The sequence below is a fragment of the Macaca thibetana genome, chromosome X, assembly GCF_024542745.1.
Source record: "Macaca thibetana thibetana isolate TM-01 chromosome X, ASM2454274v1, whole genome shotgun sequence".
NCBI classification, from domain to species: Eukaryota; Metazoa; Chordata; class Mammalia; order Primates; family Cercopithecidae; genus Macaca; species Macaca thibetana.
The window spans coordinates 129581381-129653469 of NC_065598.1; the positions used below are offsets into that span (position 1 = coordinate 129581381).

Sequence of the window (72089 nt, forward strand, 5' to 3'; positions counted from 1 at the left end):
GTTTTGACATTAACGGTATTTACACAAATAAACTGAAGGACATTGCATTTGTGGAGTTTGCCAGTGTGATAAGATTGAAGGGGTGGTAGGAAGCCTCCACGCTGGTCCCCACTAATCCTGCCTCCTGGTGTTCCCACTCTTCTGTAATCCCTCCTAGCTTGTGAGCTAGACCAGACTCTTTTAACAAGTAGAATATGGCAGAAGCCATGGGATGTCACTTCTGTGACTTCTAACTTGGGCCTTTTGTCATCCCCTTCCCCTTCTCCCTCTTCATCAGCTGCCATGTTATGAGGACGCTTGGACAGCCTATGGAGAAAGCTACAAGAGAGGAACTGAGGTCTCCTGCCATCAGCCACTTGAGTGAGCATGGGAGTGGATTCTCCAAACTCCAGTTAAGACTTGAGATGACCACAGTGGCAGCCACAGCTTGACTGCAACTTACGAGAGACACTGAGCCAGAGGCACTCAGCTAAGTCGTGCACAGATTCCTGACCCGTAGAACCTGTGACACAATGAAGGTTTGTTGTTTTGGGGGTAATCCGTTATTCAGCAATAGATAATGAATACGGAAGGCCTTGTAATTGTATAACCAACGTGAGTTTATAAGCGGAAATCTGACCTCATTTGTTTTCTCCTGAAAAAGTTGTAGAACAATCACAAGACTGCAAGTCACTCCCTCTCTTTCTCTCTTTTGTGGGAAATAAACAAGTATAATTACAATTTTTAAACCCATTGTTTTATTCTCAAATAAAATTACAATTTAAACAGGATATTGTAGAGCTCCATTGTAGGGATTAACACTAATGAGAATTAAAGGACATTTTCGTGAAAGCCAGCTTTTTTTTTTTTTTTTTAAATAAACACTCATCCCTTGATAATGTATTTCTTTTTCATAAAATTAAAAACAATTGTGGGTATGTAGTAGGTGTATATATTTATGTGGTACATGAGATGTTTTGATCCAGGCATGATGTGTAATAATCACATCATGGAAGATGGGGTATCCATCCCCTCAAGCATTTATCCTTTGTGTTACAAACAATCCAGTTACACCCTTTTTGTTAATTAAAAATGTACAATTAAATTATTATTGGCTATAGTCACCCTGTTGTGCTATCAAATATTAGGTCTTATTCATTCTTTTAACTATTTTTTTGTACCTATTTATCATCCCCAGTTCCCTCCCACCACCCACCCCACTACCCTTCTCAGTCTCTGGTAACCATCCTTCTACTGTCTAGCTCCATGAGTTCAATTGTTTTGACTTTTAGCTCCCACAAATAAATGAGAACATGTAATGTTTGCCTTTCTGTGCTTGACTTATTTCACTTAACATAATGACCTCCAGTTCCCTCCATGTTGTTGCAAATGACAGGATCTGATAATGTATTTCTTATAAACGTGTGTGTGTGTGTGTGTGTGCTTAGTTTAATGCTTGACTAAGCCTTCATTACTTGTGAAGGAGGGACGGGTGTATTTCTATGCATCTCCAAAGTGGGCTATAGGTTCAAAGTAGTAAGAAAAGACTTTTTGCCCTTAACATTTACATATACTTTACACAGTTTTCTAAAAAACCTGGTTGGCTACTTTCAGGCTACGAGAATAAAAATTTAAACGTTACTTTGAGTTTCCTTTTATGGGTGAAAAATCTCGCTATGGCCCTAAGTTTTAAATATTTGACAAGCAATTATCATAACAAACGGTTTCAGACATTTTTGGCTTTCCCAGAGATTGAAAGGTGAAAATGTTCATTTCTTTTGTTGGCAATGAAGCATTTCATCTTATTATCACAAATATGATTAACACTGTTATGGATTTTTATAAATTATGTCATCTTAAAAATTAAAGAACATTACCACAGTAAAGGAGAAAAACACTCTTTTGAAGTGGCATTTTCAAAAGGCAAATGAATTAGTCAATTTGAAATGCAGGTTTTTCACAAGGTGTTTTTATCTTCCCATCTTTAGAATGGTTCCTTTAGCTTATGGGCTCCCACGCCCTTTCTCAGTACCAGTCAGTCAGTCAGTCACCTGGATTGACCATCTACTGGGTACCTTCACCAAGTAATGGAAAAGCAAGGCAAAACAAACAGGCTGGGCATGGTAGCTCACACCTGTAATCCCAGTACTTTGGGAGGCCAAGGCGGGTGGATCACGAAGTCAGGAGATTGAGACCATCCTGGCTAACACAGTGAAACCCCATCTCTACTAAAAATACAAAAAATTAGCCAGGCGTGGTGGCATGAGCTTGTAGTTCCAGCTACTCAGGAGACTGAGGCAGAAGAATCACTTGAACGCGGGAGGCAAAGGCTGCAGTGAGCCGAGATCGCGACACTGCACTCTACCCTGGGCGACAGAGTGAGACTCCGTCTCAAAAAAAAAAAAAAAAAAAAAAAAGCAAGGCAAAACAAACAGGAGACAGCCCCCACCCTGCCCTGCTCAAGAAATATACAATCGAATTGAGAAGATCAAACATGCACCTGAAATGTTTGAAGAACACTTTTTACTGAGTAATGATATGTCCAAGCCAACAAGTGCAAATTACTATTGAATTTTGAAAAATTATGCCCAATTATTCTGAGACATTAACCCATGAATGATCCTTGACCACATTTTTTTTTTTTTTTTTTTGAGACAGGGTCGCTCTCTGTCACCCACGTTGAAGTGCAGTGGCACGATCTTGGCTCATTGCAACCTTCACCTCCTGGGCTCAAGCAATCCTCCCACCTCAGCTTCCCAAGTAGCTGGGACTACAGGTATGCAATGCACCACCACGCTTGGCTGATTTTTTTTTTTTCGTATTTTTGGTACAAAAATATAAAAATACAGGCTGGTCTTGAACTCCTGAGCTCAAGTGATCCTCCCACCTTGGCCTCCCAAAATGCTGGGATTACAGGCATGAGCCACCATGCCTGGCCTGCATCTTTGTTCTTACTGTTTCCTTTGCCTGGGATGCCCTCCCCCTACATCTTCACCTGATTCAATTCTACCTCTCACTTCAGGTCCAATTCATAGGCTCCCAATTCTGTGAAGCCTGTGCTTACTCCCTCTTGTCATGTGTTGTACTGGAGACTATAGTCTACCCAACTCTCCTCCCTAAAATTTCATGAGTCATACTTCTTCCGTATCTCTGATCACTTCTCTTCTATCTATTTTGATGACTGTTCTTCTCCTGCCCTTTTCCTAACAATGCCATGAGGATTGAGTATTAGAGAATTCTCTTTCCTGCACTCATGTGATTCCCCCAAGGCTTTATCTCCCAGTAATTACATTTCTTGAGCTGATTCCTGGACATATCTACTTGGATGTCACTGTCATCTCAAACTCAATGTGTCCATCCTAGATTCATCTTCCCCCCATCCTCTACCATCACCCCAATTTCCTTACTTAAATCCAGGGCTTACCATGCCTTCTGAGCTTCTAGGGCTCTTGATGGTGACATCTTTGAGTCAACATCTTCTTTTTCACATATATCCAGTCAGACAAATCAGAGCATAGCTTAAGTCTTGTCCTCCATGAAACCTGTCTCTTTGCTCTAAGGCCTGGAGCTTTCCACGCTCCAAATTCAATTTCTCTCTTAATCGTGAATGAGGCTTATGTAGACATTTAACTGTTTCCTGTAGGCTAGAATGAATGAAGTCCTGTTGTTCTTCACTTGAAATGGGTCTCATTTTCTTCTCTTCCTACCCTTCAACTCCTTCTCCCATCTGCTGTCCTTATCTCTTCTCACCTAGGTGAGAGCAATAGCCCCCTAAGCAGCCTCCCTCCAACACGGTGCACTTGTCCACCCTGTTCCAGGGGTTATGCCCACAAAGAATACTCTTCATCCTCTTCTCTGCTTAGCCAAGTCCTCCTCATCTTCTAACAGTAGGGTCATTGCCTATCTCTACCAAGAAGCCTTCCTGGATCTTCTAGTCCACATGGAAGTCTTTCTTCTCTGGGAGTGAGTTTTGAGCATAGAGGGGGAAAGTGGACTTTGGTGCTAGACAAACCTGGGTTTGAGTTCCAGTGATGTCATTTCCTAATGGTACAATCTCCGTTTCTCTGAGCCTTAGTTTCCTCATCTATAAAACAGAGAAAATCATTTTCATCTTGTAGAGCTGTTGTGAGGATTAAATGAGATCATGTATAATGTGTCTGACACATAGTAACTCCTGTTATTACCATGGAGGTCTTGAGTCTTTTCCAAGGCTGATACATTATGCAACTTCAGGGCAAGTCTCTGAATATCACCCTTGCAGTTGTGAAATGCTCAACTTGCACCTCGTAGCCCAAGTCTAATGTATCTAGTATTGATTGTTTGCAAAGTTGCTTGCCTGTGTTTTAGTATTAAACAATTTGTTAGCTTCTGAAGAGAGGATGGCAGGGGGGATTTGCTAGCTCTCTTGTACACAGTCTCATATACCACTCATGCTCTAGCCCCATCACTCACCACCATCACCACCCTGCTACACTACCTCCATTGTATTGGACCAGACCACTGGCACGTTCTCGGATGACCTCGGCCCAAGGCCTCACGTCTATGCACAGGCACATTCTCTGGACTGCAGTAGCCTCTATAGCCTCTATCTCTGTAGGCCTCTCTACTTGTCTCCCTCACCCCAATTAGACTGTGTCAGTCTTGTTCCCCACTGCATCCCCAGCATCTAACATAGTGCTTGGTGCATAAGACGGGCTCAATAAACATTTGTTGCATGAATACACTGTTTTCAGGGATTATTACTTAGTTTTCCTCAAGAAGAGGCAGGGGATTTTTAAATTTAACTGCTCTGTTTCTTCAACTACCATGACCGAATTTCTAAATCTACCCCCTGCTGAAGCACTTTGCCTATATTAAATGTGCAAACATTGTGTCAACGTTGTGTAATTTTAATTAATTTATCTTCGAGACAGGGTTTCTGTCATCCAGGCTGGAGTGCAATGGCACGATCACAGCTCACTGCAGCCTTGACCTCCCAAGCTTAAGTGATCCTCTTGCTTCAGCCTCCCGAGTAGCTGGGACTACAGGCACACATCACCATACCTGGCTAATTTTTAAAATTTTTTTGTAGAGATGAGGTCTCTCTATGTTCCTCAGGCTGGGCTCAAACTCCTTGGCTCAAGCAATCCTCCTGCCTTGGCCTCACAATATGCTGGGATCACAGGTGTGAACCACTGTGCCTGGCCAAATTAATTTATTTTTAATGACAAATAAAAATTATATATATATATATGGTGTACAGTATGATGTTTTGAAATAGTCTGCTTCTTAATAGGTATGTGACCTCGGGCAAGTATCTTAATCACTCTGTGCTTCAGTTTCCTTATTTATAAAATAGATATGAGAAGAGTATTTCTCTCACAGGTTGTAGTGAAGATTAAATGAGATGCTTTTACTATCTGGAATGTGTTCTCTCCAGATCGTCCCAGGACTGGCTCCTTCTTCACATTCAAGACTGAGTTGAAATGACAAGTCCTCAGAGGCCTTCCCTAAATACGCTGGTCCCTTCTCCAGTTTATCTCATATCACTTTATTTTAGGTTCTCCATAGCATTTGTTGCAGTCTGAATATTTATTTATTTATTTTCTGTGTGACCTCAATTTTTCTGAGTCCCTTTCTACTCACTGCCATATCCTCTGTGCCTAGGACAGTGCTTAGCATGTAGTAGCACTCAATAATAAATTTCTTTCTTTCTTTTTTTTCTTTGAGATGGAGTCTCACTGTGTCACCCAGACTGGAGTACAGTGGCACGATCTTGGCTCACTGCAGCCTCCACCTCCCAGGTACAAGCGATTCTTCTGCCTCAGCAGGCGCTCCAGGCACCCACCACCACACCTGGCTAATTTTTGTATTTTTAGTAGAGATGGGGTTTCACCATATTGGCCAGGTTGGTCTCGAACTCCTGACCTCAGGTGATCCGCCCACCGTGGCCTCCCAAAGTGTTGGGATTACAGCAGGCGTGAGCCACCGTGCCTGGACTTTTTTTTTTTTTTTTTTTTTTTTTTTTTGAGACGGAGTTTTGTTCTGTCGCCCAGGCTGGAGTGCAATGGCATGATCTTGTCTCACTGCAGCCTCCGCCTCCTGGGTTCAAGCAATTCTCCTGCCTCAGCCTCCCAAGTAGCTGGGATTACAGGTGCCCGCCACCACTCCCAGCTAATTTTCATATTTTTAGTAGAGATGGGGTTTTACCATGTTAGCCAGGCTCGTCGTGAACTCCTGACCTCAGGTGATCCACCTGCCTCGGCCTCCCAGAATGCTGGGATTACAGGCATGAGCCACCACTCCTGGCCTCAATAATAAATTTCTGTTGAACAATTCACTTACTCTTACTCCTCCCTGTCTCTCTTCCTCCTCCCCTTTCTCTCTTACCCCTTTGAGAAAGCTAATAGCCAAACTTGAGCAAAAATTTTCTGATCATAGGTGTTGGGGGAGAAAAACTCCTTTCAAAGCACTATCAGTCTGTGGCTAAAGCATAAGCTCTGGCTCTTGGCATCAGGAATTTACCATCCAGCTGGTGGGTAGTGACGTGAGTGCTTCTTAGAACCATTGATAGTTTATAATTCACCAGTGCAACCTATGCTTTTTGTGGATAAAAAGTGACACAGTTGTAGATTGAACTAAGAAACGATTTGGCTGAGTACTAAGTTAGTGGTGCAGAGTGTAAGGGAAATGGGGATATAGACAGAGGGTCAATTGCGGAAGGCTTTCTTAGAGGAACTTGACGGAGAGGGAAGTCATCCTAGAGAGAAGGGACCACGCACCAATGTTTGCAAACCACTTAGAAAAATGCCTGGCCCATACTGAAAATGAGATATGTGTTTATTAAATAAAAATGCCCAACATATTTTTATGCGATCAGAATTTTATTTATTTTTGTTTACACATGAATATAAAAATATAGAAAAAGGCTTAATTCATGAAGTTGCTATAGGTTGCTCTTTCTCAAAAGTGCTCACATGAGGGCCACAAGTGCACTTATTTGTCAGATATTTGTACACTATATACTAAGTCTAGAAATAGCATCTTCAGGAGACCCCAAACCTGAGGATCACATGGACCCAATCATATCATCTGCGTAAAGAGACCAATCCTCAGAAATATCGAGAAAGTGAGATGGCTGCAGAGGTTGGGCCTCCTGAGCCCCTGCTTGGTGACAAGGGTCCTGGGTATGTTCTTCTTCATTGAAGACACAAGGTGGACAGTCGCAATTGGGCCTTTGGCTGGACTGTGACAAGCTGAATACCTCGTAGCATTTCTCATCCTTCTGGGCTATGGCCCTGCTCTGGCTGGCTACTGTCATGGAGCAGGGCTTGGTGAGCCATGGGGACTTTAGGGGTGCAGCACATGACACTGGGATCACAAACTTAGATGGCGTGCCCTTAGAAGAGTAGTGTATTTCAGTGCTGTAGATAACCATGTCCTGAGAGACAGCTTTGACCCTGATGCCACATTCAGTAACACGGTAGGTGAACTGATAGGCGTGTGGCTGAACATGGTTTGGGGGACAACCCAGGCCCAAGTGTAGCTCATGAAAGTGTACACACACATCGTTGTTTAGCATGAAGGGGTGCACTGTGACCATGAACCAGTCTATGGAGCACAGCACAGTCATTGGACTTTGTCCTGAACAGGCGGAAAACGCAGAGGTGAGGAGGATCATCACTCCTATGAACTTAAAAACTTTCATCCCTGCAGCCAATCAGATAATGAACCACAGGAAACAGGAAGCCGTCCAGTGAGGATTTCTAGAGCACACAAAAACACAAGAGGCAAGTCATCTTATTTTCTATTGAAAGTTCAAACGTGATATATTTTTTAAGCAAAAGGCTGTTCCTAAAGCATTAAGAAGAGGAAAACACTCATTCGAGAGAGAACTGAACTTTAATTTCATTGTTGGAACTCACGTGTTTATGGACGATTACAATGGCTTTTTAAAGTGACTTTCCCATGATGTTCTAGTATAAAATACATATCCCTAATATGTAGAACAACAGTTTACACTGATCAGGACTGGCATCCTTTTGTGTTTAACGTCAAGACTAACCCAAAACAGAACAGTTTTTGTGTCAAACACTGAATAAAGAGATAGGAGATAGAGTTTAATTCAAGATGGCAATACTTGCCTCTTTAGGGGACTCAATGTCCTCTCATAGACCATACTAATGAACCCTTCCCTATTGCTTTTTTGTTGTTGTTACAACAAATTTGATCAAATAAAAACCTATGAAGGAATTGTGGTTTATTCTTATCAACCAAATATTGAAATTTTGCCGAGTGGCTTAATTAAAATGATCATACGAATGCTTCATAAACTGGCAGTGGCATCATAAGTCATTATGACCAATAGAGTCCCTGATAAATTCTTTGGGACACCTTGTAAAATACTGAAATTGCGGAAACATAAAAACATGCTGGTTTTGAATTTTACATTTTTCAATGCATATTACACATGAAAACTACTGTAAACATCTTATATTAAAGAAAGGGACCAGGTTGTGGCGACTTATGCCTGTAATCCCTGCACTCTAGGAAGCCGGGGTGGGAGGACTGCTTGAGCCCAGGAGTTCAAGAGCAGCCCAGGCAACATAGTGAGAGCCTGTCTCTATAAAACAATACTAACTGAGCGTGGTAGTACACGCCTGTAGTCTGAGCTACTCAGGAGGCTGAGGTGGGAGGATTGCCTGAGCCTGGGAAGTTGAGGCTATAGTGAGCCAAGACTGTGCCACTGCACTCCAGCCTGGGCAACAGAGACAGACTCTGTCTCAAAAAAAAAAAAAAAAAAAAAAAAGGAAGAAAGGAAAGAAAGAAAGAGAGGGAGGGAGGGAGGAAGGGAGAGAAGGAGGATTGAGTTTGTAGTTTACACATTGATTGACAAGATATCTCCTTAAATCTTTGCTTTACATTCTTTTATTTTCTCTAGCTTTTTATGTTTTCTTTTTCAATAGAAAGCTCTGTGGCCACTTCCTAGTCCTATTGCTTCTAGCTCTCAAAGAGTGGCAGGCAGACCAGTGAGGAGAAAAAGCAGTGCTAGGAATAAGTATCTAAAACATGCTGTCAGAAGGAGGTAACAGATGAAGAAAGAAGAAAGCAAGAGCAACATCATCCAATGTTTTCCAACTCAACTTTCATTTTACAAGTGAAAATGACATAAATCACATAGTAAAGCGCCTAAAGTTTGGAAGGAAATGTACATGCATATAGGGATTCACTTTCGTTCCCTGCTGAGATAAGTAACCCCTGCACAAATTCATTCTTTGACTCATGTTTGTTGAATGCCTACTGTGTGCATAGCAATGGGCCAAAAAATGTCCCAAGACATTTCTCTCCTTTTTCCCCAGTTGCAAAAATGCAGCTCTTTCTCTTCCCTTGATAGTGACGAATTTGCTGCATTGTTTAATGGAAACCATGGCACAGGAGCCCACTAGAAAAATGCACTGGCCTGGATGAAATGTTTTGTTTCTGATTGGCACAGATTGGCCTCACTGTCTTTCACTGTGCCATTAATGATTCCTTATTCTCTTAGGGGTGTTGGGGGTGTAAAAGAGAAGCCCCACACGTCTGCCAGGCTCCTTCCTTTCCTCTTTGTTCCCTCTGAAATGTCTCTCCTGGGACAACTTTTTTGGGGGTTGTTTTTCACAAAGCAAAAGTAGAAGCAGCAGCAGGAAACAAACAAAAACCTACCCCCTTTCTCTCCCCTGCACCAAAAAACCCCAAAACAAACAAAAAGGAAACAACAATAACAACACAAGTAAGTAAATTCTGATATGATCTGGTCCTAGATGACTCAACAGTTAAGTAAAGAAACCACCTGCTCTGGAATACTGCATAACATTTGCTGAGGCGTCTTTTGGAAGCTGAGATAATCACTCCATCACTACTGCACTACTGTCTTGGTCTATAGAAGACCACCTTGTCCTAAATGTGCTTTAGGTGGGTTTTCTTTCCCTTCCTGCCTCTCTCTTTTTCTCTCTCTCTCCTTCTTTCCTTCTTTCTTTAACATCATCCCACAACCTGGGCCTAATTGCCCTGAATGAAAACCTCCTCCTTAAGTAGTTCTGGACTAGGCCAAGGAAACAACTATTTTTGTTCAAACCCCAAAATTAACACCCAAGTTTAAGGCTACTCTTTTCCAGAGAGCTAAGCCATCCATTTCCTCCCCCTCCCTCAAGCATCTTTCCTGTACTCCTTCTCCTCCCTCCCCAAAAATAATCCAAATATAATTATAAAATGTCTAGAATTTCTGAGAAATGAGACTGTTGTCCCTCAAGCAATCATTTTAGACTACCTCACTTCCCACCCCCACACATTCACTTCTTGTATTATGTTGCACTGAGTCAGTCTCAAAGGAAGGGGTTCAATAACGTCATTGAGTTTAGGGGTTCATTTAGTACAAGTCTCCAAATGTGAACACGGCAGAATCCGTTTCCTCTGATTTTCGTAAAGCCAAGAACAGCTCACCATGTGATAGGAGAAATAAATGAAGATGACTAGGCGTGTGACAGCATACCCTTGAGCTCAGATAAAGCTTAAAGAGGAGGTCACTGAGACCCAGGTTTAAGGTTGCTCATCTCTAAGGGGAGAGAAAGGAGATTAGGGGGAAAGCAGAATGTACTTTCTAATGAGCTTGCAAATGAGCTAGAAAAGCTCATTGGCTAGTTAGAAACCTAGCTCATTGGCACACTTTGGGACTTACTCCTTGCTGAGAACAGATCCTCAAAGCGGGGCAGCCTCCCTTCTCCTGCTACCTGCAATTCCTAGTGAAGGGTAGAGTTGTGTGTGTGTGTGTGTGTGTGTATGTGTGCGTGTGTGTGTGTATGTGTGTGTGTGTGTTGGGGGATGGTTATTATTATTATTATTTTTTGAGATGGAGTCTCGCTCTGTGGTCCAGGCTGGAGTGCAGTGGCACGACCTCAGCTCACTGCAACCTCTGCCTCCCGGGTTCAAACGATTCTCCTGCTTCAGTCTCTCGAGTAGCTGGGACTACAGGCACCCACCACCATGCCCTGCTAATTTTTGTATTTTTGGTAGAGACAGGGTTTCACCATGTTGGCCAGGCTGGTCTCGAACTCCTGACCTCAGGTGATCCGCCTGCCTTGGCCTCCCAAAGTGCTGGGATTACAGGCGTGAGCCACCACACCCGCCTTGGGGATGGTTATAAGTCATTCACAACACAGTGTGAATTCATCAGCTGACTTTTCTGACACCTTGCTGAGATGTACTGGAAGAATGGGATCCCAAACAAGGGAGGGAGAAAGTGGGCTCTAGTTATTGCGGGCAGAGGGAAAAGAAGGCTGAGGGGCTAGAGATGGGAAGGAGATACCAGAAGAGAGGGCTGTGTGGGGGTGCCCAACTGAAGGTATTTTTAGCCATCATGCGGGCCATGCACAGTATCCCAGGAGCTGTGGGCAGAATTCTATTTAAAGTCTTTAGAACTCTTTAGAGCTGACGTGGAGTTGGGGACTGGGGAAGAAATAAATGCAAAGAAGGGTCCACTCATTTTGGGACTACTGTCCAGCTTCTTGGGGAGTCCTCTGGGCTGAGAAAAAAAAGCAGTCTCAGGGTCTGTATTACTGTGGCCCCATTTTAACTCGATTGCAAATTAGTCCTGCAACATGCCCAAAGCAATGAGCTTAGATGCATTTGTATAGCCAAGTAGGGCTCAGCTGTTGGTACACAGCGTCCTGAACTGAGCTATAGAGAGGTCAGGCAAACCCAGAGCTTCTAATAACACCTGGATGCAAAATGTTTGCTTTCCTTGAAGCCACAGAATACAAGTAGCTTTCTGTTTTTTTGTAAATGGAGTTTATGCATATACATTTCCCACTGGCTCCTTCAACAGAGTTTTCCTCTTTCCCCTTTTTTCAAGAACTCCCTAATAAGCCTTAATAAATTCTCTACATTAAAAAATCATAAAATGTTTCATTTTGGGAATATAAACTGTATTTCCTTTCTTCCCCCATAAACACATATGCTCTTTTAATTAAGTTCAGAAAAATGCCAGTGTTTATGTTTAAGAGCTATCTATATCAGTCACTGACAGTGGTACAATCTGATTAGCAAAGCCAGACTGAGATCTCATAGTACTTGTGAAACCAAGACAGCCCTTTTCTTCTTATAGACAGGAAGAGAATGGATTGGCCCAAACAAAAAAAGGAAAGAGGAAGAAGAGCTACCACTTAACTCCCTATCATTAAATTTTTTATGCTGAAAATGCTGCTTATAAAGTTAAGCAGTTGTGCTGTTTTTAAACTGACAAATAAAAATTGTATACATTTATGGGATACAGTGTTCTTTGTATACATGTAACAATGATCTATGCATACATTGTGGAATGATTATTTTAGATCAAGCTGGTTAACACGTCCATTGACTTACTTTAAGAAGTAGAGAGTGGAGTGGAAGGGGTAAGGGGAGATACTGGTCAAAAAGTAAAAAGTTGCAGTTAGACAGGAGGAATAAGTTCTAGTGATCTATTGCACAGCATGGTGACTTCAGCTAATAATAATGTACTGTATATTTCAAAATGGCTAAGAGGGTAGATTTAAAATGTTCTTACCATGAGCTCTATTTTTTAATGTTTTATAATAAAGAGATTGAATATTGGTCTAAGCACAGAGCATTTTTAATCTCAGGACCCCCAAAAAATCCTTTTAAAAAGAGACAAAAGCTGAAGTCCAAATTAGTTATGTGATGTTAGAGAGTGAATTGAGAAGTGTAAGAGAAATCGCTTTGAAAGCAGACAGGATTTTTTGTCTCCCCATCTCCTCTGATGTCGTTAGAGACACGTATGAACTCTTTGCATGAAGAATGGGAAAGGGAATTAGCTAAACATTTCCACATCTGGTTTTGGAACGGTTTGGAAAAAGAATTCACTCCATAGGCTCCTGGAAGCTTTTTGGGTCGACAGTTATTTATTTTTAAAATTCAGTATACTCGTGACAGCATAGTTATCATTTGTATATTGTTTTCCCAGAAACTTGTTGTCAAAACAAAAGGAAACAGCAGGGAAAAGGAAACTCCAAAGCAGCATGCAATTATCTCAGGGAAATGTAACTGTCAGGGCTTTGATTTGCAGCAAAGTTTGTTCACTCTCTTGCAGCTGATTTAAAGAAAAATGAATCTGAGTCAGATTAAAGATTCTTTTACAGGACAAGAACGGAAAAAAAGGAATCGTAACACTTTGTGGGCGCTTTAGTTTAAACATTCAAGCAGTCAAATTCTGACTGTGCCCTGCAAACTATCTCAAGGTTTGAGAGCCTTTTAAAATGGAGGTTCTTTTTAAAGCCCAGTTTTAAGGAATTAGTTGGTTCACTGCTCTCAAAGAAAGTGACAATTGTGATTAATACTAATGATGTTGAAAGTACATTAAAGTGAGTTAGAAAATTAAATAACTGCTTTTGTAGAATTTACATTAATTTTAAAGACGCTGAGACTGGTTCAGTTTTCCAACCTCATGAAGCACAGTGTTAAAGTAACCGCACATTATTCATCATTTTGTGTAGAAGAAGAATTATGAACTGCTAATACTTAACAATGTCCATTTTCTCGGCAGAGAAAAACACCTTGACCGAACCCTAAAAAGGCTTCATTAAAATTAAACTAAAAAGCAGTCATTAAAAATTTATTTCTGATTCTAAAAGTAACTACAGAAAAATTGGGTGCTGTCGAAAAGAAAAAAGAAGGAAACACCCTTCTCAACCCCCAAATAACCATTGTTAAAATGTTTTATATATTTCGAATTTGGGGGGAAAGTATATGTCCACATATATGATTCGAAGTTATCTCAGGGGAAAAAAAGTCAAGGCTTTTGGAAAGCTGTTTTTAATTTTTGACATTGAATTTTAAAGCAATCAAAGCATTATTTTTGTTTGGGCCATCTGGTTTTGTTCTTATAATCTGTTAAGCTATCAAGCATAGTTTAAATGTCATGGTTCATCTCATACACAAATAAAGGTTGTGAAATAAATAAGAATCCAAGCTCCTTGTAAGAGAGAAATTTCCGCTGGGTCGCAAATTTGGTTACTAAAAGGTGAGTAGTCTAATGTGAAATCAAACTATAATAAGGCTACACAACAAGGGTAAACCATGCCCTGACTGAACATAAATATTCCTAAATAAATATAGAAAGCCATACTTTAGAGGAAATTGCAAAGATCAGGTCATGGGAACTCCTCCCCTTTTGTGCAGAGAAGCTGAGTTGGTTGAATTTTAAACTTGAACAAAGAGATGTATTTCATAATTTCCATGAAGTGTGAGGGACATCCCAAATGTATGCTCCTAATTCAGTTTATGTTTTAACAATTTATTTGAGTTTGATTTTTTTCAGCAAACTACACCCTTTGCCACAAAGCCCCAGAGTCCCTTCTCATTTTAAAAGACAAGGTAGGTTTGTGTCTGTGCAGACCTCTCAACTCCACGGCAGCCACGGCCACATTTTTAACCCATTAGTAGTCTCTGGGAGTCTGCCAAAACCAGATAAAGGCCCATTGGCCTGAGGTGATCTGAAATCATCAGAAGGCAGAGGATTGAATCAGATGTTCCTTCAAGGGCTTCACCACCTCTTTGATACACCTGTGTCAATAAATGAGGGCTCTAGATGGCTTCCAAAAATGGTCAGGCACATTCCCGTCTCCCTTTCAAAACTGGGATTTTTGAGTACAGGTTTTCTTAAAGTGAGGTGCACGCATATGACCCCTTAGGTGTGGCCTAAGTCCAAAATAAACCACAGTTGACTTTATAGGCTACTTGGCTGATTTTTCACTGACTTGACCAGAATGCATCTTTCCAAAACCCAAAGCTACCTTGTGTATGCCCCACCCAGAATGTGGTCACTTGGTGCATGTGTATAATGCCCTGACTGAGGCCATTCACCATCGTTTGGCTCCTGAGAGGTAGAAAAGGTTTTAGAAAAGGTTCCTTTGATAGGAAGGCTATTGGTCATTGTTAGCGAGCCTACAATTTGGGAGGCATGTGTGCATATCAGAGTAGGTAAAGATGCATTGCTCTGTGATGAGGACATTGTAGGAAGAGAAATTTTCTCTCTCTCTCTCTCGCTCTTGTGCTCTCTCTCTCTCTCACACACACACACACACACACACACACACACACACAGTGATGGACAGACAGAAGGACACACACATACTGAGGAGAAGAAAATCCCCAAATCTGTTTCTTACTATTGCCCTGATTCCTACTATTTCTCCCCATTCCTTGGTTATTGTACCGTAAATTCCTTTAAAAATGGAATCTTGGTCTACTATAGTATCTGGTACACGGTAAGTACTCAGTAAATATTTTTTAAATGAAAGAAGGAAGAAATTAATGAATGACCACCAGAAATCACCACCTGCCCCTTTGCCTCCTTGTCCAGCCCCTAAGGGCCTGAATCTGGTTATTGGCTAACCCCTTCCCCTACTCCTTCTCCAGTCTCCCAGTTGAAGGCCTGGGGTAGCAGTAGAGTCTTTCTATAATAGTTAGAGAGTACAGAGTCCTAACAAGGGTCCTGGCCTGTCCACTTGCACACCTGCTTACCTTCTAGGCTCACTGATGCCAAGGGCTCTATGTCTGTCCCACCCAACGGTACCCAATTAGCTCTTAGTCAGTGACCCCAAGTGGAGCCAGCACTCTTTGTACCCCTTTTCCTCCATCCCTGTGATAAGTCATCCTCTGGAAAGAAGACAAAGTGGAACTCTCCCCTAGTCTGGCCTTTACATGGGAGGGAAGAAGAAATTTTCAAGCCGTATCTAGACCAAGTCCAGGCAATTGAGAGACAGCATAATCAGAAGCGGAAGCCTCAGGTCCACAAGGTACTGAAGAATGGTGGGGTGCCTCGAAGGGGCTTGGTAGAGCCCCCAGGTTTACCCGGGCAAATGGAATTAGCCCCTGAAGTTGTCCAAGGATTCCCTTAGCTAGAAAAAGGAACCTAAACCACAGGCTGGATATCTGTTCCTCCTGAGAGCAGACCTACACATCCACTCCCAATTCCATGCACAGACACAGAAATCAGAAAACGCTAGAGGTTCCGGGAAAATCAGAGGCAAGATGGATGAATTCTCCACTACACCAACTTGACCCTTGGCTCCATCTGGGCTGGGCTTTTCACTCTGCCAACTCGACTAAAAGAGAGATCCAGGCCAACTTCAGGTCTGTTTGAGTGTCCCTAATCCTGAATGTTCCCAAAAGTGCTTTGCAGTTGACCCCATCTCCACATATGATAGAGTATTGTACTGGTAAATATCACTATACACTTCTCTGATCTGGACTTTTTATATAACAAAGATTTGACTTTGGATGTCATAGTTCCTTATCCTAGCAATATTTAAAATATATATATTTTTTAATTAGCTGAATGTGGTGGTGCGCATCTGCAGTCCCAGCTACTTGGGAGGCTGAGGCAGGAGGATTGCTTGAGCCCAGAGTGAGACCCTGTCTCAAAAGAGAAAAAAAAAAAAAAGAGTCCAGGTGGTGGCTTATGCCTGTAATCCCAGCACTTTGGGAGACTGAGGCAAGCAGATCACGAGGTCAGGAGATCAAGACCATCCTGGCTAACACAGTGAAACCCCGTCTCTACTAAAAATACAAAAAATTAGTCAGGCGTGGTGGTGGGCACCTGTAGTCCCAGCTACTTGGGAGTATGAGGCAGGAGAACAGCATGAACCCAGGAGGCGGAGCTTGCAGTGAGCCGAGATTGTGCCACTGCACTCCAGCCTGGGTGACAGAGCGAGACTCCGTCTCAAAAAAAAAAAAAAAAAAAAAAAAGCAAGAACGGGGTATTGGGCTGGGCGCAGTGGCTCACGCCTGTAATCCCAGCACTTTGGGAGGCCAAGGTGGGTGGATCATGAGGTCAGGAGATTGAGACCATCCTGGCTAACACAGTGAAACCCCGGCTAACACGGTGAAACCCCGTCTCTACTAAAAATACAAAAAATCAGCCAGGCATGGTGGCACTTGCCTGTAGTCCCAGCTACTTGGGAGGCTGAGGCAGAAGAATCACTTGAACCCAGGAGGCGGAGGTTGCAGTGAGCTGAGACGGCGCCGAGACAGTGAGCAAGACTCTGTCTCAAAAAAAAAAAAAAAAAAAGAACAAGAAGAACAGGGTGTTGGTTTGGTGCCTTTTTCCTGCAATTAATTACTTGGTTAAAAAAAAGCAATTGGTTAAAGTTGTGTTCATCATTTGCATATTATAATATATAATATTTTAAAATACACCATATATAATGTTAAAAATAAATATAAACGTCTAATCTATTATATCTAATAATAAATACATATATTAATATAATTATTAACAACAAAAAGGAAGTTTCCCCCCACTGGTAATCTATCTTCCCTTAATAAAGAATGAAGGACTTTCTTTCTGAAATTTTTCTCTAGGACTAAGACTTGAACTTACATCACTGGACTACAAATGTTTAGGAATACCTATCTATGTATTCTATATCTATATATCTAATATTCTTTTTATTTTATTTTATTTTATTTTATTTTGAGACAGAGTCTCACTCTGTTGCCCAGGCTGGAGTGCAGTGGCCGGATCTCAGCTCACTGCAAGCTCCGCCTCGTGAGTTCACGCCATTCTCTGGCCTCAGCCTCCCGACTAGCTGGGACCACAGGCGCCCGCCACCATGCCCAGCTAATTTTTTGCATTTTTAGTAGAGACGGAGTTTCACCGTGGTCTTGATCTCCTGACCTCGTGATCCGCCCGCCTCACCCCCCCCAAAGTGATGGGATTACAGGCGTGAGCCACCGTGCCCGGCCATCTAATATTCTATATATAGATATACATATTCTCTATATATCTATATCTATTCTATATCTATATATCTATATATTCTATATAGCTAATTATATATACATATATATGTATAAAATTGTGGGCCGGGCGCGGTGGCTCAAGCCTGTAATCCCAGCACTTTGAGGGGCTGAGACGGGTGGATCACGAGGTCAGGAGATCGAGACCATCCTGGCTAACACGGTGAAACCCCGTGTCTACTAAAAAATACAAAAAACTAGCCGGGCGAGGTGGCGGGCGCCTGTAGTCCCAGCTACTCGGGAGGCTGAGGCAGGAGAATGGCATAAAACCCGGGAGGCGGAGCTTGCAGTGAGCTAAGATCCGGCCACTGCACTCCAGCCTGGGCGACAGAGCGAGACTCCGTCTCAAAAAAAAAAAAAAAAAAAAAAAAAAAAAATTGTGTCCTCCGGGCTGGGTGCAGTGGCTCATGCCTGTAATCCCAGCATTTTGGGAAGCCGAGGTGGGTGGATCACAAGGTCAGGAGTTCGAGACCAGCTTGGCCAATATGGGGAAACCCCGTCTCTACTAAAAATACAAAAATTAGCCAGACGTGGTGGCACATGCCTGTAGTCCCAGCTACTCAGAAGGCTGAGGCAGAAGAATTGCTTGTACCCAGGAGGCAGAGGTTGCAGTGTGACAAGATCATGCCACTGCACTCCAGCCTGGCCAACAGAGTGAGACTCTGTCTCAAAAAAAAAAAAAAAAAATGTGTCCTCCCAAAAAGATATATTGAAGTCTGAACCCCTGGTACATCAGAATGTGACTTTATTTGGAAATATGCTCTTTACAGAGGTAATCAAGATAAAATGAAATCATTATGGTGGGCTCCAATCCAATATGACTTATGTCTTTACAAAAGGGGAAAATGTGGACACAGAGACACACACAGAGGTAAGACAATGTGAGACATGTAGGAAGAAGGCGGCCATGTGCATCACTCCAGTGATGCGCCTACAACCCCAGGAACGTCAAGGATTGTGGGCAAATACCAGAACTAGAAGAGGCTTCTCTAGAGCCGTCACACGATATGGCCCCGCCGACACCTTGATTTTGAACTTCCGGCCCCCAGAGCTGTGAGACAATACATTTTTTGTTGTTTTAAGTCGCCCAGTTTATGTACAGCAGCCCTAGCAAACTAACAATTATATCTTCCTAACAAATGGAACAGACACACGTGCCTCCTTTCTGAGATAGGAGCCTGCAATTATTAATGTTCTGACTCCGTGTTTTGTTACAATCTTAAATTCCGTTTAGAATTAGAAATATGATGAGGCAACAAGGAATAGAGACAAAAACTTAGAAAGAAAGGGGCCAGTTAAAAGTGGTGTTGGTGCTGACATTTGATGCCTACAGGAGAAACTGAACTAGAATTGCACTGTAGTATCAGGGAGACGTTCCCAGTAAAAAAGTTGCCCAAAAATGGATGGGGAAACCTGGAGTGAAACTAAGATCTCTTTGTTCCCTGTAGGCATTCAGTTAGAGGCTGGCTGGCCACTTGTTGGGGTGACTGGAGAGGGAGATCCTGTCCTATATCAGAGGCTAGAGTAGATGGTCTTTGGCCGGGTGTGGTGGCTCACGCCTGTAATCTCAGCACTTTGAGATGCCAAGGCGGGCAGATCACCTGAGGTCAGGAGCTCAAGACCAGCCTGGCCAACATGGTGAAGCTCCGTCTCCACTAAAAATACAAAAATTAACTGGGCATGGTGGCGCATGTCTGTAGTCCCAGCTACTCGGAAGGCTGAGGCGGGAGAATTGTTTGAACCGGAGAGGGGCAGAGGTTGCAGTGAGCTGAGATCGCGCCACTGCAGGGACTTCACCAAAAAAAAAAAAAAAAAAAAAAAAAAAAAAAAAAAGATGGTCTTTAAGGTTCTATCACAGAATGCCTTGTGTGTGCATGCGTGTGTGTGTGTGTGTGTGTGTGTGTGTAGTGGAGCGATAATTAGCACATGTATTATGAACACATGCATGCATGGGAACCCACACACATACATACATCATGTACACATGCAGAGGTTATTTATGTAGGTCTTCTCTTGAAAGTCTTACAATGTCATCGATGCCCACAGCCTCCAATCCTGACATACAGAAGATTATATAACACTTTCTAACAGGGACTTGACCTCTCAGCCAGGTTTTCGTTGTGACTGCATGTGACTGTGTATTGGTGGAAATTACAAGGAGAAGGTGGAAGGGGAGAAGGGAGGGCAGGTCATGATATAGAGGAAAATACTCAGAATGATTCTAAGTATTAGCCATTAAGAAAAAAAACCCTTAGAATGGAGCTTACTGCCCAGCCCTGAAGCCTGGGGGTGGGGCAGTGGAAATGGTCTTTCTTCTGTCTTTTTGTTTGTTTGTTTGTTTGTTTTGTGTGTGTGTGTGTGTGTGTGTGTGTGTGTGTGTGTGTGTGTGTGTGTTTTGAGATAGGGGCTTGCTCTTTGCCCAGGCTGGAGTGTAGTCGTGTAATCATAGTTTACTGCAGCCTCATCTCCTGGGCGCAAGCGATCCTCACGCCTCAGCCTCCTGAGTAGCTGGGATCACAGGCACGTGTAACCACGCTTGGCTACTTTTTTTTGAGGAAATGGTCTTTCTAAGCAGCATGGACTGTGAAAGCCTGAACTGGGGGTTCATGTGATGCCTGTCTTTGGGGGACTTACAGGAGAGCTGATCAAGAGAGATAACAGGAGGGAGTTATCTACTGGGATGGTGCTGGGGAAATCTCTAGACAAAAGATATCCAAATTAAAGCAAATTTCTTGCACCGAATTAAAAAGGTTGGGGCTCTGATCCTTGGAACTGCAGTCTATGGAGGTCCTATCACAGTTATAGGGAAAATGTTCAAAAGTAGAAATACTTTCTATTTCACCTAGAAAGCAGTAGTAGTGATGACTTTAAAAATATTTATTTATGCTTCTTTGCAATGTCTTAAGTGATTACAGAAACCAGGGGTTCTAAAATGCTTGTTTAAACATGTATGGGTTACATATGGCAACAAATCTCAAAATACGGCACTTTTGCTTTAATCTGGATATCTTTTGTCTAGAGATTCCCCAGTCCCACCCCAATAGATAACTCCCTCCTGTTATCTCTCTTGAGATAAAATGAAATCATTTTATCCCTCCTTTTATCCCTCTTGATCCTTGCAGCTCTTCTGTAAGGGCCCCAAAGACAGGCATCGCATGTTAAAACTGTGGTAACGGGGGTCCCAGAAGGGCAGAGAGCCTTGGCCAAGATCAAGGTCAAGGTTGGATAAGTCAATCGGGGCCTCAGGCCTTTCCACCAGCCTGCCTGGCTTCTCTGCCTTACAACTCAGAGAAAAATGGCCAGACATTATAATGAATTTAATCACCGTGAAAGAAAAGGAAAGTCCTGAGGTGGCTTGGCTTCTGGACTATGGCTCTAAAACACTTGGGTGATTCTGCTTCAGTGTCTGATGGCTGAGTTTTTAGGAGAGGGGACAGAATCAACTTTCAAACCAAGCAAACCAAAGCATAGAGGGGCTCTGGGAGCAATTTCCCATGCATGACTCGGGGAAGCTGAGAGAAGCTCTAAGATGGTGGGTGGCAGTGAGAGACAGGGACAAAACTTTCTTGAAAATAACAAGAGGAAGAATGGAGTGTTCTCAGGCTTTCACACAAGACTTGTGTCACAGGCTGGAGAGGGCAGACCCAGAGAGACCCCAGCTGAGCAGGTGGTTTGTGCTTTCCCGGAAAGCTGAGGCCTCTAGAACTTAGGACAGTGAGGGCAGATGCTCGTCCCTAGGAGGACACCCACATCCAAGGAGAGCAGATAATTCCTGTATTCCAAGAGCTCTGTGCACTTCTTTATGAACCTGCCCTGCTTCTGCTTCCACCAAACATAGCTATTTCTCAGGCCAAGCCACCAGTTCTAAAATTGATCGCACTGCATTTATGCTGGGTATAAATAGACATAGATGGGCTGTTTAATTTCCTACGTGGCTACCTTCTGCCAATTGGAGCACCCTTGGGAGTAGAAGAACACAAAGAGGTTTAAGGTAGGCAGGCCACTAGGATTTTTGAAACTTGGATATTTTGTCTTATACAAAGAGCAACAACTTTTCTATACACTCTCAAAAATAATCCTACTTTTTAAAGCTTTCTTTTTACACCTAAGTGATGAGAACAAAGACAGAAACTGAGTCCACCCACTAGACAAAACCTTTCATCATAGGCAGCTGCTTAACTGTAACAACTGAGATTCCCACAGAAGGAAGAAAGGAAGGAAAACAGGAAGGAGGGAAATGGGTATTTGTTGAGACACTGTGTTACTGTGTTAAGGGCTGTACGTGCAGTATCTCACTTAACCCGCATAGCAACTCTGTGTGGTATTATTATTAGCTTCCTTTTATGGAAGAAGAATTGATGATAAGAAAGGTTAGGAAATTCACTAAAGACACAAAGGTCATAAGCGGCAAAGCCAGGATGAGAAGCTTCTATAGTTCTCTGTCTAGTCTATGCCAGTGCCAAGAAAGCAAACACAGTGAAGGTGTTCACAACAGAGGACCTAAGAGTGGCAATGGTTGTTTATGGGTATCAGAGTCTAGGGTTGTGGGGAGGTGGGGAAGTTAATAGCTTTTCAAGCAGGGGAAATTGAGAAAAATAGAGGCAATAAATGGGAGACAGAAATTAAAGGGCATTTAGAGTAGATAATTCTGGACCACTGTTTCTATTTTATCACTCTCTATATTTTAGACTTCTTGACAGCACACAGCCATTCCTTATTTCAATGTAACACATTTATTCCATGGGCTGCGTGCATACCCAGAACACAATGAACCTCGAGACACACTGTATATTCAGGCCTTCTCAATCTGTTTTGACGCGGGAAATGTGTATGGCTTCTGTACAAAGCCACCAGATATGGCAACCCCAAACTAAGAAGAATGGCCTGTAGACTCACCCAATAAATCTTCCTGAATGGAAAAAGGGTACCACACATTCTCAAACTCTTGCATTTGTTATGGAAGTGGAGAATCACATATTCCTGATTCCACTCTGAGGACAGGGATTGTATGTCTTTCTGATTTCATCATGTCTTTAAAAAGAATGGGCTTCTCTTGCCAAGCCTGAATGTTTGTGACACTCCAGACTTGGATGTCAGGGCTTGGATGGGAGGGAGGCAAAGAGTACAGACAGTCGAATGACTGAGTCAGTGGGCAATGTCTCATTAGTGCCATGTTGGAAACAACCAGAGCTAGGCAGCCCTAGTTCCCTGACATAAGTTGGGTTTTTACAAACATTTTACTTTGTAAAAACTGAAAAAGGGCGAGGGGCACTTACTGAGTTTGAAGAAAGCAGCAGGGTGAAAGCACCCTTCATTTCTGATTAAATCCAGTAGCTTGGGTTGTTGAAGAAAGGAACTGAGTTTATTTCCCCCCAATAATACCATCTGGCAGTTTCTCAGACTTTTTTTTTTTTTCTTTTTTGAGACAGAATCTCACTCTGTCGCCCAGGCTGGAGTACAGTCGTGGGATCTTGGCTCGCTGCAAGCTCCGCTTCCTGGGTTCAAGTGATTCTCCTGCCTCGGCCCCCCGAGTAGCTGGGATTACAGGCGCCTGCCACCACGCCTGGCTAATTTTTGTATTTTTAGTAAAGATGGGGTTTCGCCATGTTGGCCAGGCTGGTCTCAAACTCCTGACCTCAAGTGATGCACCCGCCTCGGCCTCCCAAAGTGCTGGGATTACAGGGGTGAGCCACCGAGCCTGGCCCAGTTTCTCAGACTCTTTATGAAGAATCCTATATTGTTCGAGCTATGAACTGGCTCATAGTAAGAGCTGAACAACTGTGGCACCCACCTGTTAGAAATCAAGACTGGGGTATTAAAACCAGAAGTGCTGGCCTATTAGAAGGGCCTGACCACTCTGTGTGGAAGGCAAACCTCGCCTAAACCCAGGGATTAGCATGTTCACATTGGGACAATAACTGAAGCAGGTGCTCATTCTATGGGTTGTTCGGAATCATTTTTCTGACTGCATAGAGGTAGAAGCTGAAATAGAATAAGTTCTCAGAGGGCATGACTCCAAACAGGGAATGGGGAGGGAAGGGAGGCATTCCTTATTCTTTGCTTCCTTGGAAAATGGAAAAAGAAACTGTCACAAAATGGCAGCTGCCCTGGCTCATTGGCGGTTCTGCTAAGAAACTAGGGGACAAAGAGCTGATTAAAGAAGGTCATGTTTATCTAGGGCTATGGTAATTGGAACACACCCTCACTAGTGATCTAAGTTTAAATCCCCAGCCTCTAAATAAGCAATACTTTCAAAAGGGCCACCTTATCATTATTTATAAAATAGTCTGATTTTCTGGGAGGAGTACTTCTCTTTTAAGCCTCTCCTTTAGAGATTTTGTATGTGGGAGATTATAGACTTCGAGGAGTATTATTTTTTTAAACTAAGTTTTAAAGTCACCATAGTGTTTGTAAATAAAATAAGATAAAATACAATAAATACCAAGTTTTAAGCAGCACCAATTATTTTTAAGTACAAGGGCTTATGGTTTCGCTGTCTTGTTAAGATTCTATGAACCTAGAAGGGTGACTGAAAACTTGGTGTTACTAGTATTCTTGTTCTGATTTCCCTATATGGACACATCCTTGGAACTTCCAGATATGCCTAATTGGATATTGGGGATAAGAAGTGATTTGGGTGAGGAGAAAAGGCAAGGTTATGGAGGAGACAATGACTTAGTTCACTCATGGGACAGAAATGAGTGCAATGTATTTGGACAGACTTATAAGGACAGAAAAAATGGTGGGAAGAAAGTCTAGGGAAAGAAGTTTGGAAACAATGAGGTCCTGGAGGGTTTCAGGCAGGATAGTCTAGTAGTTGAGTGCCTTTGATGTACCAAGAGAGATTTGGAATAAGACAGTGCTAACTTTGGGAATTACTTTTTAAGCATTGCTTTCATCATTTGTAAATGAGGATAATAATAACGATAACACTACATAGGGTCATTATGATTATTAAATGATACCATGAGTGTAAAACTGTTTAGTATAGCTCCTGTCATGCAAGTGCTCAATAAGTGTTATTATTAAAATTATTATTGTTGAATATAGAAATTAGACTAAACCACACATGGAAACAGAGTTCATGAGAGCTCCTAAGCTCTCTCTTTTCAAAATGTCTAGACTTTTGATGTAATGATAAGGAGGGTTTTCTTGTTTTGTTTTTTTTTAAAAATTTTTTGTAGAGACAGGGTCTTAGTATGTTGCCCAGGCTGGACTCAAACTCCTGGCCGCAAGCGATATTTCTACCTCAACCTCCCAAAGCATAGGATCACAGGCGTAAGCCACTACGCCTAGCTTTTTTTTTTTTTTTAAATGCCCAAGGAATTGGAGATATACAGACCTAAGTTTGAATTGAGACTCTGTCACTTCCTAGCTGTGTGACCTTGGGTAAGTCCCTTCCCTTCCCTGGCCTCAGTTTCCTCATAAAATACGGACAGTTATAATAGCAACCTCAATGGGATTGGAGGAGTGAATGAGATCTGAAAAACTGCACGTACAGGGCCTGGCACAGAGCAAGTGTCCAATCAATGGGAGCTATAGAATAGGCTCAGGCAGACAGCCTGGCTGCAGGTCTCTTTCCACTCCCACCTCCCTCCACCTCCTGGTTAGTCCCAACTAGAGTCCCATCAATCTGCCACTCTCCTCAGGGGTTGCTGGAAATTCCTGGCGCAGATGTCTCCTACAGAGACGAGTTTTGGATATTCCTCCGTCCACCCCTGTTACCACTGAATTATGGGGAGAGAGAGAAGGAAAGAAGACCCATTGAGAGGGAGAGGAGAAAACAAACGACTTCTGTATACTGCTGCCCTGGCTAACCCAGGCCCATGCCTGAAATAGGTGTTCGGTAAATACTTGAGGAATGTATGTACAAGTGAATGAAAAAAAAAAAAAAAAAAAAAAAAAAAAAAAAAAGGCTGCAGGCAGGCATCTGGGCAGGGAGAGAAAGAAACCCAAGTCATGGCAAACTTTTCCTGACTATGCCTCCATGACATCTGTCTGTACAGGGGCCTCCCCTGGCTATGGGTTCACTCAATAACTCCAATTCGCTCCTTCCTTTTGCACAGATCACATACAACACCCTACACGCTCCCTTCAAGAGATCCAGATAGAAGCTTGGGGGCTCGCCACTTTGGGTTTAGAGCACTTGAATTCTTAGCTGTGGACAGAAATGCTGATCTCAGGCAGCCCAGCAAGGGATATCCAGATATAACCCCACCCATCATTCTGAGATTCCCTTCTTGTCCTGAGACCAAGCAGTAGGGTGCTAGACAACAGGACCCACCAGTCCACTTCCATTTTCCATTTAACACATGTAAGCAATATGACTACCAGGTTTTGATGTGAAGGATTTGCAAGTGAGTGAAGACACCTGTGCACACAGGTGGATAAACACGAGCACTGAACGTGCACACTGACCATCCAAGGGACTGACACTGAAGATTACGCTTTTTCTGGGCAACATTTTAAAACCTTATGTGTGAGGGTTTCTCAGTGCCCTTCACAAGCTCAACTTCTGTTCCAACATTTGTTTCAAATTAGATTTCCTTCCATAAAAATACCGCTTAACGACACACATGCAGAATATGCATTTGGCTTTTCCTGGGTGTTAAATATTTTATTTGATGTGCTGATTTTGTTACTACATCACTGGAAAATTAATCCACAATGAATTGCCTGTGTGACAAGCTCTCACCACAGAAGCAACAGCGATTTGAATCTTGAATCCTGGATTCTTTATCTCTTGCTCCCTGTGAGCTCCTAGCCTCAATTTCACACCCGATCTCCTGTTACCCACAAATTCTGCAACTGACACATAAACAGGCAGAATGTCTTTCTCCCTAAATAAAAACAACAAGGAATCAGAAAAACAGGGCAAGGATTCCACCTTTCGTGACGCCACTTAAAATTTAAAAAGTATTTTAGGCCGGGCGCGGTGGCTCACGACTTTAATCCCAGCACTTTGGGAGGCCAAGGTGGGTGGATCACGAGGTCAGGAGATCAAGACCATTCTGGCTAACACGGTGAAACCCTGTCTTCACTAAAAATACAACAGAAAAAAAAAAAAAAAAAACAAAAAAAAAAGCCGGGCGTGGTGGCAGGCACCTGTAGTCCCAGTTACTTGGGAGGCTAAGGCAAGAGAATCGCTTGAACCCAGGAGGTGGAGGTTGCAGTGAGCTGAGATTGTGCCACTGCACTCCAGCCTGGGCGACAGAGTGAGACTCTGTCTCATATATACATATATACATATATATATATATATATATATTTTTTTTTTTTTTAAAGAGAACCATTAAGCCAGATCTTGCTAACACATGTAACTTCTTGATTAGTTCCACATTCACATCATCTCTGCCTTGAGTTGGTTCTGGGGTCTGACTTAGCAAGCTTTTTAAAATCTCATTCCACATGTGCTGAGAGTGAGGGATATCTGTGAGTTGCTCATTATTGTTTAAGTTAAAAAAAAATAGTGAAGACCACAGCTGACTTCCAAAGTAGGCAACTCCAGCTCATGGGTTAATGAATGAGCCCCAGGGAGTATGTTTATGATGTTCTGAGATGGGGACTCTGAGGTGGGGGTAATTTTGGCCCAAAGGCAGCTGGTTAGGCAGCTGGTAGAGAGCAGCTGCAGGAACGGGACTATTTCTAGGGGGGGTTAGAATTTAAAGTTGGACTTGTGGACAGAACTGTTCAAGTTGAGCTGCCCCTGGGTTGAATTCTCCCCCTCAGTATAGGTTACCAGCTTATGCTTTGACATCAGATGTACAAGGAGTTGGGGGAGGGAACTAGGGGTGAAAAGAAGGACCCCTGCCTACTTCCTGAGTCACAGCATTACCGGGGAGAAGTCAGGACCCAAAGGTGCCCATTGCCATGTGCCCTCCTTCCCCTCTCCATGATGTTTTGATGGAACTTAGCATTTGAGAATGTACCGCCAACAGGGCTCTCATTTGAAATGTAAAATGTCCTTTCATAACTGTTGGAAAGGAGGTCTGTATACATAGAGAGCATCTAGGATTTGCCCATTTCTGTGAAAAAAAATTCTTCCTGACTGTAAATCCTGTGCTCTGTAAATAATTTTTGGGTCCAAGAAGACCAACAACTTGCATTTTCCTACCCTACCGCCTGCCCTGCTTTTGAAGCCCACAGCGAGGGGAGGGGGAGAGGGCATCTGGAGGGAGGAGACGGCAAATGGATCCAAACACACATATTTATTTAGTAAACAAGCTCATCATCTCCTCAATTTTAAAATTCACTGTGAGCAAATACAAGCACAGACTTCACTTGGAAAAAAAAAAAAAGTACAGCATTCCCCTTAAAGCGATTTGGTAATTGCAGGAAGGAGAGAGCAACATTCCACCCAGGTGCTCACTACAGCACACCTGTGGGTTTGGAAACAAAGTCTCAGCTGTTAAACCTGAGGGGCTGTGAAGCCACCTTTGGATTAGGCTGTGAAAGGAAGAGTGGTAGGTGAAGGACGCAGAGGGCAGCTAGGCCCCTTCTTTCCAGGGAACTCCAAGGTCATCTTGCCGCCTTCTCCCTCTCCTCCTCTTCCTTCTCCTCGCTAACATTTTTTTTTCTCTCTCTCTTTCTTTCTTTCTTTCTTTCTTTCTTTCTTTCTTTCTTTCTTTCTTTCTTTCTTTCTTTCTTTCTTTCTTTCTTTCTTTCTTTCTCTCTCTCTCTCTTTCTTTCTTTCTTTCTTCTTTTTTTTTTGAGATGGAGCCTCGCTCTGTCACCCAGGCTGGAGTGCAATGGCATGATCTTGGCTCACTGCAGCCTTTGCTTCCCAGGCTCAGGCGATTCTCCTGCCTCAGCCTCCCAAGTAGCTGGGACTACAGTGTGCACTACCACGCCCAGCTAATTTTTGTGGTTTTTTTGTTTGTTTGTTTTGGTAGAGATGGGGTTTCGTCGTGTTAGCCAGGTTGGTCTCGAACTCCTGACCTTGAGTGATCTGCCCGCCTTAGCCTCCCAAAGTGCTGGGATTACAGGCATGAGCCACCGCGCCCAGCCCTCATTCACATTTAGGGAGTACTAACAACATGCCAGGCACTGCACATAGGGCTTTGTGAGCCTTGCTTCATGTAGGCTTCACAGTGTTCTGAGGTACGGGCTGTTATTATTCCCATGTGAGAGAGGAGGAAACTGCAGCCTAGAGACTTTGGGTGACTTGCTCACGCAGGTCACATCCTAGTAAGTGACCAGGAGTCAAGGCCAAGCTGAGCTCACTCCACAGCTGGTTCTCTCCCCACAGAAGCCAGACATTTCTTTAAGGCTCCCTTTGTGGGCTGGGTGCGGTGGCTGGGGCCTGTAATGCCAGCACTTTGTGAAGTCGAGGAGGAAGGTTGGATCACTAGAGGCCACGAGTTTGAGACCAGCTTGGGCAACAAAATGAGACCCCTGTCTTTACAGAAAAAAAAAAAAAAAACTAAAAAAATAGCCGGTCACGGTTGTTGGCACGTATAATCCCAGCTACTTGAGAGGCCGAGCTGGGAGGATCACTTGAGCCTGGGAGTTCGAGGCTGCAGTCAGCTATGATTGTGCCACTGCACTCCAGCCTGGGTGACAGAGTGAGACTCTGCTTCAAAAAAAAAAAAAAAAAAAAAAGCCTCCACTTGTGGATCCTGTTAAGATGTTGATTGCTCTAGGGAGGCGTAGCCCTTTAAATCCCTCAGTTCTCCAGAATAACTTCATGGAAGAGAGGGCCCAGTTACATCACAGAAAATGGTAAGTGGGGGAGATGGCACCAGTAAGATGCTTCCCAATTTTCCTTTTTCTCTCACTTCATTCAAGTGCTATTCATGGTGGCCTCTGCCGTGGCTCGCAGGCATCTTCAGGTTGTTCGTAAGACCCACTAGCTTTTAATGAGGCAGGCAGCGAGGGGAGGGGACAGGGATTAAAATCAATGTTGTTCTGTTGCCTCCCTTCGTAACCTCCAAACTACAAAAAAAGGGCACGTTTCATGCAGAATAAAACAACTGTCAGGATATTTCTTATTTTTATGAACTGGTACAGTTTTACCCCCACTTAAAAAATGTGATTGACCCTAGAAAAGCCCAATTTATAAGGTTCTGGTACTTGTATTCTTTCTCAGAGCATTTTGAAGAAGGTTTACATACAAAGAGGATGCATATAGAAAAGTGATATAAAAACACCCTTGAATAGATTTTCTTTAACTATGATTTGATTAGCTTACCCCCTCTTTAGGGGGAAAGCTATCGATTTTCTAGCTGTTTTGCTGAAAAATACTCTCATCTTCAAACTCGGTAATATCTGAATCTTGCACCCCTTTTTTTCTAGAACCCTTTATTTATTTATTTATTTATTTATTTATTTATTTATTTATTGTGAGACAGAGTCTTGCTCTGTCGCCCAGGCTGGAGTGCAGTGGTGCGATCTCGGCTCACTGAAACCTCTGCCTCCTGTAGAACCCTCTTTTCTGTTCTGTGTATGCTGGAGTTAGTCCCTCCTTGTGTGGGGAACCCACAGGAACCTGTGGTTGTTTAGTTATTGCAAAATGCTGGTGAATAAATGACCGCATCTACAGCTGGGGAGCAGGCCCAGGATGGATGTGGGGTGAGGGTGCTGTGAAGAAAATGATCTCACCAGAGCACCATTGGCCAGGAGAGAGAGGAGCCTGGAGAATACTTAAGGATGGAGAAAACACAAGCTGGAGGAAGTGAGAAGGAGACATTTGAGAGAAGGGATGAATTCAATCAAGAGTAGCAGAGAGCAGAAGAGTAGCTGGGGAAAAATGTGACTGACTTAGGGGCCCAGGGAGAAAAATGAATTCAAGCAACACAGGGCATCTGATCGAGGGAGGGGTTGAGCAACAGCTCCGGTGTCAGGTGGCTATGAGGAGAGCACTGGATATTGAACGTGGAACTCAGCCAGAAAGGACCCTGTTTCCCTGAAGGGACTGGGTGGAGGAGGTGCGGGGAACCTAGGTGGCCTGGCACTAAATCATGGTATATTGAGAAGAAAAGGCAAGCTTATGTGTGAGAGGCTAAACAGGTTGGACTTGTCCCTGAAATGTTCCGACTTTGAGCATGTTCCTCCCACCCCTCCAGTTTCTCCCACTGGTGGAATCTCTGTTTCCTAACTGGCTGGCAGGGAGGGCTCCAATCTGAGTGACAGGAAATGGGAAACCTGGAGAAGCCTGAGGAAGAATATTGGGGTCCTAAAGTCAAAGTCTAAAGTGCAGCCTCCTCTCAAATCCTTTGTGCTTGCCTAATTCGCTTGTTCTCTTGGGGAAAATAAGTATAGGGGATGGAAATCATAATTTTTAGCTTGGGTAGCCAATGGTTCCATCAACCCCTGGGCTCTACTGGATGATTTCAAGGGATATTTGGTGGGTGGAAAGAAACCCCTCCAATGATGGATACATGAGTACTGATGTCTACATTTTCATGTGCAGAAGATTCCGGGCTTGGGATTCTGTACCTCAAAGAACGTACAATGGAGCCGGGCACAGTGGCTCATGCCTGTAATCCCAGCACTTTGGGAGGTCAAGGTGGGTGGATCACTTGAGGTCAGGAGTTCGAGACCAGCCTGGCCAACATGGCAAAACCCCATCTTTACTAAAAATACAAAAATTAGCCAGGCGTGGTGGGGTATGCCTGTACTCCCAGCTACTTGGGAGGCTGAGGCAGGAGAATCGCTTGAACCTGGGAGGCAGAGGTTTTAGTGAGCCGAGATCGCGCCACTGCACTCTAGCCTGGGTGACAGAGAAAGACTCTGTCTCAAAAAAAAAAAGTACAGTGGACCTCCAGACTCAAAGGTTAGGAAACCATTGCTTTCCTATCATTAGTCCATGTAGTCAAACAGTACTTTTCATTACAGGGCATCCCTGTAGCTATTCAGTCTTATCCAATGTGGGATAGGGAGTTTTTTCCTCTTTTGTAAGAGAGAAAATAAATACAAATGAGCCGGGCGTGGTGGCTCACACCTGTAATCCCAGCACTTTGGGAGGCCGAGATTGGCGGATCATGAGGTCAGGAGATCAAGACCATCCTGGCTAATATGGTGAAACCCCATCTGTACCAAAAACTACAAAAAATTAGCCTGGCGTGGTGGCACGTGCCTGTAGTCCCAGCTACTTGGGAGGCTGAGGCAGGAGAATTGCTTTAACCCAGGAGGTGGAAGTTGCAGTGAGCAAAGATCGCGCCACTGCACTCCAGCCTGGGCGACACAGCGAGTCTCCATATTAAAAATAAATAAAAAATAAATAAATAAAATTTATTTTTCCTTAACATGATTTTGAGTAATTATGTTTAAGTCAATCAGAGTCTTGTTACCTGGCTTCATTCATCCAACATATATGTACTGAGCACCTTCTTTGGACCAGTACTGTGTTAGGTGCTGGGAATATCAAAAAGGGAACTAACACAGGGTTTCTACATTAATGGAGTTTACAGTCCCAAATGGGAGACAGGAAGTAAATAGATAAACTCACACATCATTACTTAGTATTAGATAATTGATCTCAAAAATGTGTAATTACATTTGCGATAAATGATACAAGGGTTATATGCAAGTGTTATAATAAAGAGTGCATAACAGAAGGATCTAACCTATTCTTGGGATCTAGCAAGGCCTCCCTGAAGAAGAGACTTTTTTGTTTTTTTGAGACAGAGTCCCACTCTGTCGCCCAGGCTGGAGTGCAGTGGTATCATCTTGGCTCACAGCAACCTCTGCCTCCCAGGTTCAAGCGATTTTCCCACCTCAGCCTCCCGGGTAACTGGGACTACAGGTGCAAGCCAGGACGCCCAGCTAATTTTTTGTATTTTTAGTAGATACCAGGTTTTGCCATGTTGGCCAGGCTGGTCTCGAGCTCCTGACCTCAAGTGATCCCCCGCCCCCTTAGCCTTTCACAGTGCTGGGATTACAGGCATGAGCCACCACACCTGGCCAGAAGAGACATTTTAACATCAGTTGTCAGACATAGAGTTGGGGGTGCAGATGGGGAAGATAGCACATGTCAAGAGAATGGCCAAGACCAGCACTACAGAGCTGGAGCCCAGGTCAGCAGAATCCTCTTCATACAACTCGGTGTTATCTTCCTCTCTTCCCTGCCATTTTCCCTATGCCACTACCAACCATCACCCTTTCCCCTCATTCGAGCACAGCTCAGGTAGGTCTCTATCTTTCATCTTCGAAAATGAATCAATAGAGGCCAAAATCTCATTGCATGAAAATCTGTCATCTTGGAAATGTGTGTGTGTGTGTGTGCATGTGTGTACACGTACACATGTGTGAATGCGTGTGTCTTGCAGATATGGGATAATAATATTTAAGAAACATTGCCTTAGAGATTGCCACTTCTCATACACTGCTACAAAATTGAAATCACCTGGGTGTTTCTTTTTGCCAGTTTGTCTTTTGAATCCCAGTTAATCGAAGCTAGAATGTTTGCAATGGCAGAGGAGTGAGGAGTGGAGATCTTTGTGCAAACAATTTTGGCACTCAAGGTAATACCCTTAAGGTCCATCCAAGTTATTGTCCATTCTTTTTTATTGTAGCACGGTTTGTTTAATTATTCACCTATTGAAGGACATTTTGGTTGTTTCTAGTTTTTTGCTATTACGAATAACACTGTTATAAACATTCACGTCTGAGAATTTGTGTGGACATAAGTTTTCATTTCTCTGGGATAAATGTCCAGGAGTGTGATTGCTGGGTCCTATGGTACTTGCATGTTTAGTTTTATATGAAACTGCCAAAGAGTTTTCCAGAGAACCTGTAGCATTTCACATTCCCACCAGCAATGTCTGAGAGATCCAGTTTCTCTACATTTTCACCAACATTTGGTATTGTCACTGTTTTTTTTATTTCAGCTGTTCTAATAGGTATATAGTGACATCTCATTGAAGTATTAATTTGCGTTTCCCTAATGATTAATGATGGTGAACATCTTTTCTTGTCTTTACAATCCATGTTTCTTCTTTGGTGAAACGTATCTTTATGTCCTTTGCCCATTTTCTAGTTGGATTTTGTTTTACTGTTGAGTTTTTTAAGGTTCTTAATGTATTCCAGATATGTGTCATTTGTCAGATGTACGGTTTGCAAATATTTTCTCCCATTATGTTATACAAATTGTCTTTTCATCTTCTTTCACAGAGTAAATGTTTTATATTTTGGTCAGGTCCAATTTATTGATTTTTCCTTTCATGGATTGTGCTTTTGGTATCAAGTCTAAGAACTTTTTGCCTAAGCTCTAGATCCCAAACATTTTCTACTGTTTATTTAAACATTTTAAAATAGTTTTTATGTTTAACTACATCATCCATTTTCAGATACTTTTTGTATAAAGTATGAGTCTTAGATTGAGCTTTGTGATGGTTAATTTTATGTGTCAACTTGGCTAGGCCACAGTACCCAGATATTTGGTGAAACACCTCTGAATGTTGCTGTGAGGGTATTTTGTTTTTTAGAGGAGATTAACATGTAAATCAGTAGACTTTGAGTAAAGTAGATTACCTTCCATAATGGGGGTGGGCCTTATCCAATCAGTTGAAGGCCCCTCAAGAAGAGGGAATTCTGTCAGCGGACTGCCTTTGAACTCAAGTTGCAACATTAACTCTTCCCTGAGTCTCCAGCCTGCTGCCCTACCCTGCAAATTTTGGGCTTACCAGCTTCCACAATTCCATGAACCAATTTCTTAATCAATCAATCGATCAATCTCTCTCTCTGTCTCTTTTTCTCTCTCTAAACACACCCCCCATCACACACACACATCCTATTGGTTCTGTTTCTCTGGAGAACCGTGACTACTACAAGGTTTTTTTTTTCCCCTACCATGGATGTGTAATTTCTCCATCATCATTTGTTTAAAAGGCTATCTTTCCTCCATTGAATTGTGTGTGTATCTTTTAAAAAGTCAGTCGGTCATATTTATATGGGACTATTTGTGGGTTCTGTTCTGTTCTATTGATTTATGTGTCTGTCCTTCTACCAATACCACACAGTCTTGATTACTGTAGATATATGATGGGGTCAACTGATTCCTCCCACTTTATTCTTCTTTTTCAAACTTGCTTTAGCTATTTGTGTTCCTTTGACTTTCTGTATAAATTTGACATAAAATTATACAAAAATCTTGTTGCTGTTTTGATAGGAATTATGGTAAACATGTATATCAATTTGGAAATAATTGACACCTTTATGCTTAATCTTTAAAATGGATTTAAAGCATTTAAAGTACATGGTATGCCTCTCCATTGAGTTAGATATTTTATTTCTTTCCTCAGCATTTTGTAGTTTTCAACATACAAGTCTTATTCATGTTTTGTTAGATATACACCTAAGTCTTTTTTGAGCAATTATAAATGGTGTCGTATTTTTAACTTTGGTGTTTATGTATTCATTATTAATATATAGAAATACAATTGATTTGTGTATGCTTATCTTGTATCTCCTGACCTTGCCAAACTCGTTTATTAGTTCTAAGAGTTAAAAAAAAATAGTTTTCTTGGTATTCTCTATACAGACCATCATGTCATCTGAAAATAAGAAAATGTTCTTTCTTCCTTTCTAATCTGTATGCCTTTTATTTCCTTTTCTGGACTTTCTGTACTAGCTAGAATGTCCAGCACTATGATGAATAAGAGTAGTGAAAGTGCACATCCTTGCCTTTTTCCTGATCTAAGGGTGAAAACAATCAGTTTTTCACCATTAAGTAAAATGTTAGTTGTAGGGGTTTTCTTTTGCAGATGCTCTTTATCAAGTTGAGGAAATTCCTCTCTATTCCCTGTTTGCTGAAAGATTTTATTATGAATGGATGCTGAATTTTGTGAAATATTTTTTCCGCATCAAATGATATAATCATGTGATTTTTCTTCTCTAGCTGTTAATATGGTGGTTCACATTGATTGATTTTTAAATATTGAACCAGACTTGCGTACACGGAATAAACCTCACTTGGTCATGGTGTGTAATTCCTTCATATTGCTGAAGTCTGTTTGCTAATATTTTGTTATTAATTTTTGCATTTACTTTCATGAGTGATATTGGCCTGCAGTTTTACTGTTTTTGTCTGATTTTAGTATCAGGGTAATATTAGCTTAATAAAATGAATTGGGAAATATTTCCTCTACTTCTATTTTCTGGAAGACATTATGTACAATTGGCATTACTTTTTCTTTAAATGTTTATTCCCCAGTTGAAACCATCTGATCCTAGAGATCTCTGTTTGGGGAGTTTTTAAATTACGAATTTAATTTCCTTAATTGTTATGGAGCTACTACCTGTATTTATATTGGGTGAATTGTGGTAGTTTCTGTTTTTCAAGGAATTGGTTCATCGTTATATTTGTGTGTGTAAAGTTGTTAACCTTTTGATGTCTGCAGGGTTTGTAGTGGTATCCCCTGTTTTGTTTCTGATACTGGTAATTTGTTTCTTCTCTCTCTCTCTCTCTCTCTCTTTTTGATCAGTCTTGCTAGAGGTCTGTCAATTTTATTAAATTCTTTAGTTTTTACAAAGGAACAGGTTTTTCTTTCATTAATTTTCTCTATTGTTTTCCTTTTATTCAATTTCAACTCTTATCTTTATTATTTCCTTCCTTCTGCTTGCCTTGTGTTTATTTGTTCTTTTTCTAGGTTCTTGAGGTGGAAGCTTAGATTACTGACTTGAGACCTTTCCTCTTTTCTCATGTATAATTTAGTGATATAAATTTCCCTCTCAGCGTGGCTTTTGCCATGTCCCACAAATTTTGAAATATTATAGTTTTATTTTCAATTCAGTTCAATGTATTTTAAACATTTCTCCTGAGACTTCCTCTTTGACCCATAGATTATTTAGAAGGATGTTGTTTATTTTTCAAGTGTTTGGATGTTTTCCTGTTATCTTTCTGTTATTAATTTCTAATTTGATTCCATTATTGTCAGAGAACACACTATGTACAATTGCAATTCTTCTAAATTTGTTGTGGTTTCTTTTATGGCTCAGAATATGGTCTCTCTTGTTCTATGTTCTCCAGAATGTGTATTCTGCTTGTGTTGGATGGAGTATTCTATACATGTTGATTAGATCCTGTTATTGATGGTATTGTTGAGTTCTCTATCTTTGCTAATTTTCTGTCTAGTTGTCCTATCAATTGTTAAGAGAGGAGTGTTGAAATTTCCAACTATTGTGGCTTTGTGGATTTTCTTCTTTCAGTTCTATCAGTTTTTGCTTCACATATTTTGCTTCACAAACAGCTCTGTTGTTTGTTCCATGCACATTTAGGATTGATACATCTTTTTGGTGGGTTGAGCCACTTATCATTATATAATGTCCCTCTCTGTCTCTGATAATTTTCTTTCTCTGAAATCTATCTGATATTAATATAGACACTCATGCTTTGTTTTGACTAATGCTTGCATGATAAATATGTTTCCTTCCTTTTACTTTCAGTTGTCTTGTATCATTATATTTAAGGTGAGTTTCTTGTATAGTACATACTGTTGGGTCGTTTTTCCTTATCCACTCTGCCAGTCTCTGTCTTCTAATTGGTGTATTTAGACCTTATATGCATTTAATGTAATTATCGATATGTTAGGATCTAAGTCTGCCATTTTATTTTTAATTTTATTTTCTTTTTCCTGCCTTCCTATGAGTACTTGAATATTTTTGGGAATATTGTAACATTTTGACTTATCTGTAGTGGTTCTGAGTGTATATCTTTGTATAGATTTTGAGTGGTGGCTCTATGTATTACATTGTGTATACATAACTTATCACAGTCTACTGGTAATGTTATTTTGCCAGTATGAGTGAAGTATAAAAGCTTACTTCTGTTAATGTCTCTTTATCTCCCTAGTTTATGATATGATCAACTTAAATATTTCCTCTACATGCAATAAGAACTATATCAGACAGTATTATTATTTTTGCTTCAACCATCAAACAAAATTTTGAAGACTCAAAGAGGAAGGAAAGTCTATTGTGTTCACCATAGTTTTGCTTATTGTATTATTTCTTGCTTCTTGATGTTCCAAGATTTATTTTATCATTTCTGTTCTGTTTAGATAACTTCCTTTAGCTATTATTTTAGAGTAGCTCTGATGGAGACAGGTTCTCTTAATTTTCCTTCACCTGAGAATGTCTTGATTCCCACTTCATTCCTGAAGGATATTTTTGTGGGATATAGGATTTAGTTCTTTTCTTTCAGCATTTGAAAAATGTGTCAATTCCTTCTGGCCACATGGTTTCTGACAAGAAATCAACTGCCATTAAAATAATTGTTTCTCAGTTTCTCTGTCAAAGTATTGTTTTTCTTTTCTTTTTTGAGACAGAGCCTTACTCTGTTACTCAGGTTGGAGTTCAGTGTGGCATGATCATGGCTCACTGCAGCCTCTACCTCCCTGGGCTCAGTGATCCTCCTACTTAAGCCTCCCGAGTAGCTGGGACTACAGGTGTGCACCACCACACTTGGCTAATTTTTGTACTTTTTGCAGAGATGGGGTTTCACCATGTTGTCCAGGCTGGTCTCAAGCTCCTGGGCTCAAGCAATCCACCCACCTTGGCCTCCAAAAGTGCTGGGATTATAGGCATGAGCCACTATGCTTGGCCAAATCATTGTTTTTCCTCTGTCTGCTTTCAAGATTGTTTTCTTTGTCTTTAGTTTTCAGAAGTTTGACTATGATATGTCTTAGTGTGGATTTCTTTGGATTTAGCATGTTTGAGATTCTCTGAGCTTTTTGAATCTGTAGGTTTATGTCTCTTGCCAAATTTGGAAAATTTTCAGCCATTATTCCTTGAAATACTTTTCAGTCATAGTCTCCTCCTCTCATCCTGGGACTCTAATGACATGAATGTTATATCTTTTGTAATAGTTATACAGGTCCCTGAGACTGTTATTTTTTTCCAGTCTATTTGCTCCCTGCATAATTTCTGTTGTTATATACTCAAGTACTCTGATTTTTTTCCTTTGTCCCCTCCATTGTGTTGTTCACCCTATTCACTGAGATTTTCACTTTGGTTGTTGTGTTTTTCAGTTCTAAAGTCTACATTTGGTTCTTTATATATTCTTATTTGCTTACTGAGACTTTCTGTTCTTTTTATTTGTTCTGAGCATGTTTGTAATTGCTCATTGAAGCATTTTTATGATAGCTGTTTCAAAATCTTTGTCAGATAATTCTATATCAGTCATCTTAGTGCTGGCATGAATTGACTGTCTTTTTCATTCAGTTTGAAATCTTCCTGGTTATTGGTATGATGAATGATTTTCAATTGAATACTGTTCATTTTGGATATTATGTCACGAGACTCTGGATCTTATTTAAACCTTATGTTTTAGTGGTTTTATTCTGACATTGTTCTAGTAGAAAAAACTGGAAGAGTTGCCTTGTTACTGCCAGATTGGGGTAGAAGTTCAGTCTCGCCACTCAGCCTTTGCTTGGACAGTTGGAGGTGAGGGTTACAGTTTCTCCTGCGGTGTTTGGCTGCAGTAGAGCAATAATGGTCTAAAAGTTTTCTGTCTTTCTAGGATGCCCCTTTTCTGGTCCTTTGGCTAGAGAGAGTAGGCTTTTGTTGGGGCTTTGGAAAAATCTGTTCCCACCGGTGTTTTCTGAATTGCTAGCTTCTCTAGCAGCCAGCCTGGGATATTCGAGGCAAAAAGAAAGCTCAGGGAACTCACGAACATGTCACTCTTTGAGTCTCAAGGTCCTTAGTCAGTCTATCTTCTCTCCACCTTTCTTGGTTGTCTTATGTTTGTTGTATATATAATAACTAGGGTTTATACTTGTACTTAGTGAAAGGAATAGAGAAAAGTACATCTACTCCATCTTTCTAAAAGCAGAAGCTGACTTTTAGGATCCCATATCTCTGATTAGTTATTAAATCTCATTACTTATCTCTGAAGTTATGGTGTTAAAAACTCACATTTTAATACACCGTCTTTGTTGAATGAGTGGATCATACTCGTGTAGCTTGTGAGATGTTGCAGCAGAATTATTGACTAAAGTGTCCCCTGAGCTCGTCAGCTGCTGAACTGGTGACAGATTCCTTGAGTCTGTACTGCTTTTTAACTAACAAGTCTTCAGTATGTGCCCAGAACTGCACTGGGTGTTTAAGAAACTATGAAGAAAGATGTGACCTCGACTCTCGGGGTATTTGATGTCTATTTGGGAAAACAAGAAAAGTGAATTCTCCATTTCAGGGTGTAGAATATAGTAGACACTCAATACATGCTTGTTGCATGAGTGAATGCTGCTGAACACATGCTAATTGCCCCTGAATGACAAGTGCTAAACTAAACTGTGTCATGCAGATTAAAAGTGCTGTATGAAGCCAGAAGAGAGGCAAGAGTATGGCTGAAGTGGTCAAGAAGGGTTGTTTTTTTAAGGAGGTAGAGGTTGAGTTGCCTTGAGAGTATGTTAGGACCTGGAGGTCGTTTTTGAAGGAAAAAATTGACAGGACTTGTTAACAGACTGTTTGTGGGGGATGAAATACAGTAAAAAGCAAAACAGACTTTGGTTCAGATCCTGGGTGACAGGGAGATGAGGGAAACACCATGAGTTTGACTTTGTACCTGATTAGCTTGAGCTGTTAGCAAAACATCAAGCACAAGTACATAGTAAGTATTTGGAATATTTGGAGCTGAAGGAAAGATTCTACTAGAAAAACCCATCTTTTCACTTGAGAGTCTCCAGAAGATATGGGAACTATCACAACTTAGCAGCCAACAAATGATGTGAGCTAAGGTAGTTAATAACCTGTCTCTGGGTAAATAACCTCTCTCCTCATGTATAAAATGAGGTGTGCTGGTAGGTGGTTTTTTAATGAGATAACATTTGGATTAGCATAGTATCTGGTATTTGGAAGGAGACCTATACTTGCTGGAATATTTTCCTTCCAGCTCTAAAGGTCCAGGATTGTGTGATTTCTTTGAAATATGAACTGTCCTTAATACATCTGCTGATATGGTTTGGCTGTGTCACTGCCCAAATCTCATCTTGAATTGTAGTTCTCATAATCTCCAAGTGTCGTGGGAGGGACCTGGTGGGAGGTAATTGAATCATGGGGGTGCCTACCCTCATGCTGTTCTCATGATAGTGAGTGAGTTCTTACAGGATCTAATGGTTTTATAATAGGCTTTTCTCTTTTACTTGGCACTTCTCTCTCCTGCCACCATGTGAAGAAAGACATGTTTGCTTCCCCTTCTGCCATGAGTATAAGTTTCCTGAGGCCTCCCCAGCCATGTGGAACTGTGAGTCAATTAAATCTTTTTCCTTTATAAACTACCCAGGCTTGGGTATTTCTTCAGAGCAGCATGAGAACAGACTAATACATCTGTCTTCTGTGATTGGGTTTTTCCCCAACCAGAGCCCATACTTTATATCACATGAAGCTAAGAATCTAGGGGAGGGAGAGTTGCACATGTTGTGTCTCAATCTTTTCAGACTTCCTAAGTTTTTCTATCTTTTGAGCATTTGCATTTTGCATGCTTGAATCAGAAAAGCCTCCATTTTGGCTGACTCTAGCCCTTCACTCTGGGGAGTAGAATGGGCAGGTAGCCATTAGTACACAGGAAGGGAGGGATTTGTGGTATCTTAAAGCCATTGGATTTTATTTATTTCCAGTTTGCTCAACATTTGTTCCACAGATCTGGAAAGTTTAAAAAGGGGTGGGGATGGAGAGAGAAGGATGAAAATTAACTAGGCCTAGAGAAAAGGATAAACATATTTTCCTTTCAATATCAAACTAAGGCTCAGAGCATTATTATTATTATTATTATTATTATTATTATTACTGTTATCATTATTATTACTATTATTATTGAGATAGGGTCTCACTCTGTCACCTAGGCTGGAGTGCAGTGGTATGATCACAGCTCACTGCAGCCTTAAACTCCTGGGCTCAAGTGATCCTCCTGCCTCAGCCTCCTGAGTAGCTTGGACTACAGGCATATACCACCACGTCTGGCTTATTTTTCACATTTTTTTCTTTGTTGAAATGGGGTTTTCCTTTGTTGCCTAGGCTGGTCTGGAACTTCTGGCCTCAAGCAATCCTCTCACCTCAGCCTCCCGAGTAGCTGGGACTACATGTGCATGTCACCAGACCTGGCTAATTTTTAAATTTTTTGTATAGATGAGGTTTTGCCATGTTGCCCAGGATGGTCTTGAACACCTAGGCTTAAGTGAGCCACCTACCTTGGCCTCCCAAAGTAGTAGGATTACAGGCATGAGCCACTGTACCCCACCCCTCAGAGTATTTAAATCTGAAATGACTTCTGGGCTTTATTTAGTTTTTCTAAAAACTGACCACTGCCGTAACCATCCATATGGCATCTGAAGAATTGACACTGAGTTCAAGAGTTTAAGACTGCAGTGAGCTATGATCAGCCCACTTCACTCTAGCCTGGGCAACAGAGTGAGACCCTATCTCATTTTTTTTTTTTTAAAGATGAAGATTTGACACTAGTTGGAGAAATGGTTCTATATCTCATTACTAGGATTTTATGAATGTCAGCCCTCTAGCATAAGTAGTAGTTAGTTCTTTAAAATTAAAAAAATTTGGATTTTAAAGTAAGATAAGCTCATTACAAAAATAAGAAAATGAAAATGACTCATAATCCCACAACATAGGGATAATTATAGTTCTGTGGTTTGTTGCTTAGGGACACGGTCACCCAGGCTGGAGCACGGTGGTGCAATCACAGCTCACTGCAACCTCAAACTTCTGGGTCCAAGGGATCCTCACATCTCTGCCTGCTGAGTAGCTAGGACTACAGGCATGTGCCACCATGGCTGGCTAATCATTGTTAATATTTCTATTATTTCTTTCTAGTCTTTTTTATTTCCTGCACACACACACACACACACACACACACACACACACACACACACACACACTTGGGATTTCACTGTATGTTTGTGTATCCTCCTTTCCCCTGCTTAATTTAGACCATGAGCATTTACTCAAGTCATTAAATATTCTTCTAAACATGATTTTAAATAATTACCTTGCATTTCATAGTATAAATGTTACTGCATAGGATTTCATAGTATGGACAACTTAAGTTGTTTCCACTTTTTCTCTATTTTAAATACTGCCACAATGAATTTCCATGTATTTGTATTTTTTGTGCATCTCTATTTCCTTTTACCATAAATCCTTAGAAAGAGAATTACTGGGTAAAAGGATAAGAACATGGTTAAGGCTTTCGAGCATTTTGCCAAGTTGCCCTGTGGGAGAGTTGTACCAGTTTGCATTCCTATTAGCGTTTGAGAATGCCTGACTCATTGCATTAACACAGAATATTTTACCATCATAGATACATGACACTCTTTTGGATCATTTCAATTCAAATGGCATTTAGTGAGCACCTACTATGTGTAGTGTACTGTGCTAGGCATTAGACTCTCTCCTGTTATACAGCATAAGTGCTAGATGCATAACACATGTACAAAGATGGTTAAAAATGCAAATGAAATATAACAACACATAAATCTCTATGGCCAGGGCTGACATCATTCAGCCTTTAAATGGTTACTCATTGAGTAAAGACACTGTGCTAGCTAATTTAAAAATTAATTTAGATCTTGTAAGCACTTAAAAAGCCAGAATGCATTAATATGAATCTTGCAAACAATAGAGGTTCCATTGTGATCACTTACACTCTATTTCCTGGTATAAATTAGAGTAGGAATGGAGAGGAATATTACAAATCCACATCTAAAAAATCAACAATCACAACTCATTTGGGTAAAAGGACAATTTCTGCTTTTGTCAGTTCCCTTTAGAAAGTTAACCTGTTGGTTATCAGAGAAGGGGGACACTGAACACACAGAAAACTAACCTCCTTCTGGCAGCTGGGGATAATTTGTCAGTTTCCTTTGAAATGTGGCTTTGTGCTCACTGGTGAAGGCAGCTGGAACAGAAAAAACATGACAGACAAAAGCTGAAATCCACATGAAGAAAGGTCTTTTTCCCAAAAACTACTGCCTGAGTTAGCAATGGTCAGAACAGAAAGTACATGCATATCTTCCCAGCAACAAGCATGTCTAGTACTAGAGAAGGCCTGCTATGTGACAGGAGGCATTTAGAATGGCTGTAGCCTTGAATAGGGCTGCTGGACAGCATTTGAACAAATCTTCCCACCCCCATGAAAAATCACACCCTCAAATTAAATCCACCTAAAACTGTGACTAAAGAAATGAAAGTATTATGTTTTTCAATCAGTCCAAAGCATTTACTATTCTGAAAAGGAAGATCTACTTACTATATAGTGGATGATAGTGCAAGAAGTAGAGGTTTCAGTATATGATTTCCAGTTAAAAAGTAACCAATAGAATAACTAAAAATAATGCTATCAAACTGGAAACAACTGAAAGAGTCTGCAACTGGTGAATGGATAAGCTGTGGTACATCCATGAGTGGAGTACTATTCAGCAATACAAAAGAATGAACAACAGATACATGAATCTCAAAATAGTTATACTGAGTGAAAGAAGTCAGTCTCAAAGGGTTATATGGTATATAATTCAATTTCTGGGCATTCTGGAAAAGACAAAATTGTAGCAACAAAACAGATCAGTGTAGGGGGTAAAGGAAGGAGTTGATTACAAAGGGCAGCATGAGGGGATTTGGGGGGTATGGAACTGTTCTGTATCATGATTGTCGTGGCAGTTACATGACTTTATGTATTTGCCTAAACTCATAGAGCTGTACACCAAAAAAGTAAATTTCAAAATAGCATGCTATTTTAAAAAGTGAATTTTTTAAAATCTCATAAAATAATGCTATCAACCATGGGGAGGCAGAAGAAAGAGAGGCAGTTGGGAGTAATGTTAAGTGAGCTAAATCTTCCATTTTTATAACAGGGAGTCAATAGATAATGTCCAAAATGCATAAATTAGGAATAGAAACAGAGTAATATTTAGAGATTCAGAAGTAACTATCAGATGAATTGCCAACAGAATCTGTTAAAAAATGGTTGCCTCTGAGGAGTGGGACTGGGGATGGGGAGGAGTGGGGCAGAGAACTGTTGTTTTTAATTGTCAGTTCTCTGTATTTTATATATGTGTGTGTGTATATATATAGATATTTGTTTCTTTTTTGAGATGGAGTCTCACTCTGTCGCCCAGGCTGGAGTGCAGTGGCGTGATCTCTACTCACTGCAAACTCTACCTCCCAGGTTCAGGCCATTCTCCTGCCTCAGCCTCCTGAGTAGCTGGGACTATAGGCGCCCGCCACCACACCTGGCTAATTTTTTTATATTTTTAGTAGAGATGGGGTTTCACTGTGTTAGCCAGGATGGTCTCCATCCCCTGACCTCATGATCCGCCTGCCTCGGCCTCCCAGAGTGCTGGGATTACAGGTGTGAGCCACCGCGCCCAGCTGCCTATTTCATATTGTTAAACCATGCTCATGTATTACTTGATTTAAAAATAAGTGTAGTGGAAAATGCATTGGACTGGGAATCCAGAAACGTGATCTCTAACCCTAATTCTGCACTAATTGAGCAAATCCCTTCCCCTTTCTGGACCTTGGTTTCCACATCTGCATGATAAAGGGGTTGGACTATATGATGTTTAAGATTCCTTTCATACCTAAAGAAAATTATAAAATTAGATTACTTGCATATCCACAACAATTCTTTGTTGAATGCCAAGCTATGAAACATGCATTTTTATTTTTAAAGCTGTAAGAGACTAACTCATCAAATTCAACTGTCTCCTTTTAACTGCTAAAGAAACCAAGATACAGATTCATTAAAAGATTCCCTTGGAATGACAGTTAATTGGCAACAGAGCTGGGACTAGAGCCCAGGGCTCCTCGTGGCTCTTTCTGTTGCACCACACAGCTTCTCCTAGGCCTAATGGAATCGGTCCTGGGCACCAGGGCTGACAAAAATTCTCTTGGATGACACCAGGGGTGTAATTCACATGCTGAAATGGTTTCATTGGCCTGAGAGATGAGTCAGAATTTTGGAAGTGGTCCCTGACACAAGCATGTATGATGCAATACCATAGGCATTCCAAAGTTGATCAAGGCTATGTTAAAATTCCAATTTTAGGATTCCGTTCCCTAATAATTGTCCAATAAGCTGCCCTTGGCAGCTACTGCTAGCCTACTGACTTCCCCTTTTGTGTGACAGGAATCCCACTACTCAGAAATATCACCATTCTCATTCTGATGTAAAACAATGGGCTCATTCGTTTTTTCTCATCAGCCTTTCATCTCTAGAGCCTCTCAGCTTGTGGCATGATTCACTGAAATACATCAAATATGACAGAAGATGTGAGCATTTGGAAACTTACATCAGCCATCATCAAATTAAAAAGGTATCTTGATATGATTTAGCAATCATCCTTGGAAGAGAGTTGAAACAGACCCCTGACTTTGACCACACCATCTTCCTAGGGGAGACCTTCCATGTTGACCAGCAAGCAAGCTAAAAGTATGTGTTTTGCCAACCATTTCCTCCCTCTTTGCTGGGGCCTGCAGGCTCACTTGCCCCTCATCGCACAAGGTCTGGGGTTTACAGAATAAGGACACCATTATGCAGGGCTATCATTCTTCCTTAGTGGAAACAACACTGCCCTTTGTAAGCTCCCAGCTAACTTCAAAGGGTGTGGCTATCTTTTTGTGCTCCAAGGGAAGCCTCCTCGGGAAACATTGCTCACAGTGCCTTTCCAGTTCTAGAATCTTCTTGAGCTGATAGTGAGTTACAGCAGGCATTTTTAGGCAGCACTCCCACCCCTGCACCCCTCATTGGTGCTTTGTCTACTTTAGAGGCCAGATTGTATTTTGTAAAACCTACTTGGAAAGCACTTGTTTGCCAACTTTTGTGCTCCCCTCCTATCAGAGCTCCCCCTCCAGCCTGGCTTTCTGCCCAGTTCTGAATCTTGCCTTACCTACTGCCTGGTGTTTACTTCACAACAGCTGGCCCAGGGATCTCAAGTACTTAGCCTCAGCTGCCAGCTTAGGGAAGGAGAGGCCCCTGTAGTTGAGCCTGTGACAAAGACAGCATTTGTTTCCACACCGGTATTTTCAATGTCAACAGCAGTGACAGGCTCCAAAGGGGATCATACCCAGTCACTGCCCATTTGATGAGAACTCCACAAGCTCAGGGATGTCCATTCATCCAGCTTCAGCTCTCCCTGCAATGCTATGAGATGACTAGAGACCACTAATAGGACTCGCATTGTTATTTGCCCATGGGGAAAGGAGACAAATGGCTGGAGACTAGGGTACTCGTCCAAAGGAATTAATGATCATTTTGTTCACAACAAGAATCAGGATAGCTGGGTCTGACAAATGTTGGTTTCTGTGATTTATCCATTTGTGTAGCCGAAAAGTGCTATCAGCTGGCTTGCTCACCCTTGAGTGGCCTGAAGTGATGGATGATGGAGAGGAGGTTGCTGTGAGGGTAGAGGTGGTTCAGTACCCTGCAGGAGCAATGCAAAGAGAGACTGTGCCCAAGACTATCTCCCCCAGGGGGATGGGTGGCATTCCTGCCTTCCTTCCACCAACAAATGTTGACTGTGCCAGGCACTGGGATGACAGAGATGACTCAGATGTGCCCTTGTCCTCAATGTGCTCATGGTTGGATGAGGAGATCACCAGTCTCACTAGTGACTGAAGGCCATGACAAAGACTCCAGCCTCAAACTTGAGGAAGGAAGTTCATGTTTCTTCCTGTGTTGGCCAATAGAAAGCAGTATTTGTGGCCTGGCGTGGTGGCTCATGCTTGTAATCCCAGCACTTTGGGAGGCCAAGGCGGGTGGATCACGAGGTCGAGATCAAGACCATCCTGGCCAACGTGGTGAAACCCTGTCTCTATTAGAGATACAAAAAAAAAAAAAAAAATAGCGGGGCGTGGTTGCACACACCTGTAGGCCCAGCTACTCAGGAGGCTGAGGCAGGAGAATCACTTGAACCTGGGAGCAGAGGCTGCAGTAAGCCGAGATTGTGCCACTGCACTCCAGTCTGGGCGACAGAGTAAGACTCTGTCTCAAAAAAAAAAAAAAAAAAGTGGTATTTGTGTAGTTTTTCTAACTGCAGTGATGTGCGTGCGCTGAATTACTCACTTGGATTCTCCTCCTTGAGAGTAGGGTTCATTTTGTTACTAATCTGGCTAGATTGCTTATCATAATGCTTAAAAATATAGCTTTAAACATACAAGTGGCCAATAAACATGTGAAAAAATACTCGACATCACTAATCAGAGAAACACAAATTAAAACCACAATGAGATACCATCTTACACCAGTCAGAATGGCTATAATTAAAAAGAAAAATAGATGTTGGTGAGGATGTGGAGAAAAGGGAATGCTTATGTACTGTTGGTTAGAATGTAAGTTAGCACAACTTATGGAAAACAGTAGGGATATTTCTGAAAGAACAAAAAGTAGAAATATCATTTGATCCATTCTCAAAGAACTAAAAATAGAAATATCATTTGATCCAGGAGTCCCACTACTGGGTATCTACCCACAGGGAAAGAAATCATTTTATCACAAAGATACCTGCACTAATGTTTATCACTGCACTATTCACAATAGCAAAGATAATGGAACCAACCTAAGTGTCCATCAGTGGTGGATTGGATAAAGAAAATGTAGCATCTATACATCATGGAATACTACTCAGCCATAAAAAAGAATGAAATCATGTCTTTTGCAGAAAATTGCCTATTGGGTACAATGTTCACTATTCGAGTGATGAGTACAGCAAAATCCCAAACTCCACCATGGTACGATATATGAATGTAGGAAGTCTGCACTTGTACCCTCTACATCTATACAAAATATTTTAAAATATAGCTTCAAGATGTAATTAAAGTCACATATCAGCTGATTTTGAGTTAATAAAAAAGACAGATGATCACTTTTGGCCAGAACCACCATCTTCTAGTATTTTGCCAAAATAACAAACACAAAGGGAAAGAGAAGAGGCACCCAGTATGTGTTCTCTAGGCCTTTTAGAGAACATGGGCTTGTTCCTTTGACCATATACCTGTGAATCTACAAGAAAGGTGATATTTTAGACATCAAGGGAATGGGCACTGTTCAGAAAGGAATACCCCACAAATGTTTTCATGGCAAAACTGGAAGAGCCTACATTGTTACCCAACGTGCTGTTGGCATTGTTTTAAAAACACAAGGGTAAGATTCTTACCAAGAGAATTAACGTGCATATTGTGCATATTAAGCACTTTATTAAGAGCCAAAAAATAGCATCCTGAATTGCATGAAGGAAAGTGTTCAGAAAAAAAGGAAGCCAAAGAGAAAGGTACCTGGGTTCAACGAAGCACCAGCTTGCTCCACTCAGAGAAGCACACTGTGTGAGAACCAATGGGAAGGAGCCGGAGCTGCTGGAACCTACTCCTCATGAGTTCATGGCATAATAGGTATATATGTAAAAAAAAAAAAAAAAAAAAAAAAAAAAAAAAAAAAAAAAAAAAGTCCTCTGGACTGTAAAAAAACGAAACAAAACAAAACAAAAAACATTGTCTTGGGTGGGGCTGATGTAATCAAGTGAAAGCTATTAGCCCTCCCTGAAGAGAGATGGCATTTCCTGCTGAACATGAAGAAGCAAACAAGGCTGTGGAGAGAGGGCCAGTCTCCGGGAAGTGAGAGCCTCGGCACTAGAGCAGCAGGGAACTCAATTCTGTCAACAACCTGAACAAGCTTGGATGCGGACCCCAAGCTCCAGATCTCCAGAGGAGAATGCATCCTAGACAACACCTGGACTGCAGGCTCATGACACACTGAGCAGAGGACCCAGCTAAGCTGTGCCCGGACTGAACCATAAAAATGGAGACAACAAATGTGTATTCCTTCAAGCTACAAAAGAAAAATACAAAAATATGTATCTCCATATGATTATGTTTTGGCTGTTGAGTTTTTCTTTACAACAATAAAAGTAGTGCTATTTTCTTGTTCCTTAGTAAGTTAAACACAGAATTACCATATGACCCAGCAAGTCTATTCCTAGATACATATCCAATAGAATTGGAAATAGGTGTTCAGACAAAAACTTGTACCCCAAATGTTTAGCAGCACTATTGATAATAGCCAAGAGGTTGAAACAATCCAAATGTTCATCAGCTGATGAATGGACAAGCAAAATGTGGTCTATCAGTACAATTGAATATCATTCAGTCATAAAAAGGAATGAAGTGCTGATACATGCTACAATTTGGATGAACCTTGAGAACATTATGCTAAGTGAAAGCAGCCAGACACAAAAAGACTGCTATATGATCCCAGTTACATGAAATATCCAGAATGTTCACATCCACAGATACAGAAAATAGATCAGTGGTTACGTAGGGCAAGGGGGAGGGAAGAACAGGGAGTGAGTACTTAAAGGGGCATAGAATTTCCTTTTTGGGATGATGAAAATGTTCTGGAAATAGATAGTGGTGGTGGTTGGACAACACTGTAAATGTGCTTTATTCCATCAAATTGTATCACTCTTCTTCTTCTTCTTCTTCTTTTTTTTCTTTTTTGAGACACTCACTCTGTCGCCCAGGCTGGAGTGCAATGGTGCAGTATCAGCTCACTGCAACCTCTGCCTCCTGGGTTCAACTGATCCTCATGCCTCAGCCTCCTGAGTAGCTGGGATTACAGGTGTGTGCCACCACACCTGGATAATTTTTATATTTTTAGTAGAGATGGGGTTTCACCATGTTGGCCAGGCTGGTCTTGAACTCCTGACCTCATGATCCACCTGCCTTGGCCTCCCAAAGTGCTGGGATTACAGGCATGAGCCACCACACCTGGCTGGAAGGGATCTTATTTTTAGGCAAGATGTTAGTGTTGATGCTTTCACTATACCTGGTCCCCCTCAACCCACCAATGGTATCTGTTCACCTTTGGCTCCTGTACCTCCTAAAATCTCTTCTCTGCCATGGTTTTCCCAGGGTTCCAGTATCATCGCAAAGCTTCTAGGAAATTAGATGAGAACAGTTTTCCTTGGTCCCTAATTTAGACTAGTAACATTAAATCCTCTCAAGAATCCTTGTCAACATGGAGGGTCACTCTGGCTGCCCTTGCCTGTGCTACCCTGTGCTCAGTCCAGATACTTGCTGCTTGCTTCTTACCCATATGATTAAGACAAGGGCATTTTGCATTGGATGGCATAACAATCCATGCAGATCCCACAGCTCCAAAGTTGGTCGAGGGTGACAGGCTGGGGTGCGAGCAAGTAAGAGAGTGACAAGCTGGAGTTTCTGAACTGATATGACTACAACAACCAGTAATCCTGCCTCATGTAAACAAATTTATTTGAAATAGTCCATGTTAAGATGTCTCACCCATCTTAAGCACTCAATAAATATTAATTACTTTACTTTTGTTGAGACAGGGTCTCACTCTGTTGCCCAGGCTAGAGTGCAGTGGTATGATCAAGGCTCATGCAAACCTCCACCTCCAAGGCTCAAGTGATCCTCCTACCCCAGCCTTCTGAGTAGCTTATACGATTATAGGTGTGCATCCTCCTACCTTAGCCTTCTGAGTAGCTTATAGGATTTAGGTATGCACAACCATGCCTGGCTAATTTTTGTGTTGTTTTGTAGAGATGGGGTTTTGCCATGTTGCCCAGGGTGGTCTCGAATTCCTGGGCTCAAGTGATCTGCCCACCTTGACCTCCCAAAGTGCTGGGATTACAAGCATAGCCACCACGCTTGGCCTATACTTTTATGATAAAGGTATTTTATACATCCTTAAAATTATGTTATTAAATATATCTAGGCATATGGGAAAGTTATTAAGTGAAAGTACGTTACAAATAATGTGTACAGTATCTCATTTTTATAAAAATATAATTTACATATGCGAGATATTATATAGCAATTTACAACTCAGGATCTGAAGGTAGACCTATTTTTAAATCTGTGCACTATCACTTATTAGCTGTGTGACCTAGAGTAATTTCTAAACCTGAGTGCCTTAGTTTCTTTATCTGTAAAGTGGATACTATACACACACACACACACACACACACACACACACGCATATATATTTGCAATGATATGCTTACATATATAGAAACACAAGAGGTCTGAATTATAATTTCACAAAAGAATGAATAAGAGTTCAATGCGGTAGTTGAATGCACAGTGGACATCGCAAAAATGAAAACTTTCCAGTGTGCCAGAAATAACAAGTTTAAAACTACCATGATTAAAAAAAAAAAAAAAAAAAAAAACGAGACACAAGGCAGGTGCAATGAGTTGGTTGTCTGCTCTGCCCAACTCTAGGTCACACTTGGACCCCTGGGCTTAGAAGCAGCTCCATGGGTGCTATGGTTTCTCACGCCTGTCAGTCTCTGGCCCTTGGCCTTCTTGCACTCAAGGACTCAAAATCAAACTCCACTCCATCACCTCATCGTACTTGTTCTCTCTTCAGCCGAGATGTAATTGCTCCAATAGCAAACTGGTTTGCAGAAATGCTACACTGCCTCCCTGGTAGACAACTTTAAATATCTTCCTCCTTGCAAAGCCATTTTTGCTTCTTGAACCACATCTGATTTCATTAGAAAGTATTTGCTCTACATTTGCAGGGAGAAGAAACTTAAGTAGTTCTCACCAGGACGTTTTGCACAGTCATTAAGACTATGGTTCAAACCCCAGTTTTCCACCTATTAGCCACTTTGCCTTAATCAAGTCCTTAAACCTCTCTTTCCATCACTTTCCTTCTCTATAAAATGGAGGACAACAATAGTACCTCACTTTTAAGGACACTGTGAAGATTAAATGAGATTATGTATGTAAAGGGTTGAGCACAGTGCCGGACACATAGGAAGCTCTCAATATATAGGAGATGGCTATCATCAAAACAGGAAGAGTTTGTCCTAAATGAATATCAAAGATTTCATCTCTTATAAGCTAAAAACGACTTGCAGCAATTAAACAGGATTTCTCCACCCCTAGTTTCTATCCAACAAAGTTTCAAAAATGTCAGGGTCTTAGTTTTAGCCTGGGGCTCCCAAGCACAATTGTGCAGACGTTTGTATATAAGGAAATATATCTATATAGAAACATACATAAGGAAATACACAGTCTCCATACAATCCCCTCTACGCCCTGGAGCCACAGGGCACTTCATCCAGCAAGGCAATTCAATCACAACAAAGTCATTTTTATATTCCTTTAAAGTTCATAAAAGCAAAATCCTCCTTTTCCAGCCAGATGAATGTATTGGTACCTTTGCTTTGCCCTGCCCCTTAGCTGGAGTAGCTGAATCTGTGCTGAATCCAGTCTCTAAGAGCAACCTGGGTCAAGTGCATGGACCCCCGGGGGGTCCTATTATCCCATTTGTACTTGAGGGTATATGGGGATTGGGCCAGGCATGGGTTTCTCAGGCACACATAGCAGGTAGAATGATGCTTCAGAGCCTCACAGGGGTCTCCACATGAAACCACCTCACTCATATTTCTGAAAGAAATGTTCAAATCTGTGATGGGTTGGGTGGCTAACACCGGTAACCCCAGCAACTCAGGAGGCTGAGTTGGGAGGATCGCTTGAGCCTGGGAGTTCCAGATCAGCCTGAACAACACAGTGAGGCCCCATCTCCAAAATAAAAGGAAAAAGCTCAAATCTGAGAAACAAATGCTCAGGACGATCCAGGGAACTGAATCCTGAGACCCCTTTGCAGATCTCACTTTTGTACCTTTCATGCTAAAATGTCATCAGAATTGTGTCCATGTGGGACCAGGTTCATGACTGACCTGTGAAGGCTGAGAGAGCATTTTTCCACCTGAGAAGCCTCACAAGACCTGTTACATCAAGTAGAACTCTGGGCAGAGGCAGAGGAAGGGGACTGTGGAGGTGCTTTGTCATCCCACGCCCCAAAACCTCCCTAGGATGCAGGGCAGTAACTTGCACATAAATTGGGGCAGTTTCTATGTCAAAAGACCCTTTGTGACTCCTTTGGTAAAGAACCATTGTGCAACATGAAAAGTCACCTCTCAGGCTCTCTCCTTTGCAAGCTGTCTTGCCTGGTTTTCTTTAAGCAGGGCACGTGCTCCTGGATGAAAGAGGCATTTCTCATGCTGTAGAAATATAAAGACCAAAAATGGACTTGCTCCTTACAGAGAGAAAAGTCTTTGTGTTACTCCAAGCAAAGGCCCTAGAGACCAGCGAGCGCTTTCATCCTTCGCCTTTCTCTGTTTCCATGGCTTCATCCTCGCCCAGACTCTGATCATTGATGGCTAGATTCTTACTCCTGGCTCCCAGCTGGACTCTCCGACTCGACTCCCTTTTCTTGCTGCTCTGTTGCCACACCTCACTGCCCCTCACCACCTACCAAATCAAGTCCAGTCCCCTTCCCTTGTTTGAGCAATTGATGCCTTCCATAATTTTAATCAAAATTCCCACTATTTCCCATAGCGACCCCCCTGGCTGACCACTGTGTGAGCCCCTCCATTCCCCAAGCCTGTTCATCCCAGCCTCTATGCTCCTGCTTATCTGCCTGCCACACTGCTTCCCTCCACCTCCCTAGCAGCCCAGGGCCCACCTCCTCCAGGTAGCCTTCCCTGGATCCTGCAACCAACCTACATCTTCCCTTCACTAGTCTCACAGCTCTCAGCTGTACCAGACCACCCAGTGTCTAGTTATACTTTCTAACGATTTTACTTTCATGTATTCTTTTAAAATTTTTTTTGCATATATATTTGAGGTGTATAACATGATGTGTGTGTGTATATATATATACACAAAATATAATCAAGCAAATTAGTATATCTATCACTTCACATAGGTACCTTTTCTGTGTGGTAAGAGCACCTAAACTCCACTCTCTTAGGAAATTACATACATTGTCATTAACTATAGTCCTCATGCTGTACATCATCAGCTCTTTTTAAAAATTCTACATTCTACATATAAGTGAGATCATTTAGCATTTTCTTTCTGTGTCTGGTTTATTTCACTTAGCCTAATGTCTTCCAGGTTCAGCCATGTTGTCACAAATGGCAGGATCACCCTCTCTTTTAGGCCGAATAATATTCCGTATATATTATACACACACACACACACACACACAATATACATATACACCACAATTTCATTTTTTTATATATAGAGAGAGTCTCACTGTGTTGCTCAGGCTGGAGTGCAGTGGTGCGATCATAGCTCATTGTAGCCTCAAACTCTTGGGCTCAAGCTATCCTCCCACCTCCACCTCCTGAGTAGCTGGCACTATAGATGTGCACTATCATGTCCAGTTAATTTTTTTCTAATTTTTTTTACTTTTGTAAAGATACAGTGTCACTATATTAAACAGGCTGGTCTCGAACTCCTGGCTTCAAGCTATCCTCCTGCCTCGGCCTCCCAAAGCATTGGGATTACTGGCCTGAACCACTGTGCCCGGCCACCACAATTTCTTTATCCATGCATCTATCCATGGACAAAAAATTGTTTCTGAATCTTGGCTATTGTGAATAATGCTGCAGTGAACATGGGAGGACAGATATCTCTACAAGGTGCTGATTTCATTTCCTTTGGGTATCTATCCAGAAGGGGAATTGATAGGCTATATGGTAGTTCCATTTTTATTTTTTTCAGGAACCTCTATCCTGTTTTCCATAATGGCTTTACTCATTTACATTCCCATCAGCAGTGTACAGGTGGGTCCCTTTTTCTCCACATCTTTGCCAACACTTGTTATCTTTTGACTTGTTGACAGTAGCCAGCCTAACAGATGTAGGGGATATCTCACTGTGATTTTGATTTGCATCTCCCTAATGATTAGTGATATTGTGCGCCTTTTCATATACTTGTTGGCCATTTGTATGTTTTCTCTAGAGAAATGTCTATTCAGATCCTTTGCCCATTTTTAAATCAGGTTATTTATTGATTTATTTTGCCATTGAGTTGTGTGTGTTCTTTACATATTTTTGATATTAGCCCCTTATTAGATATATTATTTGCAAATATTTTCCCCAAAACTATAGGCTACCTTTTCATTTTGTTGATTATTTTCCTTGCTGTACAGAAGCTTTTAGCTTGATGTAGTCTCGCTTCTTTATTTTTGCTTTTGTAATCTGAGCTTTTGGTGTGATATCTGAAATATCATTGCCAAAGCTAATGTCAAGGTGCTTTTCTGCTAGGTTTTCTTCTAGTTTTATGGTTTCAGGTCTTACACGTAGGCCTTTAATCAATTTTGAGTTGATTTTTATGTACGGTATAAAAGTCTAATCTCATTCTTTTGCATATGGATATCCAGTTTTCCCAACACCATTTGTTGAAGAGACTGCCCTTTCCCCATGATGTCTTCTTGGCACTCTTGTTAAAAATTAACTGATTGTGTATGTTTGAGTTTATTTATGGGCTCTCTATTCTATTCTATTGGTCTATGTGTCTTTTTTAATGCCAGAGCTATACTGTTTTGATTACTATAGATTTTTAATATAATTTTTTTAAGAGACAGGGTCTTGCTCATTGCTCAGGCTAGAGAGCAGTGGCACAATCATAGCTCACCGTAACCTCGAACTCCTGGGCTCAAGCAATCCTCCTACCTCAGCTTCCCGAGTAGCTAGGACTACAGGCATGCACCATCATGCCCAGCTAATTAAAAAGAATTATTTTGTAGAGACACGATCTTGCTATGTTTCTGAGGCTGGTTTCAAACTCCTGGACTCAAGCTATCCTCCCACCTTGGCTTCCCAAAGTGCTGGGGTTACAGGCATCAGCCACTGGACCACCTGCCTGTAATATAATTTGAAATCAGGAAGTGCGATGCCCCCAACTTTCTCTTTTTTTCCCTCTCAAGATTACTTCAGCTTGGCTGGGCGCAGTGGCTCACGCCTCTAATCCCAGCACTTTGGGAGGCCAAGGCGGGTGGATCATGAGGTCAGGACATCAAGACCATCCTGGCTAATATGGTGAAAGCCCGTCTCTACTAAAAATGCAAAAAATTAGCCAGGTGTGGTGGCGGGCGCCTGTAGTCCCAGCTACTCGGAAGGCTGAGGCAGGAGAATGGCGTGAACCCGGGAGGCGGAGCTTGCAGTGAGCCGAGATGGTGCCAGTGCACTCCAGCCTGGGTGACAGAGCAGGACTCCATCTCAAAAAAAAAAAAAATATATATATATATATATATTGCTTCAGCTGTCTGGGGTTTTTTGTGGTTCCACACAAATTTTAGAATTGTTTTTTCTCTTTCTGTGAAAAATGCTGCTGGAATTTTGATGGGGATTACATCAAATCTGAATATCACTTTTTTTAGACAAAGTATCACTCTGTCACCCAGGCTGGAGTGCAGTAGTGCGATCTCGACTCACTGCAGCCTTTGCCTCCTGAGTTCAAGCTATTCTCCTGCCTCAGCCTCCCAAGTAGCTGGGATTATAGGCGGCCACCACCACACCTGGAATTTTTGTATTTTTTTTTTTTTAATAGAGACAGAGTTTCACCATGTTAGCCAAGCTGGTCTCAAACTCCTGGCCTCCAGTGATCCACCTGCCTCGGCCTCCCAAAGTGCTGGGATTACAGGCGTAAGCCACCATGCCCAGCCTGAATATCACTTCAGGTAGTAGGGGCATTTTAACAATATTAATTCTTCCAGTCCATAAACACAGGATATCTTTCCATTTATTTGTATCTTCTTTAATTTCTTTCATCAATGTTTTTAGTTTTCAGTGTAACAGATCTTTCTCCTCCTTAGTTAAATTTATTCCTAAATATTTTGTTCTTTTTGATGCTACTGTAAATTGGATTGTTTTCTTGATTCCTTCTTGGTATAGTTTGTAGTTAGTGTATGGAAACACCACTTACTTTGTGAGTTGGTTTTGTATTGTCAACTTTACTGAATTCATTTATTAGGTCTAACAGGTTTTTTTAGTGGCATCTATTTTCTACATATAGGATAATGTCATCCACAAAGGGAAAATTTTACTTCTTCCTTTCTTTCTTTTTTTCTTTTCTTTTTATTTATTATTATTATCATTATTATTATTTTGGAGACTGGGTCTGGCTCTGTTGCCCAGGCTGGAGTGCACTGGCACGATCTTGGCTCACTGCAACCTCCACCTCCCGGATTCAGGTGATTCTCATGCCTCAGCCTCCCAAGCAGCTGGGATGACAGGTGCAAGCCACCACACCTAGCTTATTTTTGTATTTTTACTAGAGGCAGGGTTTCGTCATGTTGGCCAGGCTGGTCTCGAACTCCTGAACTCAAGTGATCTGCCTGCCTCAGCCTCCCAAAGTGCTGGGATTACAGGCATGAGCCACCATGCCCCGCCTACTTCTTCCTTTCTTATTTGGATGCCTTTCAAAAAAGTGTGTGGTTGCTCTGGCTAGTACTTCCAATACTATATTGAATAGAAGTGGCGAGAGTGGGATCCTTGCCTAGTACTGGAGGAGGAAAAGCTTCCAGTTTTTCCCCATTGATTATGATGTTAGCTGCAAGCTTTTCACAAATGGTAGTTACTGTGTTGAGGTGAGTTCCTTCTGTACTTAATTTGTTGAGAGTTTGTATCAACAAAGGATGTTGAACCTTGTCAAATACTTTTTCTGCATCTATTAAGATGATCAGGTGGTTTTTAGCCTCATTTTGTTAATGTGGTATATGACATTGACTGATGTGTGTATGTTAAACTAACCTTGCATCCCAGGGATAAATCCCGCTTGATCATGATATATCTTTTTGATGCATTGTCATGAAATTCTTGCCACTCCAATCTGACTATCCATGTGCCTTTCCATGTGCCCAGCTCTGTGCTATATTCAGTTATACACAATAAACTCAATATTAAAAAACAAATACCCAATAAACATTTCTTGCTAACACACTAATTTTACTTATTTATAAACCACTGCATTTTCACAAAGTCCTTAAAACTTCTGGACTTGCTTGTATCATTGCAGCAATAAGTGGCTTCTCCAGCACCTGCTCTGCTTACCTCATATGGCTGTTTTGAGGATCAAATGAGAACAGGGATGGGAAGGCCCTTTGGACACTATTATTGCTGCTGGGTCAAAGCATCAACTGGAGCTTTTGAGCTGATTTGACTGCACCAATTGTTCCTCCCTTTTCCCTACATAGAACTTCTGGGTTTAATAGTCAAACATGGTTTCAGGGCTCCTCAACAGTTTCTAGCAGAGGACAAGTGTTGAACAGGCCAAACCCTATGTTTTGAATAAAGTGACAAAGGTCCAACTGGTTTTGTTTCCATATCATGGCCCCAGGCAGCAAGGTAGCTCCCAGACAGAGCTATCCATATCCTCAGGAAAGACCTTTGGATCTTCTTAGGAACTTGCTTATCAGCACAGGTACCATTGGCATTGCTGTTTATTAAGCACTTACTATGTTTCCAGCACATTATATACATCATCTCACTTTTTTTTTTGGAAACAGGTTCTCACTCTGTTGCCCAGGCTGGAGTACAGTGGTGCGATCATGGCTCACTGTAGCCTCAAGCTCCCAGGCTCAAGCAATCCTCCCACCTTAGCTTCCTTAGTTGCTGGGACTACAGGTGTGCACCACCATGCCTGGCTAATCTTTTTTTTTTTTTTAATTTTATTTTTTAGTAGAGACGTGTTTTCGTTATGTTGCCTAGGCTAGTCTTGAATTCCTGGGCTCCAGCAATCTGCCCACCTCAGCCTCCCAAAGTGCTGTGATTAGAGGAGTGAGCCACCATGCCCAGCCTCATCATCTCACTTATAATCCTCACAACAACCCTGTTATTATTCCCATCTGTCAGATGAAAACTGAGGCTCAGAGAGATTAGGTGACTTTCCCAAGGTCACAGAGCTCTCTGATTCTAAAGCTGAAGTCATGCAACAAAGATGTCTGCCTTATAGGCTGTACTCTGGGGTTGACAACTGAGAACAAGGACTTGGAAATGTTGTCAAATAATACCTTATTTCAGTCTACAACAATTGCCACTCAACTCCTATTAGCATGGTTAATACCCTGCAAATACGACAGAGAAAAAGTCAAAGCTTGGCACTATGTCCCATGGGTACCTATCCTTCAGGGGCAGCAGAAGGAAGAGAACCAGACCATGCAATTGACAGAGACAAAGCCACTTTCTTAATAAATTACAGTTGAAGCTGCATATTTTAGGACTCACAAACACAATTATAGTTCCACCATTTTTTTCACCCAGTTTTTCTTCACCTTTTTGGGTGTTAACCCTTTTGAGAATTTGACGAAAGCTGTTGATCATCTCAGAAAAGTGTGTAAAAGCAAAAACGCAATTGTGCACATAGTTTCAGAAAAATTCACCCAGTTTCCTGTAGCTAATCCAAGAGCAACAGACCCCATGTTTAAAACTCCTGCGTTAAGAAAACCTAATTCTGGCTGGACGCGGTGGCTCACGCCTGTAATCCCAGCACTTTGGGAGGGTGAGGCGAGCAGATCATGAGGCCAGGAGTTCAAGACCAGTCTGGCCAACATGGTGAAACCCCATCTCCACTAAAAATACAAAAATTAGCCAGGTGTGGTGGCATGCGCCTGTAATCTCAGCTACTCGGGAGGCTGAGGCAGGAGAATCATTTGAACCTGGGAGGCAGAGGTTGCAGTGAGCTGAGATTGCGCCACTGCACTCGAGCCTGGGTGACAAAGCAAGACTCCATCTCAAAGATAAAAAAAAGAAAAGAAAAATAAAACCTAATTCTATGTTTTAGAACATGATAAACTAGAGATCAATGATTCCTTTAAATAACAAGCCGATCTAGGGCACAAAAATAAGGATTTGCTTTATGAAAATTTTGTTTTCAATGTCTAATTGCCTGCATGAGGTACACTTACAATGAACATATCTCTATTTCCCTAGTAACCCATGCAGTTAGAAATGATGATGACACAGATGACCATCATCAGAACTGTCCAGAACACAAAGCTGGAAACTACAGGTACAGTAGGCAGTAAGTTTTTTGTTTGTTTGTTTGTTTGTTTTGACACTGGAGGGTGGACAGTGACTCATCAGATAGGAATAACTTTACTGGATGGGGACTAGACTATATGACTGTATTAAACAGCACCATTCAGTATCATGAGTCAAAGGTTCTAAGACCCGTGTAAACCTGGAGAAGACTCAGACCACAAGTCTGTTCCTGCTAAACAGCTGATGGCTTCATGAAAGGCCAGGCACCTGATGGCACAAACTAAGTAGATATTGGCTGACTCACTTGAGTCTACAGTCAACCTTCTTATACTGGCCCATGTTATTCCAAATAGCAACTGTTAGTTCCTTGCCAACTGGAGGTCCCATTGCTCTTTTACAAAAATATTAGATAATCTAAACCCAAGTCATTCCAACGCCATTTTCCCCTGGCCTCTTGTATTTTGAGTTGACAAGGTCTTACCATAATCTTCAATAGCATTGTTAGTCCTAGCCTGATATTTCTTCTTCTAAGCCCACTTCCAGTGTTTAAGCCCTCATATAAAAGGTGCTTAGCTGTAAGTCATAGATCCTATGTGGTGGTCCTATAGAACTTTCTTCTTTAAAAACCTTTTTCGGCCGGGCGCGGTGGCTCACACCTGTAATCCCAGCACTTTGGGAGGCCGAGGCGGGTGGATCACAAGGTCAGGAGATCGAGACCACGGTGAAACCCCGTCTCTACTAAAAAAAATACAAAAAATTAGCCGGGCGCGGTTGTGGGCGCCTGTAGTCCCAGCTACTTGGGAGGCTGAGGCAGGAGAATGGCGTGAACCCGGGAGGCGGAGCTTGCAGTGAGCCGAGATCGCGCCACTGCACTCCAGCCTGGGCAACAGAGCGAGACTCCGTCTCAAAAAAAAAAAAAAACCTTTTTCATCTGAAAGTAAGAGGTTGTGTGATATGTTAGAAGGAGCACTGGATCGGGAGCCCCTAGTTCCATCATCTATTGCTTCTCCACCTCTCCAATACCCAATTCCCTCTATCAGACAGGTGACAGTCCTTACCCTGCTTATCTCACAGGTGCCTCGAAAGATTCAAATAAGATAGTGAGTATACAGATAATGTATTAAGTGTAGTGTTAGAAAATGAGAACTCATAACCATTATTTCATTTAAGCTTCAAACCAACTCCATGAACTATGCAAATCCTTACCATTCTGTCATATATTCACTCACTTTCTTGACATTTTCATTCATATATCCATTGCTTTCTTTTTCTCTCTCATTCTCACTTATTCAGAAAACATTATTACTAGGCACTGTGTGTAGCTAAAGTATTTACTGAATCAGAAACAGGCTTAGAAAAGTAAAATAACACTTCAAAGCTTACACTTCTTGGGTCACCTTTCACACACAAGGGAATTAGGACACTCCCTCCTTCCTTCTCCCTTCTCCCCCTGTCAGACCAGTTTATTTTCCATTACTCCACATTGCGTGTTACAGAACATTTCCCCCATTAGACTAAGACATTTTTACTCGCTTATGAAAAATAGATCCTTGGCCAGGCGCGGTGGCTCACACCTGTAATCCCAGCACTTTGGGAGGCCGAGTCTGGCGGATCACTTGAGGTCTGGAGTTCAAGACCAGCCTGGCCAACATGGTGAAATCCCATCTCTACTAAAAATACAAAAATTAGCCAGGTGTGGTAGTGCACACCTGTGATCCCAGCTACTTGAGAGGCTGAGGCAGAACAATCGCTTGAACCCGGGAGGCGGAAGTTGCTGCGAGCCGAGATTGTGCCACTGCATTCCAGCCTGGGCAACAGAGCAGGCTCTGTCTCAAAATAATAATAATAATAATAATAATAATAATACATAAATAAATAAAAAATCCTTGGTCTGTTTGAGAACTCGGAGGCAGTTAGTCCTGTTTTCTCCTTGTGAACATGAGGGTGAGGCAGGCCCCTTGGACTTGAATCCTCAATGACTGAACTGTTTGAGTTGTATATGGCTTTCAGAAGATGGCTGAGTATGTTCACTCTCTCTTTTTCCCTGCTGCCCTTTTCTATTTTGCAAGTTGTAAATAAAATGTGTCACCCCCAAGTGCACCAGGTGTCTTCAACTTTCTAATTGAGCAAGGCAGACTCTTTACTAGCCAAGAGTCTTAAACTATTTACCCAAATTTTGGGTTCACTGGATTACTGCTTTAAGCTGGCGAGCAACCCAACTGAAGGTCAATGTTTGTTTCCTAAAGTTGTCCAATGTCTGTGTGGTACTCAGACCTGAAAATGATAACTTTACTCCAGATTACAAACTCCCCAGGGTGCATCCTGGAGATGGAAGTCAGCCCACAATATTTTCTGATTGGTCAGCATAAATGATCCTCTCTTTTGAGTTCAAGGTGGGCTCAGAATTGAAACTGTCTTGAGATAAAGCAGATCAGCCCCAATTCACCCCTGGGGGAAGGGCTCTGAGCAGAGGAATGTGAAAGGCCCCTCCAGTCAGGGAAGGCATCTGCTCTGCTTGGCTTTGGGCTGTATCAGTTGGCAGATGAAGCTCTGTGCAAATGCTGGCCAGACCAAAATGGTGCCGAGACAGCCACAATGTTGTTTAGAAAAAAGAAAGGAAACATCTGCAAATCCTGCCTTGGTGCTGAGCAGGGACAGCCTGCTGCTTTCCCTCGTGGGCCCACGGTGGACTACCTCCTGACTGATCAGAAGGGTTCCCTGAAACAAATGCATTTGAAAGATATTTTCCATCCCCCGCCTCCCCCCTCCACAGGAAATTCTTGTGTTTAGTCATCCTTACTACATGGGCTGAGTCAGCAAGCTCTGCTTTAACCACAGCTGCTTTCAAATGGTAAGTTAAGACCAGTTAGTTGAATGAGGAGGCTTGGCTGAAACACTTTGACAGCTGGAGCTCCAAAATCGGATGGGTAAACTAGAGGAATTGCAATTTGGATACTGCTCAATACCTTCGAGTCCTTCTGGGTGGGCCTCAGTTACTTTTTTAGTACATTGATACCATGGAGCATTCCAGAACTAGAAGGGACAGCACTTTGAGTGCCTTAAGAGATAACTAAGGTGCAGTGGCACGCTGTGTTGGCCTAAGATTTAAATCCTGGTCCTGCTAATAATTTGCTATATGAGTATAGGGCAGTTATCTCCTCCCTCCGTGTATTACATTCTCAATCCTTAAAATAGAGGTTTGGATATGATGACCTCTAAGGGTTCTTCCTGCTCTGGTGGTCTATGAAACAATCTAGGACAGATGGCCGCCCACTCTTTTCCCAATTTACCGGGGGAAGACACTACATAACCTGTTTTGGGAATGTGGCCCAGCATTTTATCTGTGTGTGGTAAAAATGTCTTCCCTGGGTCTAACCACAATCTGTTTTCTCTTGTTTGGGCCTCTGTAGACATGGAGCACCCTCAGGGAACATTCTTTTCTAAAGATCCTTTGTCAACTACAAGAGCCTTCACGTCTGAGCTCTGTTAAATCCTCTGCAATGGCAGACCTTTGCTTATTGCTGGGGTCTCAATTAGCACACTTTCCCTCTCGTCAGATAGTTTTTCATATTTTTGGTCATTATCACTGACTTGTGAACCCAAGGACACTAAGGCTGGGCTAGTTGGACAGTAGCTCTATAGAAAAGGGAAAGTCACCTATTCCAGAGCAGATACAAGTTGTTCTTACAAAAGTTGTCCTAGACCACAAAGAGTCTTGGACACAAGAGGGAGGATGGCCCTGTGGAATCTAACCTTTCAACTCCTGGATCCGTACTTGGACATTTGAGCCCAATGGACAAATAGTTAACATTTGCCGAGCACTTAATATGTATGTGCTACACATTGTTCTAAGCACTTTGTGCCCACGTGATCTTATCTAATCCTTGCAACTGTACTCTGCAGTAGTGTGATTATTATTCGTATTTTACAGATTAGGAACCTGAGGCACATAAAGTTTAATTAACTCACTGGAGGTAAACAGCTAGTAAGCATTCTAATCCAGGAATGCTGGCTCAGGGATCTCTGCTCCGCACCGTTATGCTTCTGAGTGGAGCCAGCTGCATGGGAGGACTGAGGCTAGTACTGATGATTCTGGCTCCTGTGAGGGACAGCCCGCCCCACATGCCGCATGTGCCTGCATCTCTTTTCAGGTATCGGTTCCTGCCCTGGTTCCCATGGAATTCTGTGCCCCTTCTACATAGAAAGAAGTTTCCTCGTGCAGAGCTGCAAAGTGTTGACTTTACGACACTGGAAATGGGTCATGTTTTCCTTTTAAAAGGGAAACACAGGGAAAGAACATTATATAAAATTAGTTTCCCCAAACTAAAGAAAGTGCTGGAAAATAGCCACATTCCTCTCTGCTGATAAGTGCATTAGATTTGTCAAGTGTCAGAGTTTGGCGAGAACTTGTAGCTTGTCTAGTCCAAGTCCTTTGTGTTACATACAAGGAAACTGAGGCTGAGAAAGTGGTATTAGATACATGTAGATCGAGGGCCAGGAGGGCTCTTAAAAGGTTGGGAAATGGACAGAAATGACACAGACTAATTTATAATTGCCCTTTAAGCCAACCCTACAAAGGAATCTGAAGGACGGATTCATCCACACTGGAGCCACTTTTTCCAGCAGGCTGCCCCAACCCCTTGCATAACAGGGATTCCATAAGTATGGGCTTCAAGTGCACTGAGATACCACCCAGCTACCACATTCAGATGATCAAGGTCCATGGCTAAACTGTAATGTTCCTATAACCTTCCTTAACAGCAAACCTTCTTACAAAATAGATCCCACACCAACAGTCACAAAGGACTTTGGGAAAAGCCACTTCTGTTGAAAAAGAAGCTGATCAACCACTAGACTAATGACTGTGATACAAAGAAAAGATACCTCTCAAAGCCTACTACAATGAGAGCAAAATGGAGCCATCTTACTTTTCAGTATTGAATGTGCAGATGTTATTGAAATATTTTTAAGCTAAAGGCTTGTAAAGTATTACTTTAAAATAAATCTTATGATAGTATAAATTTTCACTGATCCTAACACAGGAGTCAATACAGAAAAGCTAGAAGAAGAAACTGGGGCTTTGTATGTGGTTAAAACTGCCCAGGAATTGGCCCGAGGGAACAGTATCTTAATGGTTGTTTTCAAAGAAAGATTTTCTTGCATTCCCCAGTGTCAACCCACAATGTATTTTCCAGTCTCTTCCTCCTAAACTCAGAAAAATAGTGTCAGCGTTTAAAAATACAAAGTACACAATGGGAGATCTTGCCCGATTTGCCTGCTAACGAAGCAGGCAGACAGATAGATAGATAGATAGATAGATAGATAGATAGATAGATAGATAGATAGGAAACCTTAATAAGTATCATGTCTCCTAGGTGCAACTACAGCTAAACTTGAATAGATCTTTAAAAGACCCACATCGTATTTTGGGGCATGATCTATTACAGCCTACCAACTTTCCCACATGGAAAGTCGGCCACATACCATTTTACAAATAACCAAATGAACTCCCCTTCATTTTATATGATCGCTGAAGCCTGATTACCTTTCATAATCAGCCAATATCTTAATTCATCCCAGGTTGCAGCTGGGCTCCAGGAACGTGGAAGAAGCTTGGTTTAGGAGGGAAGGCAGAGGGTGAGAGAGAAATGGGGTATATGTGTGCATGTGCATGGCACACAGAATCACTTTTGAAGATTTTTATAGGTAGTCAGCACTTCTAAGCTAGAAAAAAACCTGCCTTTGTAGTGTTAGGGGATGACATTTCATTGCAAAAATAAATGATTTGGTCATTACCATTTCATGGTTGCTGGCAACCACCCTCCTCTGCTTTCTAACAATTTCCATTTTAGGCACTGACAAGCCCTTCAAAGTGATTCAGCCAAATATCCACCCAAAGTTGCGTATTTGGCAGTTTCAAACTGAGAAATCTGGGGCCTCTGGGCAAAAATGTCAGAAAGGGCTCCCTCCTTCTTTGTCAATTGTGAAACAAACAGATCACCATGAACGGTCACTGGGGGCTCCTTGGGCAGCCATGCCGAAGGAAAGGGAAAGAACGGAAGTTGTTGGCAGGGGCTGCTTCCTTGGCTTCAGTTTTTGCTCTCTCTCCATTGCTGCTTGCACTTTTCCTGAAGGCCAGCACTGCCTCAATCTTTAACCCTAACCAAGGCGACGCACTGCTTTTCCGCAGGCAAGCGTCCCCTGCAGAAAGAGATGACCAGGAATGGAAATCACTGGGAAATGGGTCTCGGAGGCTGTAGGGTTTAAGAATATTTTGGAAGCTCACCTCATTCAACTGGCTGAAACTTCCAAGCTATCACCATGCATCTCATTGGGGAACTTTCAGGCTGGTCTCTGGAACCCACCTGGTCCTCTGTGCCCCGAGAAACCACAAAGCCTAGAGCACTTTGGTTTGCACAGTGAGGAGCAAGAAGTGGAGCAACTTTCAGGGAGCCTCCTGCCTGACCAGCGACTTCAAGAGCCTGAATCCCAAAAGTGCTTTCACACACGTTCTCTTCAGCCTGAAAGGCTCTTCTCTTGGCTCTGTAAGTGACTGGCCCCCTTCTCTTTATTCAGAATTCATTCTAAATGCCAGGTCACCATGGTGACGCCATCCTGACCCTTAGTCCATGCCCCACCTGTATTTTTTCTTTTGCCATTTGTAATTCTATATTTGTGTGTTTACTTGCTCTTCACTCACCTTGCCTATGAAACAGTAAGCTCCCTGAGGGCAGGGGACACTTCTGTTTTGTTCAACACTTTACTCCCCATGTTTATCAAAGTACCTGGCACATAGTAGATGCTCAGTAAATATTTGTCAAGTGAATGAATAAAATAGTGGTATGCTGTACCTAGTTGATTTTGTGGAAATTTAAAAAGCAGGCCTATTGTCTCCACACATAGGTCTCTCCATAAAAGCTTGCATTGGATTCTGTCGTAACCCATCTCTCTGGGAGAGACAGCTTGCCTCAGCTATCTTCTCTCCCCATCTACTCCCTTCTTCTTACTTGGCTCATGACACCCAGGATCTGGCACCAGAGCCTGGTAGCTTTTTGGCCAGAGGCAGTTAGTACTGGGGAGGTGCCAAGCAGAACTGGCTCTACTAGCAGTGCATCAAACTTACCACTTGGAGGGACAGACCATTATACTTCATAATAACGCTTGAGTTTACCTTCCCTTCCCTTTGGGAGCTGTTTTAAAGAAGTTATTTAAATTCCCTCACTAAAAACAATAGCCAACCTTCTCAACTACAAACAAAATCAAGTTGTTATTATTATATCTGAAAATTGCCCTGTATTCAGTTTGCCAATCTTCCTCCTAGAAGCCTCTCAATAGGCTGTCTATTAAATGACAGCCACACAGGAAGATCGCTTGAGCACAGGAGTTAGAGGCTGCAGTGAGATATGATCACACCACTGCACTCCAGCCTGAGTGACAGAGTGAGACCCTGTCCCTTAAAAAAAAATGACAGCCACAGCTATCTAGCTGCTCAACACTTCAGCATAGTTCCCCTTCCCTCAAAATTAAGTAATGAAGAGAGACGAGTTCCCAGTTCTTCTTTTGAAAATGGTTCCCAAAAGGTTTACTGTGTCTTCTGTTCCCTTTCTTCCTGTAGTTAGCTTCGACAACATTGATGTTGTTTGGTAGGAATGGTATGAAAGGCCTTGTGCTTTTTGATTACACTCTTGAATGATGACCAACTCATTTATTTCTGCTATAGTATATCTACCAAGGAAGGTTCCCTCCCACATCCCTAATTTAAAATAATAATCACTCAGCTATGAAAATCTTCCCCAAAAAGTCTATCAAAATTTCAAATATGTTTCTTTCAGGCCAGAAATTCCACTGATTGGAATTGATCCTATATACATACCAGTATACAAAGATATACGTATATCCAGCGTGCTCACTAGAACAGTGTTTGTAGCAGTAGTACTCCTGCAGAATGGATGCCTAAGCAGTCACAAAAGGTACAAGGCAGATTTATATGTCTTGTCATAGGAAGATCTCCACGATATCCCAAATGGCAAAAGCAGATCCTGGCACAGTAAGATCCTATTCGTCTTTGGAGTCTGTCAGTTTCTCCTTCCAGTTCTATTTCACAGAATTCTTTATTTTCATTCCCTTTCATTGGTTCTGCCTCCTAACTGGTACCTTGGTCCCGGGGCCTATCTTTCCAGTTCACTTTTTCCACCAGCCAGAATGAACATTCTAAAATACCACTTTTGTCAGATCTCTCTTCTGTCAGGGGGAGAGTCTCAAGCAACCAAGCTGTTCCAATTACAGAGGCAGGATGGGGGAGTGTTTCTGTGCTCTGGAATTAAGCGAGACCTGGATTTGAGGGGAGGTTCCACCACTGACTAGCTGTCTGACTTAGGAAAGATGAGTTAATCTCTCTGAGCCTCGGTTTCCTCATCTGAAAAATGGAGGTAGTGCCTACATCACAACTGTAGGATGAAATAAAAAAGGATGAAAGAAAGGTAAAAGGAGGAAATAAGAAAACCATGTAAAGAGCTCAGCATGGTGCCTTGCACATAGTAAGTTCTCAATAAATGGTAGCTATTATTAATATTGTTATTATTAAACCAAGAATTGGTTTACTGGAAGCATTAAAATGCTTTTTAACTTCACAACACCTTCAGAATAAGAAGGTTTGCACCCTTCCTTCACATTTACTGGGCACCTCGTATCCACTGTGTATAGTAAAGCTGCTTTTTTCAGTCTGTTTTTCCTGATAATCGCTGCAAAGGCTGTGCATCTCTCTTGCACTCCAGAATCTGGTGAATGTGTCTAACTCCCCTGGATCCGCGACCTTCAGGAGTTTCTCTGTATACTTTGATTATATGACATCCCTTCTATGCCTTCATCTTCCCTAACTATTTTGCTTTTATCTTTCCTGTCTGGCCTTGTAAGGCAGCTTCCCAACGTCCTTGAACCTTTCCTGGTTTCGTCAAGACCTCTTTGTGGCTGCCTGTTTGGTGTTTCTTTTTTTGGATTGGATGACTCTTTTACTCCACTAATTCTTTAAAATGAACAGGGCTGTTAGCTGGTACTGTGGAATGAAAGGGCATGCCAGTTTGGTGTTTCTTGTAGAATCCTAATGTTATGCCTGTGTTGTGAAAAGGCAACAATGTTTTCTATATTCCATTTTGATTCTGCCTCTTTCATTTAGTGAGTTCCCTGAATTCTGCCTGGAGATGAATTTCCTCTGTGACCCTGGGCATGTGTAAGAGACTCCTGTGCCTGTTTCCTTATCAGTGAAGTGAGAATGTTGGATCATAGTTCCTAGTATGTCTTCCAGCTCTGATGTTAGGTGTGGATGGAGTACTGATGGCAGACATTATGGCTAAAGTCTTCTCATTGTATCCACCCCCATGGGCTGGTTCAAGTTGAAATTAGCTATTCTGTGGGACAGTTTCATTTATTTCTAAGAGCCCATCTTTTGAAAATTCCTCTAATGTCCACTAAATATCAAAATAATTGATTTTTCCATTTTTCCAGGGGTCACCACAGCTTCAAGTTCCAAGTCCCACTTATATTGAGAAAACTCCTGCATGCTGAGCTCCAGTCAGATGTGATGGCAAAGAGTTTTCTATCACCACCTCTATCCTCAGTAATTCTCATCCTCACACATGTACATCCCTTGGTCTCTTACAGGCAAATGCTGACTGGTTGGTTATTTGCACTGATGATTGCAGCATGCCCTCACTTGGATTTTGCCTCCAAAGTATTTTTATTGAGAGTTTTTCTATTAAACATACACTGAGTCCCAAGCTTGATTTTTAACTGATCCCACATGAAGGAATGGTTTTCAACTCAGAACACATGAGGAACATCTGTTCCATTTATTTGAATTCAGGAGGTCCCATTATTATTATTATTATTATTGAAGCTGACTGTTGAGTATCAATATTTGTCTCTTTCAGTTCCATTGAACTTTCCTAAGGGCCGTTCCCATTTGTGAATTTTTAAAACATATATCCTGAAGTCTTTAAAACAGTGAAACAACTCACATTTTCCTTTTCCTTTTTCTCAAGTTTTGTTGCAGAACTTGGGTCAAGCCCTTGTGATTTCTTGTACATGTGGTTGGGACATGAGAGTCCCTATCAGATGCAGCCAGAGTCACTGCTCAAAAGTCCAGACACGAGATACACAGCCTTTGAGACTCCTTCATGAAGGCCACCCCAGACCTTTGTTTGACACAATCCAATCTTCAGTCTTCAGGGAAAACTTCACTGATCTGGGAATTCACCTGCAAACTGGAGCTAAGTGAACTGAGTTGTAGCTCTCTGTAGCCTCTAGATGTGTTTGGACCAAAGGTTCTCACCTTTGATGTCAGGACACATTGGTGTTTGACAATCAGTTTTTCTTTCTCTCTTCCTTTCTTTCTTTTCTTCCTTCCTTCCTGTTTTTTTTTTTTTTTTTTAAGACGGAGTTTCGCTTGTATTGCCCAGGCTGGAGTGCAATGGCGCGATCTCAGCTCAAGCTCACTGCAATCTCTGCCTCCCAGGTTCAAGCCATTCTCCTGCCTCAGACTCCCAAGTAGCTGGAATTACGGGCATGCACCACCACACCCGGCTAATTTTGTATTTTTAGTAGAAATGCGGTTTCTCCATGTTGGTCAGGCTGGTCTCAAACTCCCGACCTCGGGTGATCTGCCCCCCTCGCCCTCCCAAAGTGCTGGGATTACAGGCGTGAGCCACCACACCTGGCCTCAGTTATTATTTATTTCTAATAATCAAATACCAAGGCTTGTGTATGATTTACTTAAAAATAAATTTGAGCAGATTCAAGGATTTCACTATAAATAACTCTCGCTAACATTCCCATATGCTTTCATGAGTGGGAGAGAAGAGGGTGGGGTCATATTCAGCTCTCTGGGAACTAAAGAAAACTCTGGGTGTGCCCAAGGGCATATGAATACTACGGGCACTCATGCCAGGCTACTAGCCCTGCCAACACATGGGTATTTTCACAAGGGGCTCATGAGATTATTCCCTTGCCTATGGGGTCTGTCACAGTGGGGATTTAAGGGCGGGCAAGATGGGGCAGGCAGCACATACCACGAAGAGAGTATGTTGCCTCTGAGTAAGCAGACTGGCTCTAAGTAGGGCTGAATACATCATAAATAATGGAAGGACTTGAGTTGGAATCTTAACTACTAGTGTGACCTTGGCCAAGCTACCCAATTTATTTTAGTCTTGGACTACTCATCTTTGAAATGGGAACATTATTATTATTATCTGCTTCAGAGAGTTGTTGTGAAGATTAAACAGAATGGTGCAAATCAATCACCCAGCATGTGCCTTGATTAAGCTAAGTATTCTAAAAAACAGTAGCTGCTGCACCTGAGGAGGAATCCTCGTCTATTACAGTGGGTACTCAAAGAATGCTGGCTTGACAACAAAGACCACATACTGTATGATTCCGTTTGTATGAAATGTCCAGAATAGGCAAATCCACAGAGACAGATAGCAGATTAGTGGTTTCCGGGAGCCGGTGCAGGGAGGTGATGGGAAATGAGTGCTTAACAGGTATGGGATC

The 72089-nt window shown here is 41.9% G+C and overlaps 1 protein-coding gene and 1 long non-coding RNA gene across 3 annotated transcripts in view; one reads left to right on the forward strand and one right to left on the reverse strand.

Annotated features, from left to right (window-relative positions):
- LOC126945959 (uncharacterized) overlaps positions 1-1305 on the forward strand; it is a 10596-nt gene extending 9291 nt beyond the window's left edge. For both annotated transcript variants that reach the window (XR_007722562.1, XR_007722563.1), the window contains exon 3: positions 278-1305. This is a non-coding gene — a long non-coding RNA (uncharacterized LOC126945959). The remainder of the gene's footprint in view (positions 1-277) is intronic.
- A 5524-nt stretch (positions 1306-6829) lies between these two features.
- PLAC1 (placenta enriched 1) lies at positions 6830-43636 on the reverse strand. Its single transcript, XM_050776677.1, has 2 exons — positions 43565-43636; positions 6830-7724 (listed from the first exon to the last, which is right to left on the reverse strand). The coding sequence occupies exon 2, from the start codon at positions 7664-7666 to the stop codon at positions 7028-7030; it is 639 nt and encodes a 212-aa protein (XP_050632634.1). The 5' UTR covers positions 7667-7724; positions 43565-43636; the 3' UTR covers positions 6830-7027.
- Positions 43637-72089: the final 28453 nt, after the last annotated feature.

Excerpts from the sequence above, each read along its gene's own strand:
- PLAC1 (XM_050776677.1), bottom strand. The coding sequence starts at position 7,666 with ATGAAAGTTTTTAAGTTCATAGGAGTGATGATCCTCCTCACCTCTGCG.